Source organism: Bidens hawaiensis, unplaced genomic scaffold (assembly GCF_021521415.1).
Source record: "Bidens hawaiensis isolate Kalapana, Puna unplaced genomic scaffold, B.hawaiensis_p1.1 tig00020121_1, whole genome shotgun sequence".
Taxonomy (NCBI): Eukaryota; Viridiplantae; Streptophyta; class Magnoliopsida; order Asterales; family Asteraceae; genus Bidens; species Bidens hawaiensis.
In genome coordinates, this window is record NW_027493060.1 from 350,413 (window position 1) to 422,501 (window position 72,089).

The 72,089-nt window shown below is 36.6% G+C and overlaps 2 protein-coding genes, 1 non-coding gene and 2 pseudogenes across 3 annotated transcripts; 2 read left to right on the forward strand and 3 right to left on the reverse strand.

Moving 5' to 3' along the window:
• Nucleotides 1–13,616: 13,616 nt before the first annotated feature.
• LOC143559919 (myosin-2-like) lies at nucleotides 13,617–17,388 on the forward strand. The gene is made up of 9 exons (XM_077048345.1): nucleotides 13,617–13,718; nucleotides 13,784–13,922; nucleotides 14,432–14,538; nucleotides 14,612–14,764; nucleotides 14,855–14,944; nucleotides 15,515–15,638; nucleotides 15,724–15,839; nucleotides 15,957–16,148; nucleotides 16,701–17,388. The coding sequence occupies exons 1-9, from the start codon at nucleotides 13,617–13,619 to the stop codon at nucleotides 17,175–17,177; spliced, it is 1,500 nt and encodes a 499-aa protein (XP_076904460.1). The 3' UTR covers nucleotides 17,178–17,388.
• A 1,584-nt stretch (nucleotides 17,389–18,972) lies between these two features.
• TRNAF-GAA (transfer RNA phenylalanine (anticodon GAA)) lies at nucleotides 18,973–19,045 on the reverse strand. The gene has a single exon. It is a non-coding gene; the product is annotated as a tRNA-Phe (tRNA).
• A 9,022-nt stretch (nucleotides 19,046–28,067) lies between these two features.
• LOC143559930 (diacylglycerol kinase 1-like) lies at nucleotides 28,068–32,173 on the reverse strand. The gene is made up of 13 exons (XM_077048353.1): nucleotides 32,097–32,173; nucleotides 30,814–31,018; nucleotides 30,607–30,729; nucleotides 30,396–30,524; nucleotides 30,231–30,316; nucleotides 29,635–29,764; nucleotides 29,445–29,493; nucleotides 29,285–29,367; nucleotides 29,128–29,195; nucleotides 28,969–29,043; nucleotides 28,802–28,889; nucleotides 28,597–28,713; nucleotides 28,068–28,501 (listed from the first exon to the last, which is right to left on the reverse strand). The coding sequence occupies exons 1-13, from the start codon at nucleotides 32,156–32,158 to the stop codon at nucleotides 28,172–28,174; spliced, it is 1,545 nt and encodes a 514-aa protein (XP_076904468.1). The 5' UTR covers nucleotides 32,159–32,173; the 3' UTR covers nucleotides 28,068–28,171.
• A 16,360-nt stretch (nucleotides 32,174–48,533) lies between these two features.
• LOC143559920 (G-type lectin S-receptor-like serine/threonine-protein kinase At4g27290) lies at nucleotides 48,534–52,963 on the reverse strand (annotated as a pseudogene).
• Nucleotides 52,964–71,861: 18,898 nt separating this feature from the next.
• The window catches only part of LOC143559921 (calcium-binding protein KRP1 pseudogene), a 340-nt pseudogene continuing 112 nt past the window's right edge, over nucleotides 71,862–72,089 (forward strand).

Below are 72,089 nucleotides of genomic sequence, written 5' to 3' on the forward strand. Positions count from 1 at the left end.
AGATACATACATACATGTATATATATTAGACCATAGTGGCATTAGTTATAGTGTAGAGACTTATCTTGTAATTTGGTGGTATATAAACCACATTATGTACCTCTATCTAGCGACAACCTAATTCATCACAATATTTAAGATTTAATTTTGGTATCAGAGCCAACCGATATCTCACCGCGATAACGGATATCTCAAATATCAGTCCTCGGCCGATATTTTTCCGCATTAACTGCTTAGATACATACATGTATATATATTAGACCATAGTGGCATTAGTTATAGTGTAGAGACTTATCTTGTAATTTGGTGGTATATATAAACCACATTATGTACCCCTATCTAGCGACAACCTAATTCATCACAATATTTAAGATTTAATTTTGGTATCAGAGCCATAGTGAAAAAATTCACCAGAGAAAATTCTCCGACAGGGTGGCCGCCCACCGCTGCCCACAACCTTCTTTGTTTTAAGCTTTAAAGATCTCAATAACTAGATTCAACAGCCACAACCTCCAAAACAGCCGACACAAGCCACCCCATCTTCAGCCGTCGCACCACTGCCACAAAAGGCTAGATCACCACAAACCACCACCAAGATGATGTCGCTTCAGTCACAACACCACTCTATTGTCATTATCCACAACAAAGTGGTGCTGTGACAAAAGCGACGGCATCTCAGTGGTTGTTTGTGGTGACAGCAACGATGGATCTAGCTTTTTGCGATGGTGGTGTGACGGATAAAAACGATGATGGTTTTTGGCGCGTTTTTTTTTGAGGTGGTGGTTGCTGAATATGGTTGTTATTGAAAACAATAAATATTTAGTCTAAGAAGCCATAAACAAGGAAGGTTGTGGGTGAGGCAGCGGCATTGGCCGGCCATCCCTGCCAGAGATTTTTCTCCAATGAATTTGTACATCTGTGACCTGGCAACAAAGCAAACCTTATTAACGTGATGCATTAGATCATTGTTAAATTTAGGATTACATAAGGTGGTTTATATAAACCACCTAATTATTATATAAATCCCTACACTCTAAATATGTCATCATGGTCTAATAACATATACATATTGCAACAAATCACCTTTGCGAATGCAATAACATCATATACTTCATGCGTTAAACTGTCAACTACTCTTATGACTAAGATTCAACTCTTTTCGTACCATAAAAATAACAAGTAATTAGGTTAATTTCTTTACAACCCTGTTGTGTTTCACAAGCTAACCTAGGTTTGTTGCATGAACGGATACAAAAACTAAACTTCAGCAAGCACATGGGCCTCATGAACTAACTTATACAAGTATCATCTATATAAACTTATCTAAAGCATCATGTACTACCAGGATGAGCAGTAACAGACACTAAAACCAATTCACCGAGTAAAACAACAAATTAGCCAACAATTCTATTAAATCCAAACAAAATTTCAAAACCCTACTCTGGTTTCAAACGATAACTACCAATTAGGGGCGTAAATGAGCCAAGCTGCCTGTGAGCAACTCAAGATCGACTCATTACATACTCAAATCGATACGACCTTAAACGAGCTTGAGCCCGAGCTTCACATATCAAGTTCAAGCTGGTTATATAATAAATTTAATAAATTTATATAAAAACTACAATAATTATATATAAACATATGATAAATAACTAAATAATATATGCGTAAATAATTATTAAAAGTGCAAATGCACCGAGCTGTCCGCAAGCTACTCAAGATCGGCTCGTAAAAAGCTCCATCGAGCCGAGCTTAAACAATCCCGAGCCCGAGCTCGAGGCTAACACCAAGCTCGTTTAATGAACAATCCCGAGCCCGACCTTCACTTATAGAGCTCGAGCCAGCTCACCAGCCTAAACGAGCTTGTCATTAATATAATTTTTATAATATATGTTTAAAAATTATTAATAATCAATATAATATTATTAAAAAATAACAAAATACTATATATTATGCTTTACATAAAAAATTATAAATGCAAAAAATATATACATAAAAATTAACTAAGAAATATAGCCGAGCTTGAGCTCAAAAGCTACTCACGAGCCGAACCCGAACTTGAGCTTTAGATATAGAGATCGAGCGAGCCAAGCTCAAGCCAAGTCAGCTCAGCTCATTTAGTTGGCAATAAAACAATTAAATAATTAATAAATAAACTAGCTGAGCTCAAACTTCAACAAACTACTCACGAGCCAAACTTGAGCTCGTACATTAAAAATAAAACTCTAAACAAGCTCGAACTCAGCTCATTTACACACCTACTTCCACAATCAAATCAGTGCTGACGTCATAAACAATTTATAATTAATCAGTACCTGGTAACTTGAGGTCGAATAAACGCCACAGTCTCCGATGTATCCATCGCAGTAACTACATAATAATAATAATAATAATAATAATAATAAAGGAAGATATCAATTTTGAGCAAGCATGCCACGTAAGCAATCGTATATATGTATGAAGTGTAGTATACCTTGAGGTGAAGTAACGGAGGCTTCGTCTGTAATCATTGCCGTTGAAGCATTGTTTCGCTTATTCTTGTTTCTGTTCTTCGCCATGAATAATAATAACAATAGTTTGTGAGATTGAATGAGGGTTTGTTTATGTGTAGAAGTTTGAAACCCTAGGTTTTGATCTTTTGAGTTTCGGGGTAGATGTGGAATAGGTTGTTAATGGGCCGGGCTTAACTAGATAGGCTTTTTTATTATGTTCTAGTTTGCAAACCTAAGAAATTTATTTTGAATACAAAATACCAGGTTACGGATCCGGCCCGGAACTGGTTTTTATCCGTACCCGACCTGTGGGTACGACCTGGTATTGGGTTTCTCTTCAGATTTGTACCTGGAACCGGTTCCACCTTTACCCGGTTAAAACCCGAACCTATGCGAAACCTGAAAAAACCTGGTCAAATACCCGACTATACCTAAATCGGTTCCTACCCAACCCAATTGTGACTTGTATTGACCATACGCGGAACCGGTTTCTAAAAATACCCGGTTTGTGCCCCTTATATTTTAATTAGAAAACATCTTAAAGGTAAAAGAGAATATCGGTGCCCAAATCGGAGTTTTTCAAAAACTGGTACCGGGTAGGAACCATTTCTGGGTCTGGTCAGGTTTTTTACCGGATTGTTTGGGTTTTGACCAGGTAGAGGTGAAACCGGTTCCGGTGGTTATGGTTCGGTTTCGGGTCCGGGTGTGGTTTATTGAAGGAACTCGAATCTGATTTGTACTCATGGGTGGGACGGTTCCGATTCCTTTTCGGGTTTGGAACCGGGTTTTATGCCCATGACTAAAGAGAAAGTGGTGAACTAGTGATTATATTGTATTAATACTAGCGCTGAAGGATTATACAAAAAGAATCATAAACATAAATAAAATACAATACACAAATAAATTATTATGCATTATTATTAATGGTATCGCACTTTACATTACAATTGCAATTATTAAAATGAAACACTACACTAACAAGTCACAAATAAGTAAACAATTCTTTGTATACAACATTTGATGTTGTACTTGTGAGTTTACCGTGTTCATCAAAAGTTAAAAATCTTTAATACGTCTGCACTTGTAACTTTTAAAAAACATAACTGGCATTTATAAATTTGGTCTAAATTACTCGCATATATTCAAAATACAATATACTACATTATTTATCATGGTCGAAGAATAATGGAGACAAAGTATGAAATCAAAATTTTTTTGCAGAAAAGTGAACCGGTCGAGGAGGATTTGTAGGCAATTAGGGTTTGAGATAGAAACTTATGATGCGAATGTCATCAAGAGGCAACATGGGATTGATGAATGTTGTGTGTGGGCTTGTAGATTGAGGGTATTTCTAGATTATAACATATAAATATGGTCTATAATAAGTTAAACAGGTTATATAACTTGTGCAGAAATCTTATTCGGGCTCCATATTATAAAAAACATGTTAAAGAGTTGAGGTTGAAGGAGGGAGTGACAAATGGCAACCCATACAGAAATCTTATTCGGGCTCCGTATAATGAAAAGCGGGTGAAAGAGGTGAGGGTGAAGTAGAGTGACAAGTGGCAATTGTTTGTGTTACTTTATTAAAGGTTATTATAGATAAATTATAGATTTTCATTTGGTCATTGATGCTATACGGATCACATGCCCTAAAACAATTGTGATTATTATTGGTTTTAATTATTTTTTACACATTCTAATCAAATTCTAAGAGTGCATTAAAGTGAGATAACTTACCTGTAACCATAATAATCGATATAATTGTACTTAACCTGAGGTTGATGGTTTGGTTTATAGCTTTCTCAAAAACCAAATTTCCAGATAAATATTTGTTCGCAATAGTTCAATCTAATGTAATATGAACATCTATTGCAAAATGAATAAATAAAGAGAGAGAGAGAAGCTGAATCCAAAACCGAATCTAAAGTATATGAAATTTCAAACCCGGGATATATGAAATTTGAATTCAGATAAGCATTTTAGAAATTTTCAAGTATTTCGGATATCCAAAATATTTGTTTACCAATTATTAAATAATATATATTAGTTATAAATTTTGAATACTTCGGATAGTGTTTGAATATTTTTGTTATCCGACATAAGTTTTTCATAATGTTTTTTTAAATTATTAAAGAAGTTTTATTTTCACAATTCTAATATCCAAAATTACGGATATAGATTCAAATATTAAAATTTACTGTCTAGAATTTTCAGACATCCGAAACTTCAAATATTTGAATTTGAACACCCAAAATATCTGCTTTTCAACGATTCCAACAAGGTTGACCGGTCTAAGTGTCTAACCAGTGTGATGACCAGTCTAATTGTATAAAAACATGTAACACCAAAACAAAATGTCAAATAAAGGCTTGCACTTTTCAACAAAAAGTTATCAAACAAAAATAAACAACCAAAATGCTGGTTTTGTGTGGTTAATGGTTCCAACCAGAACCATCTTTTTAGTCTTGTTTCTAATACTTGCTTTCATTTATATTTCAAGTCAAGAATGCACGTTTAGGAACCTAACCTCATCCATTTAGGCCCAAATAGTGACCCCATATGAGTATGTGGCTAATGGCTATGTTGAGTGGGCTTGAATGCTTGATGGGTTGACCCCATAATGATTAATGCATTAGGTAAAGGTTTATTACTCGTTTATTGAATAAAATATCTCTTATAATCAGTTTATAATTAAACTATTTGTGCTTATTCAAACATGAATCACTGATTAGTTAAAACAGATAACATTTTTCATAAAAGTATCGATTTTGATTTTTTAAGCATTGTTGACTGTCAACGTCTATTAAACGGTTTTCATTATTATTTGTCTACTGAAAAACTATAAATGTGTAGAATAAAGGTGCTATCCAGAAAGTAGTGAGGATTCAAGTCTCGTGGTAGACAAAAAGATGTTGACGTAAAAAAAGTCGTTCTAAAATATATTAATAATTTTAAATAGATATATCATTAGTAGGTGTTTAAAAACCTTAATCCACAAATTTTATTTTGAGTTAGGTATATTTTAGTTTCTTTGGTTTATCATAAGTTAGTTTAGAGTTAAACACGATCATTGAGCGTTGTGGTGTTAGCCGCGCTGATAACTTTGGCGTTAGTGGTGGTGTTAGGTGTAGACGGCAGATAGATGATGGTGTTGATGTTGGGTTTGTGGATACTTGGCGGCTTGGTTTGGTCCGGTTAGTTGAAGACTTGTTTTGGGTTTAATGAATATTGAAGATAGGGGCATTTTTATGTTTTCCTGCTCTTTAAACTAAAAACCATAAACTGGTATCTAGATATCATAATTCTTATACTTGTAAATTTGTAATCTCTTACCAGAAGTGTTGAGAGCATAAAACAATAACAAATTCCAGATTGTAAATCATGGATGTAATTTATCTTTAGACCAAACCACGTAAATCCTTGTGTCTCGTGTTCGTTTATATTATGCAATTTAAGTGTTAGATTATGTGTGTTTAATTTGTCCTAATGTAATGATGGAAGTTGAAATTACCTTATTGCCCTTGTGATCATGCTTCATTGGCAGTTCCACATGGTGGACTTATAAAAGGGAATGACGAGTTTGTGGTGTGCAATTCTTTTCCCATTTTCTTGTGGATCATGATTTTTACCACATGCCAATGCCATGTAAATGAATGTTGCTTCTTTTGTAACCATCAAATTATGTGTGTATGCAGTCACCTATTTAAAAATAACTCAAATAAAATAAAGAGGGTGTTTGGTTACAAGATCTAAAATTAAAATATTATTGTATGTTACTGCTGAGACAACAATTCCATGGTGGGATCGGTGACCAAACTTCGGTTCAGTTACATTTGGTTTTTATACATAACCAATGAATGATAACTGATAATTTGTTTTTGAAAAACCTATAATCGAAACTGGTTATGCCATTTTGGTTGGTATGCTGGTTTTCGGTTTGGTTATGTTCGACTAATAGATCAGTTAATAACCAAAACCAAACTTCGACTAGAATTTTAAAGTTAACAATATGAGCCAACGAACTTGTTGCTTAAAAATACATGAAAATGAAACGGGCATAAATACATAAAATAAAGGTATAAAACTTGAAATACATCAAATAAAAATATAAAAGTTATAAATATATAAGAATATGAATGGCTTTGTCCGGTTTAAGGTACATATACATTCAATAATAAAAACATATTTTTAACAAATTTTTTTTAAAGAAAATATTATCGACAAATGGAAGGGAAATAGAGATGTGCACTATGTGACAAAGGCATAAAGTCATAAACGTTAAAAGAATAAATAAGTAGTACACAAATGGCCCCATATAAATTGAGAAATGCATTAGTTTTTAAATATGTCTATATCAAGTTATATTAAATTTTGAATATTAAGAGCATTTTCATTTAAATTCAAAATACTCGAAAAACTTGCATATTCGTATAGTGGCATCATGTGTTTACTTTCTTCATGTATTGCAGTAAATTAAACATTGCATAATTGTGACGATAAATTAAGCATTCATATATGTGATTATTTATTTTGAAAGTTCCTAATATGTCCTACAAGATCAGCTTTAAGTTATTGATTAACAGGATTATCAAACAACCCGTCAAACCAACTTCTTATGACGAGTCCTTCATCTGATCATCTCTACAATCAAGTTATGCATTAAAATGTATGTATACACGTATCTTTTTATTGCATTCATGCTCTAACCTCTTGTCAAGCCTTGTACATATTCACATTGAGCTGATAAGCTTGAAAGACGCCATAGTACACACAAATATACTACTTTGAATATGGATGTGTAACATGTCTCGTTTACAAAGGTGTATTAATGCAACTACCTCAAGCATAATTATCGAATATCGAGTGTCACCTCTAGTAATCGTTGGGGTCACTTGTGTTTGGTCTTCTTAAAAGCATTTTGATGTGCAATATGCCAACATGCATATGATGGTGACAAGCGAAACGTATGACTCTAGAGCTCTCACCAGCTCCCCTACCTGCACCTGTCATGTCCCTTCTTGAACGTCTGATCAACTTATGAATGTCTTCTTCTTCTTCTGACTCACTGTCGTCATCTGTTCTCTTTCTCTTCCCATACGTCCTCTCTTGAGTCACCATCATACGTCTTGCCTCATCCATTACATCATCAAAATCTAAGTCATCCACCGTCGTAGCTGCTCTAGTAACATTTACTCCCGTACTCTGTGGAACCGAGACCTGTATATTTTCTTGAAGACCAACTCGGTCCATGTCAAAAAATCCTTGGCCGCCAAAAGCAGCGTCAAGGTCTACCTCTTCTTCAGCTGACACAACAGGCGCAGCAGGTACAGCTTGAGGTGCTCCCGCCTGTTGTGTTTGAGGATCTCTAAACTCGTCCCCATTAGCAGGAACATACTCCGGGTTGATTAAATACCCAAACAGTGGAGTATGCCTAGGACGCAGTTCAGGCTTGCTTCTAGCACTTCAGACTTTCCAGAGAGTATTGAGTCTGTATTCAGTGATTATATCACGTGTTTCGGTTATAATATAACGTGTGTTCGTTTATTCGTATCGTGTGTTTGTTTGATTCGTGTTCTACGCTCGTAACAACCTACGCAGGGATTCCGCACCTGTGTATATCGAGATATCCCGTGCATATCCATCCAGGGAACCTACAATATACTGTTGGTGCATTTTGTGACCGTCGCTATGCAATTCTGATCAGCGGAAACGAAGTACGAAGTTAAAACAACTTCGCCTACAACTTCTGCCATATGCGAAGTTAGAATAACTTCGCCATAGGCGAAGTTATAACAACTTCGCCTACTGAAGCCCAGGCCCGAGAATGTTTTATATATATATACGTGTGTCTTGTTTAGGTTTAGTAATCCAGAAATTAGTGTGTGTTTTGAGCAGTTTGTTTGTTTAGAGAGAGTAAGAGACAAGGAGAGTCGTGTGAGACGACCCGAGGTAGAGCTCACCTCGGGTCAGTCGTGTTTTCTGTTTGGTTACGGTATGTAACGTGTTTTGATTATTATATAAGAATCTGCAGATTTGATTATCCCGTTCTTGTATTTGTTCGTGTACGTGTTTGTGTTCTTCATCTTTACACCAATAAACGAGTCTAGGAGGATTCCGCACTCCTAGACCTCGTGCGGATCTCGTATCGATCGGCGACGCCCCGGGGGGACTTACAGTGGAGTATCAGAGCCTTAGGCTCTTATGCTATGGTTCGAGATCTGCGTTTTGGTGTTTCTGGCACATTTCTGATCGTTTCTGGCCGATCAGCGCCGCAGGCGAAGTTATGGGGTTCAGGCGAAGTTGTCGCTTAAATTTTAGGGTTTAGGCGAAGATATAAGGTTAAGCGAAGTTATCCACAACTTCGCCTACCTCACAAGTTCGCTTATCGGTCAGGCGATGTTATGAACAGGCGAAGTTAACGAGAAAAAAAAAAAAGTGTTTTGGAGTTTTCGTCTGTATGGCCAGGTGTACACGATTATTGTGAGACCGGAGATGTTGTTCCGTCAACGAGTGAAACTTGTTATCTCTGGGTCTTACGTGTGAACAAATACGTGTCAACTCTGGATATGGAGTTGAGTTTGTGAATGTGATATTGATTGAAACTGGATATTGACACATATTTGGGTGTTTGTGGGCAATGAAATTGTTGTTGTTCGAGGTTGACCAACTGAAGAAAGTCAAATTGAACTGAAGGTTTTTGTCATTACTGGATTGCGGTCAGAGCATATTATTTATGTTATTTTCAAGGCGTTCGAGAATTGGATCCTGAAACGTGATGCTTATTTATTAGAGTGAAAATTCTGGAACAAGTTGGATTTAATCGGGAACTAAAGTGTTTATGTTCTTGATCGTTATCCCTGGTGATTGAAGATGCTTCGGATTAATTAATGGTCATGTGTTAGATTCTGTCAAGGTGGTTTTGTGATGAAATTGATCACTTGATGTTGAGTAGTTGAAGATTAAACCTTATCGTATGCCGACGAGTTGGTGAAGTTGTGGAGGAAGCCCAACTTCACGTGTTGGTGAAGTCAGATGGACTCACGTGATTGGTTGAGATGATCTATTGGCACGAGGATGCATGCATTTCAAAGACCTCAATCGTTATAGTCGGAGAAGCTTACACTGAAGGGAAGATCTGATATGGAAGACGCTGGGTGATTGGTAGATTTGTGAAGCTACATGACAGATTCAGACACGGCTGGTTGACTGCAAACAGAAGATTATCAGTTAAGAGGGGGACTGTTGGTGCATGTCGTGTAACATATGATCTTTTGTGTTTGTTAGAATTGAGAGCAACGGTCAAAGGGGAGACTGTTGGTGCATTTTGTGACCGTCGCTATGCAATTCTGATCAGCGGAAACGAAGTACGAAGTTGGAACAACTTCGCCGTAGGCGAACAACTTCGCCTATGGCGAAGTTATAACAACTTCGCCTACTGAAGCCCAGGCCCGAGAATGTTTTATATATATATATACGCGTGTCTTGTTTAGGTTTAGTAATCCAGAAATTAGTGTGTGTTTTGAGCAGTTTGTTTGTTTAGAGAGAGTAAGAGACAAGGAGAGTCGTGTGAGACGACCCGAGGTAGAGCTCACCTCGGGTCAGTCGTGTTTTCTGTTTGGTTACGGTATGTAACGTGTTTTGATTATTATATAAGAATCTGCAGATTTGATTATCCCGTTCTTGTATTTGTTCGTGTACGTGTTTGTGTTCTTCATCTTTACACCAATAAACGAGTCTAGGAGGATTCCGCACTCCTAGACCTCGTGCGGATCTCGTATCGATCGGCGACGCCCCGGGGGGACTTACAGTGGAGTATCAGAGCCTTAGGCTCTTATGCTATGGTTCGAGATCTGCGTTTTGGTGTTTCTGGCACATTTCTGATCGTTTCTGGCCGATCAGCGCCGCAGGCGAAGTTATGGGGTTCAGGCGAAGTTGTCGCTTAAATTTTAGGGTTTAGGCGAAGATATAAGGTTAAGCGAAGTTATCCACAACTTCGCCTACCTCACAAGTTCGCTTATCGGTCAGGCGATGTTATGAACAGGCGAAGTTAACGAGAAAAAAAAAAAAAAAGTGTTTTGGAGTTTTCGTCTGTATGGCCAGGTGTACACGATTATTGTGAGACCGGAGATGTTGTTCCGTCAACGAGTGAAACTTGTTATCTCTGGGTCTTACGTGTGAACAAATACGTGTCAACTCTGGATATGGAGTTGAGTTTGTGAATGTGATATTGATTGAAACTGGATATTGACACATATTTGGGTGTTTGTGGGCAATGAAATTGTTGTTGTTCGAGGTTGACCAACTGAAGAAAGTCAAATTGAACTGAAGGTTTTTGTCATTACTGGATTGCGGTCAGAGCATATTATTTATGTTATTTTCAAGGCGTTCGAGAATTGGATCCTGAAACGTGATGCTTATTTATTAGAGTGAAAATTCTGGAACAAGTTGGATTTAATCGGGAACTAAAGTGTTTATGTTCTTGATCGTTATCCCTGGTGATTGAAGATGCTTCGGATTAATTAATGGTCATGTGTTAGATTCTGTCAAGGTGGTTTTGTGATGAAATTGATCACTTGATGTTGAGTAGTTGAAGATTAAACCTTATCGTATGCCGACGAGTTGGTGAAGTTGTGGAGGAAGCCCAACTTCACGTGTTGGTGAAGTCAGATGGACTCACGTGATTGGTTGAGATGATCTATTGGCACGAGGATGCATGCATTTCAAAGACCTCAATCGTTATAGTCGGAGAAGCTTACACTGAAGGGAAGATCTGATATGGAAGACGCTGGGTGATTGGTAGATTTGTGAAGCTACATGACAGATTCAGACACGGCTGGTTGACTGCAAACAGAAGATTATCAGTTAAGAGGGGGACTGTTGGTGCATGTCGTGTAACATATGATCTTTTGTGTTTGTTAGAATTGAGAGCAACGGTCAAAGGGGAGACTGTTGGTGCATTTTGTGACCGTCGCTATGCAATTCTGATCAGCGGAAACGAAGTACGAAGTTGGAACAACTTCGCCGTAGGCGAACAACTTCGCCTATGGCGAAGTTATAACAACTTCGCCTACTGAAGCCCAGGCCCGAGAATGTTTTATATATATATATACGCGTGTCTTGTTTAGGTTTAGTAATCCAGAAATTAGTGTGTGTTTTGAGCAGTTTGTTTGTTTAGAGAGAGTAAGAGACAAGGAGAGTCGTGTGAGACGACCCGAGGTAGAGCTCACCTCGGGTCAGTCGTGTTTTCTGTTTGGTTACGGTATGTAACGTGTTTTGATTATTATATAAGAATCTGCAGATTTGATTATCCCGTTCTTGTATTTGTTCGTGTACGTGTTTGTGTTCTTCATCTTTACACCAATAAACGAGTCTAGGAGGATTCCGCACTCCTAGACCTCGTGCGGATCTCGTATCGATCGGCGACGCCCCGGGGGGACTTACAGTGGAGTATCAGAGCCTTAGGCTCTTATGCTATGGTTCGAGATCTGCGTTTTGGTGTTTCTGGCACATTTCTGATCGTTTCTGGCCGATCAGCGCCGCAGGCGAAGTTATGGGGTTCAGGCGAAGTTGTCGCTTAAATTTTAGGGTTTAGGCGAAGATATAAGGTTAAGCGAAGTTATCCACAACTTCGCCTACCTCACAAGTTCGCTTATCGGTCAGGCGATGTTATGAACAGGCGAAGTTAACGAGAAAAAAAAAAAAAAGTGTTTTGGAGTTTTCGTCTGTATGGCCAGGTGTACACGATTATTGTGAGACCGGAGATGTTGTTCCGTCAACGAGTGAAACTTGTTATCTCTGGGTCTTACGTGTGAACAAATACGTGTCAACTCTGGATATGGAGTTGAGTTTGTGAATGTGATATTGATTGAAACTGGATATTGACACATATTTGGGTGTTTGTGGGCAATGAAATTGTTGTTGTTCGAGGTTGACCAACTGAAGAAAGTCAAATTGAACTGAAGGTTTTTGTCATTACTGGATTGCGGTCAGAGCATATTATTTATGTTATTTTCAAGGCGTTCGAGAATTGGATCCTGAAACGTGATGCTTATTTATTAGAGTGAAAATTCTGGAACAAGTTGGATTTAATCGGGAACTAAAGTGTTTATGTTCTTGATCGTTATCCCTGGTGATTGAAGATGCTTCGGATTAATTAATGGTCATGTGTTAGATTCTGTCAAGGTGGTTTTGTGATGAAATTGATCACTTGATGTTGAGTAGTTGAAGATTAAACCTTATCGTATGCCGACGAGTTGGTGAAGTTGTGGAGGAAGCCCAACTTCACGTGTTGGTGAAGTCAGATGGACTCACGTGATTGGTTGAGATGATCTATTGGCACGAGGATGCATGCATTTCAAAGACCTCAATCGTTATAGTCGGAGAAGCTTACACTGAAGGGAAGATCTGATATGGAAGACGCTGGGTGATTGGTAGATTTGTGAAGCTACATGACAGATTCAGACACGGCTGGTTGACTGCAAACAGAAGATTATCAGTTAAGAGGGGGACTGTTGGTGCATGTCGTGTAACATATGATCTTTTGTGTTTGTTAGAATTGAGAGCAACGGTCAAAGGGGAGACTGTTGGTGCATTTTGTGACCGTCGCTATGCAATTCTGATCAGCGGAAACGAAGTACGAAGTTGGAACAACTTCGCCGTAGGCGAACAACTTCGCCTATGGCGAAGTTATAACAACTTCGCCTACTGAAGCCCAGGCCCGAGAATGTTTTATATATATATATACGCGTGTCTTGTTTAGGTTTAGTAATCCAGAAATTAGTGTGTGTTTTGAGCAGTTTGTTTGTTTAGAGAGAGTAAGAGACAAGGAGAGTCGTGTGAGACGACCCGAGGTAGAGCTCACCTCGGGTCAGTCGTGTTTTCTGTTTGGTTACGGTATGTAACGTGTTTTGATTATTATATAAGAATCTGCAGATTTGATTATCCCGTTCTTGTATTTGTTCGTGTACGTGTTTGTGTTCTTCATCTTTACACCAATAAACGAGTCTAGGAGGATTCCGCACTCCTAGACCTCGTGCGGATCTCGTATCGATCGGCGACGCCCCGGGGGGACTTACAGTGGAGTATGCCAAGAACTACTGACATTATGCACCAACAACAGATATGTTGAGTTTAAAAATGGCGAGCGAGTACAAGTTTCTCAATCAGAGTGGGTGTTTGAAAATCAACGGTGTCGATGATGCTAACAACTTTATAACACTAGTGGTAATTTTAACAGTTTAACCTTTATTAAATTTTAAAGAAAAATGCATGATATATTGTTTAAGCAGGATGCCTTTGATACATTTGGGATTCCTCACGAGGTTCAAGAAAATGTATTTGATATGGTTGCTGCAATTTTATGGCTCGGGAATATTTCGTTTGGAGTAATTGATAAAGAAGAACATGTTGTGCCTGTCGCTGATGAAAGTAAACAAAATTCTTTAATCGGTGTAGATTTTTTAATTGTTTATGGAACTAGGGGTCAAATAATTAGTTTTGGATAATTTGCTATGTACTAACTGCATTAAATTTGATTCTTACATTTCAACCAATTTAAAAAGCACTATTTTTTGTTATTTGGTAGAAATAAACATTTCGCAATAGCGGTTTGAGTGCTTGGTACTATTTTGGTTGCAGTCTTTTACAATTTATTGTGTTTGTAAAAATAAAAAGTAAACGGAAATATTTGTAATGCCGATGTGCGTATCCAATTATTTTTCAAGTATATAACCGGAAACCTTTATCACTTGCGTGTTGGTCTGGTTATTTTTTTTTTGGATTAATATTGTTTTAACCTTCAAAGTTTCACCAATTTTTCGTTTTAACACCATTTTTTTTAAAATGTTGTTACTTTGAAATTTGATTTAGATGGTGTTTCTCATTATCATTTTGTTAATTTTCTTTCCACCTTTTTTTTGTCTTTTGTGTATTTGAAGCCAGTCGAACCGCTGCAAGGTTAATGTGCTGCAAGACGGATGACCTCGTAGAGCTCTTATCCACCAACAAAATCCACGATACGACCACACGGTTGACATTACAACAGGTACATCAAGATCACATTTTTAGATATAAATAATTAATAGTAAATTTAAAAGCTTGTTTTTCTTATTGTTTAGGCAACTGTTAAAAGAGACGCATTGGCAAAGTTTATTTACGAGAGCTTGTTTAATTGGCTCGTGGAAGAAATTAATACATCACTCAAAGGAGACAAACAATATGCTCGACACACAATAAGCATTATAGATATTTATGGATTTGAGTCATTTCCGGTACACCTTTGTATTTTAATTATAATTATTAACAGTTATCTTGCTACAATCGTATCTTGTAATATTAAAGTTTTTCTTTTCTTTTCTCAGAAAAATAGCTTTTCGCAGTTGTTTATAAACTATGCTAATGAGCGATTGCAACACCACTTCATTCAGCATCTTTGCAAGCTTGAACAAGAGGTATAGATATAATTATATAAATGATACAATTTTTATCCTGTTCTATTTCATACAATCTTATGGTTATTATTTTCTTGAAAAGTGTGAATGATTTTTAAAAAAGTTATAATTTTGGTTTATTTTATAAGCAACCATCTATGTTTTTGAATTTCATATATTATAATTGTTCTGTCAAACATAATCACAAAAACTATTTAGTGAAATGATGGTCTAATGTATTTACATTGAACAATTTAGGAGGTTTAAACACTTGAATCTATTTTAGGCAAATTCGAAATGTTTGACTTGTTATCAATTAAATATGAAATTATTGAGAATTTGAACTTTTATAAGGCTATATACGAAATTATGGATTTATTCCTATTTATTTGTTTTTATGAGTTTCATATATTATTATTATTATTAGTATTCTATTAAACATAACTACAAAAAACTATTTAGTAATTTAATGGACCGATGCTTTTATAAAACACTTTAGGAGGTTTTAAACAGTTAAAAAGTTGAATATATTCATTTGATCAGTTTAACTGCAAAAAACGGTTGATTTCGTTTCGAGTTATATGAATTTGTTTTGTTGCAGTCATTCGTGGTGAAAATGCAAGAAGGGAGTATAATGCTTCAAAGAAACAGAATCAGTGGGCTGCATTAAGTTCATATGATCAGCATTTGCCGATAATTGTACATATACAATCAGGTACATGTTATGTGAAGCTTTATCCTTTTTCAGTTAAAACGGTTCCAGTTGACTTTTTTTGACCCTTTGTCGTAACTTTCAACAGTGGTTCGTGGGTGGTTGGCTCGAAAGTATTTTAAACACATACAAAGATGGAAAAAATCAGCTATTAATAATTCAAGAAACAAGCAAAAGTCTCAAAGTAAAAACTCCGAGTCGAAGGTATTCATGTTTCGTTAAACCTTTTTTTTAAGAAAAACATGCAAATTTGGTTTATGGTTATTAATTTCGGATATATATATATATATATATATATATATATATAATTTTTTTTTGTAGGATTCTTCACAAGAAAGTGTGGAAGAGTTGAAGAAACGAGTAGCGAAGGCGGAATCATTGTTGAGAGAAAGAGATCTTGAAAACACGGCTTTACGGGAACAAGTACGAGAATTTGAAACACGGTTGTCGGAATACGAAAATAAAACGAAGGCGGTAGAGGAGATGTGGCACAGCCAGATGGCGTCTTTACAAGTGAGTTTTACTTCATTTCTTTATATTACTTTCACGCTAAGCACCTCGTGTAAGTCTTACATAAACGGTTCATGTGATTTGCTAAAAGGGTAAAACTGTCATTTCAAAAAATTAAGACCATTTTTGGCAAAGTTAGCGTTAGACCGGAAGATGATACATAATATCAACTACAGATCTCAAACATGCAACTTTTTAAAGCTAGACGTCATAGGCGTTATTTTTTACGAACACTTGGACTATTTCTGTAATCAACTTTGACTATTTTATACTTTTGAAAAGATTTTACTCCAAATTAATTAAAAATCGCTCCTTTTTCTGCAAAAAAACGTTCTTTTTGGTGGCTTTTTACTATGAAATTTCAAAAGATTCATCAGGTGAATTAACACTATTTTTTACTTCTAAAAGATTTTACTCCAAATCAATTAAAAATCTTACCTTTTTATGCAAAAAATGATCTTTTTGGTTGGTTTACTAATTAATTTCATAAAGTTTTAATTTTTAAACTTTATAAAAGTTTTATCAAATAATAACTTATATTACATTTTTGTGCAGATGAGTCTTGCTGCAGCCAAGAAGACTCTTCTCGGTTCAGGCATATCGGATGGTCCAACCGGACGACCAGACGGGTCAGTGTCACCCAATTATTATGATTCCGAAGATAACATATCAGGAATCCCAGCTCCTGTACAAATGACACCTCTCAGATTGGGACATAAAACCAACGGTGTGCCTTCCAACGCGGTCGATAACTTATCTAGAGAATTCGAGCAAAGAAAACAAAGCTTTGATAACGACGTTAAATCTGTTGTCAACGTGAATCCCGGACGCCCGCCTTCTTCAAAACAGATAGAAGAATTTAAAAGTTTAAAAAAGAAATTCGAGATATGGAAAAAAGAGTACAAGCATCGGTTACGAGAGGCCAAAACGACGCTTGTACATGCTGAAACTGGCGGCGGCGGTGGTGGTGATAGGCGGGGCCGGACATGGTGGGGGAAGTTAAGTAAGAGAGGAAAAGAGAGAGTAGTGTGAAATTACGTATTTACCCCTATGTATAATTTTCAAGATTCGTTGAACGTTGGCGGGTTGTAACAGGGAACATTTTTGTGGCATTGGTCGAGGGGTGGATTGTTTGCACGTGGCTACAGCTCGTAGTGTGCGGGTTTAGAGTAACGAACCGGTCGGTTGGTGCGGGCCCGTTCTGTGTATAAGAGTAGGGTCTGGAGCGTGTGCGATTTGTTGTTTTGTTGTCAAAAGTTTTGTATTATATGGAAGAGACTTATATCATGTTTGTTTTTTTAAAGTTATGGGAAACCTAAGTTGGACATGTGTCACATAGTAAAAACATGTTGCCTTTTATATTTTAGAAGGTGTTTGGGATTTTTAAGGTTATTTTCTGATTGTTTACGCATACGGTCATCTGTTTTTCGCCTTAACTAAATGACTTCGTATGCGGTTTAGCCAGTAACCGTAGTTAGCAGTAGTACTTAAGCCCGTTTGGCTCAAAATCCTGAATGTCCGAACCCGAACAAACCAATAACTTTTGTGTACTTTTCAGTTTATTTTTCGCAAATTTTTACGTGTTTTACAAATCTGTGATATTGTTAATAGTTCATATTATGTTGTTCGACTGGTCATATATGAATGTTTGGTTGTTTACATGTTCTTGATGAATAATATATTTAGTTAGGACTTAAGAGTTAAACGGGTCGGGCTTTTTGGCGGTATTGAGTTACAAAGAGGGTATTTTTGTCATTTCATATCTTAGGTTCGCGAGTTTCTATTTACACTTGTGCAAACAGTGGCGTAGCCAAGAAAGTTACAGTGGCGTAGCCAAAAAAGTTTTCCTACGGGTTCGGAACATTTCGATGAACGGATGGCCAATTGGCTACAGGGCCGTCTTCAAGAAACGTGAAATTTAAATGCGAAAATAAATTTGAGCCTTAAATTAGTTGAGTAATTGGGTTTAAACATTAAGAACGCATATGCTTTTTTTTTTAATTCGGGCTTACCGGGGTGTCGGGCCGGGGTCAGTCGACCACCTGGCGCTGCCTCGTAGCCGGCCTTAATTATCTATCACTTAAGTTTGGGTTTTCTAAGGGTTCAATGTTGAAATTTCTACGGATGCGATGCCAAAATACATGAACAAATAACACTAAAAAGAGATTTGTGCAGGTTCAACTAGAGGTGCACAAAAAACCCGAACCCGGAACCAGACCCGAAAAATATCCGGAATCGGTTTTTTTATACCCGGGTTTTTAATACCTGAACCCGTACCGGACCCTAACCGTAGGGTACGGATAGGGTATTCATTTTAGTACCAAATCCCGTACCTGGAACCGGGCCAGATTTATACCCGGTAATACCCAAAAACCGGAACCGGTTCCATACCCGGAACCGGGTTTTTCCAATACCCGAAAATCCCCCTAAAAATTGTAACCCCTTAAAAAAATCCAATCTATACCCGAAAAAACCCCGGAGAAAACCCCAAAAAAAACCCCAAAAATAGGGCATTCAAAAACCCAGTTCAATACCCGACCCGAACCCGATGCATAGGGTATGGTTTTTAGAGACAATTTCCGAACCCGACCCCGGTATTACCAATACCCGATTTTTCAATACCCGGTCATACCCGAACCCGGGTATTTAAAAAACCCGATTTGTGCACCTCTAGGTTCAACCGAACCCGCCTATGTGTGAGCTGGAAAAGGGTCCGGATTACTTCACTTGTTATGGTCTATACCACAAGTCATTTCCCTTACCACAATGTTGTGTTGTTATACTAGTTATTCATAATAATAAAAATAAATAAAAAAAAATTCTTGATTGCGGTGAACGTGGATCGAACACGTGACCTTCAGATCTTCAGTCTGACGCTCTCCCAACTGAGCTATCCCCGCTATGTGTTAACTTGGTTAAACTATATATAAAATACTACAAAAATTATACAATGGACAGTGAAAGAAGACGAGGTAAAAATAAAAACAACACTAGTGTCATCATTGATACAAATGCAATCAATAATAAATAAAAATATCTATCATTTTACCAACCTTTTTTAATATTGACTAGAAGAGACTAGAGAGTAGAGAGACCTCATTTTACCAACCTTTTTTAATAATGACCACTAATTCTATAATTTGTTTTCACTTCAAATAGCAAATTAATTTGGTTTTGTGTCCGGTGTGTAATCTATGGCCTGAGTAGGGTAATCACATATTTGGTAAGTGCCCTTCGATCCTTGGGATATGAAGCAAAATTTTTGCTTGGTTGGGTATCGTATTGCCGTTGAATCGGACCCCTTCCTCTTTTATGACTCGCTCGACTAGGCTCATTTGATGTCATCTAAAAAAAATCTAGTGGGGTTGATTATTTTTATTACTTAGAAGATGAGAAATGATATTGTCTTCCAATCGAAGGAAATTGACGATCGACTTTTCGATGATATTGTTGTTCCTCTTTCTTTTTTTGGTTCTATAGTCGCTCTAGTAAATTTTGTGTTACTTGGACAGTCTGTCTCCTTTTTTATACAAAAATAAAGTTGCTTCAAAATAAAATTCATATATCTTAAAATTATAACATTACTCTTCATAATTCGTCTTAGCTTCAGCCTATAAAGAAGCTTCAGCCTATAAAGAAACCGGAGGTATAAATGCTTGGTTGTTTTAAAACTTAACCATGACTTTAACCAATATATTCCTCTTTTCACGCTTAAAACATCAATACTTTTCCATTCATATATTCGGTTAAAGCCATCGGTTACTGAATTAAAATTAAATAAATAAAGAAAACAATATGTATGTAACTTAATTTTATATTAGACAAGACATAAACTATAACCAAAGCATATAAGTAACATAACAAATATTATTATCACTTAGGCCCCCACAAAATCAAGTGAAGTACATTTTCAGTCTTCTCTAACTCCCTAATTCTCTTCTGGTCCCTCTTCTCCGGTTTTTTCGTCTCGCCGTTAATTCGTCCGGTACCATGTCCGCCTTTCGCTAGCTGAGTTCGCTTCTGAACGGCGTTAAAAGCGGCCTCGTACACGCACCCGCCGTGGTTACCGTCACCGCACATTGTGAAAGCCCTTTGTTGATATTAAGTTGTGATATTTGGTTATTATTATTATGCTATGTTGGTTGTGGATGAAACATTTAAAGGTGAAGTTATTTATAGGAGATGAAGAGGTAAGGGTCGGCATATGGAATAAAAAACAAGGGTCTTGTCGGGTTGTTTAAGGAAACCATGGGATTTTGTGACCATGGTTTTTTAGTTGTGTTTTAACGGCTTACTGGAAACGTGTAGTACAATGCATGTTTTTACATCAAGGTCCCTATCATGGTGTTACAAACTTAATAGTAGGGATGGCAATGAAACTCGAATTCGATGAGAAATTCGAAACCTGACATAAATGGGGTGGGCATTACCCGACCCATTAGGTTTGGGACGGGTTTGAGATTAGTTTTGAAATTTTTCACGGGTTTGGGACGGGTTTGAGATTTATAATATACCCGATTACCTGATAATATAAACCCATTTTCCCGATTATATACATGATGTACCCAATATAGCTTATTATATTATTTATATGCTATATTACAAATATATTATTTGTCGAAACTTGTTTATGTCAATTATTTGAGATATTTTATCTTTATGGTAACCATCTTTGTAATCGATTAGTTATATTTTGTCAAAGCTCGGTAGAAACCTGATGGATTTTAAGCCGGGTATAACGTATACCTGACGAGTATTTTATCAAAACCTTGTAGAAAACCCGAAACCCGACAGGTAATTACCCGATTAAAACCCGACGGGTTTGAGACGTGCTTTAACAACCGGGTATGGGTTTGAGAATACCTAAACCCGACTCATTGTCATCCCTACTTAATAGTCACTTTTTTGTGTTTTATAAGGGTCATTATAAAATTTTATTATTATAAATATTTTTTTTTGCTTTCATCAGTATTAAGTTTTGGAAAATCAGCCCAATTGATAAAATTGTCAAATTGACTATCATGTGATTAAAATCGTGATTACAGAAGTCGTTTTTTACTCGTCCAAACCTCGAAATTTTAATATTTTCTCGAGAATGACACTGCTATCATGTCACTAACATGTATGTGATCGAGCCCTTACTAACTTTTTCCGAAAAAATGTGTAATGGTTTCTTTCACATGAACATCATTATTTTTTAATCATTTACTAATTATTCTTTAATGTTTTTTTTAAATATATTGCCTTTATTAAAATACTAAATTTAATTATAAAATGAGACAAGCAAAAATAAAATAAAAATATAGATACTTAGACAAAAGTTACAAAAGAAGGAAAAATAATAATAATAATAAAGAAAAAAAGTTATATTAAAATAAAGTTACTAAATGAAGAGAATAACTAATACAATGTTTGTTATGAAATTAGGATTTGGAATTAGTCAATAAACAACCCATTAATCGGGTAATTGGTTATGATATTTCTAATATAATTGTGAGTTTTTTGTGAGTTTACACAATAAATCAGTATCGACTCTAGTCTTTATTGGAACAACTCGATGCTTTAGATCTCTACGTCTAGGTCCTCAAAAATTTTTTTTCTAACTAATTAGTATTAGGAATTCGTCAACAACCCAATAATTGGGTAAATATTCTGATGGATATTTCTAATATATTTAAGTTTGTGTGCATTTATTCAAATTACACAATTAGTTGGGGTTACCTCTACTCTTTATTGAAATAACTTATTACTTTAGATTTTTACGTGCAGGGTCCAATTTTTTTTCGTTTACGTAACTAAGGTTAGAAATTCATCGATTCATATATATGTCCATTTCTGCTTGATCCGACTAATTAGTTCAAAATCTCGTGGATATATCTCGGACAACAAGCCAATAACACGTGTTCTTTTTATTGTAATCAATCGACGAGTAATGATTTTTTACTAAAAACAAGTCAATAACCCATTTTTTCTTTTGACTGATTATTGTTCTTAACAATGTTGCAATCTTAAAACTGTGTCGTAATTATTTCATTAATGGGGCAAAGAGAGTAAAAATATTTTGATAAAACTCGTTTTTAATTGTTCCCCGTTCTCTATATATCTAGTTGAATTTTACATTTCATTCTGACCGTTTTAAAGCTTATTCACAGTTTAATTCTTCTTGGCTAATTGTCCCGACAATTTGACTCATAAATTTACTTGATGATTTTTATATTTCTACCGTTTCGTGCATGGGTCAATAACTAAGAGTTAAATAGCTTATTGGATTACATCGAAACAGAAGGCAAGCAGGCAACAAGCTGCGCCGCTACTCCTTTTTGAATCGCAAAAAGGAGTAGAAATACATTGTTGCTTTAAACCTCTATGACTAGGTCCTTTTGTCTTTTTTTCTTTAAGAAACCAGGATTAGAAATACATTGATTCATATACATGTCCGTTTCTTCTAAAGCCATGAGTGAGACAAATTAGTTCAAAAAGTGAGTCGGTCAACAGATCCACAACTCACGTTATGTTTTTATTGGAATGAGTGATTACTTCTTACAAAAAAGTCAATAAATCAACAATCAACTTATGCTTCTGACTGATTTTTATTCTTATTCGTGTCGACCAATCTTAAAACTGTGCCCTAATTATGTCCTTTAATTCGGGGTTTATTTCATTAACTTGAATAAGTCTAAAGAGAGTATAAATATGACCTATGCTGGCCACCACTAACCATGCTTTGATCGTGGATCCACTGCTCATATTGGGTTTGATTGGATTGGTGATTTGGGTGGTGGGTTATATATGCATGTATGGTGTTCGACCAAATGTCTGAAACAAGGTGTGGGTGAATTCTTGCCCAAGGTAGCCAGCCAGCCAGCCAGCCGCTGCTGGTTTTTAATATTTTAGACTCGATTTTATTATGGGCTTTGGGCCTAAAGTTTAAAAATATTATTATTATTTGGGTGTTGTATATGTTAAAACAAACACGTATCGGCGGTGATGAATCTTAAACAAATAATCTGGGTAGGTCGGAGAATATTGAATAATAATCTGGATGGGCCGGATTATATATATATATATATATATAGGGGAAGGATCATGCGATAAGTGATATTATAGCGAGAAGCGCGAGAAATAAATTTGAACCAATGATTGTTTTTAATCAATGGTCTATAATGAAAATGGCAATTTCGTAATTAAAAACATATATTTATGACATATATTTAATTAAAAAGGATATATATGTCAATTGTGGTGTAGGTCTCGTTAAACCAGACTTTAATGTGTTCAGCGGTTACTTTATGACTAATCAATACTCATTAGATAGTTAATATGATTTTATTTTTTTTCATTAAAATTATGTATATCATGGATTTAATCCTTTTTTATGTAGTTATATACAATATATTTAGTTAAGTCTACATTTCATTTGTTTTGCATACACTGTATTGTATAAGCAAAATGATTCCTACACAACATTAGTTTTAGTTATGACTACACAATATTTGAAAGTGTGTCTACACCACATTAGTTTTGTCTACACCACATTAGATATATCTAAACTACATTATTTATGACTACACAATATTTGAAAGTGTGTCTACACGACATTAGTTTTGCCGATACTATATTAGATATGTCTACACTACATTAGTTATGACTACACAACATTTAAAAATGTTCCTACACTAAATTAGATATATATGCCCTACATTAGTTTTGACTACACAACATTTGAAAGTATCCCTACACGACATTACGTAGCTACGTTACTAAGATAATCCTATACTACATTAATTGATTAAAAGATAAAAAACATTGTGTAGGCCGTTAAAAAGCTATATAGATATATGTTGGTTGTGTAGTGATTTTTCATTTAATCGTTCTCCAAGCATGTTGGTTGTGTATAAGTATGGTTGTGTAAGGATGTGCTGGTTGTGTAGGGACATACAATTTAATAATCGTGTGCATTATATTTGTTATGACTACACAACATTTGAAAGTGTGCTTATACTATATATGCTATGTCTACACAACATTTGAAAATGTACATACACTATATTAGTTTCGCCTACATTACATTAGATATGTTTACACAACATTATTTATAACTACACAATATTTGAAAGTGTACCTACACTACATTAGTTATGACTACACAGATACACATCATTCGAAAATATGCTTGCACTACATTACGTAGTTATATCTACATTACATAACACCTACACTACATTAGTTGATTAAAATCGAGGGAAAAAAAACTTCACATTAATATCAAATAGAAAAATAATAATAATTAATCATGTTTTAGAATAAAATGATTTTAGATCAAATGCATAATAATAACAAGGTTTTGTTTTTTTTTTCCCTTTCTTTTTATTTTTTTTACAAAATAAAGTGTATGTGAAAACAATTTTCATAAAAACTTACAAATTGTATGTGCTACGGATTATTACACCTAAAAATGTAAGGTATGCATTATGTAAATATATTAATCAAGCCGTTGCCTTCCTATTTTATTATTATTATTATTGTTCTTATACAAATCAGCCTTTTGTTTGATCAAATCACACGCACACCTGTGTTGATTTCTATGTAATAATAATAATAGTAGTAATAGAAAATCCGTAACTACCATTAGTTAGTAACTTATCATTAACTAACCATTAATGAGTACGAGTTACAGAATAAAACACTTTATATTTTACTAGTGTACCCTAGCATTTAAATAATCAGAAATTAAAAAAAAAATTATGTGATTGGTTAGAATCACTTCTCGCAATAATAAACACTTCTGAAATGAACTTAATCCCTAAATAATCAGAAATTAAAAAGAAATTATGTGATTGGTTAGAATCACTTCTCGCACTTCTCGCAATAAGAAACACTTCTGAAATGAACTTAATCCTATATATATATATATACTATTTTCCAGAAAAATTACACTACTAATTGAAAAGGCTGGGTGGGCTGAGGCCCAAGCTAAGATCCGTGTCTACTTAGTGGTGCATTAACTGGCATATGGTTTGTATGGTTAAGTTCGTTACAATACCAACACGGAATTAAATAATTCATCAACGCTGAAGACAGTAGTTAAATGCGTATAGCTTGTAGCTTATAATAATAATAATAAATCAACATATTAAAAAATAAATACAACTTATGATCAAAGCACATGGATTCGTTGGTACTGGTGAGTTTCGTTACGGTACTAGTACTAAACCGAGGAATTATATTAGTAAATGCTCAAAATACTCGTATAGCTTATGACAAAAAAAATAATATCTTTGAAATGACGCCTATTCAATTTGTAAAACCCGAAAGTCTCGGCGACAAGCCACTTTTAGAATCCCTTTTGTACTATTTTGGGACAAAAGTTTAAGAATATTTTTGGTTTATTATTGACTTTTGAAGTGTTAAAAGTCCTGTTCAACTTTTTAAGTCTCAAAACAGTAACCTACGGGTCAAATGGGTCGTTTAAAAGGTTAATAGCATTAAAATGGGTTCGGGTGGTAGTGATGGATGTTGGTGATGGTAGTCGAGGTGGTGACGACGATGGAGGTGACGGAAATGATCCGTTGTATAATTCTACAAAAGAGATGAATGAATTATAAAGAATTTTATTTACTCAAATCAATTGATAACCATGTCAAGATTCTCATTGTACTCATGTTATTCCATAACTATAAAGGATATCATAAAGAAAAACTACTTTTTAAATGGTAAATTAGTTGGACAAGTTGAGTTTGATTATAAGGAAAAGCACTCTACATTACATTAAATCATAGTAAATAAAAAAACATTATGAACTTCATTAGACATAATCAATGTTTTCATAACTGATCAGACACTGAACCGGTCGGATTATCGGTTCAATCGGGTGAACAGGTCGGACCGGCCGAATTAAAAAACTATGAAAAAATGTTAAATCAAAAAATATATGAAAATTCCATAATAAACCGGTTGAACCGGTCCGGTTCACTGGTCCGACTGGTTGAACCGGCCCGGTTTTACGGTTGGACCGGTGAGCCGGATCTTACCGGCCGGTTTTTTGAGAAGCGAGCGAAATATATCGAACCGGACCGGTCGGTGACCGAATCCCGGTCCGACCAGCCGAACCGGTCCGGTTTTAAAAACACTGGATATACTAAAGGAGTGTATATAAGGTCAATTATAAGTGTTCATTGGCGAAGCTTCCTTAGGGCGGGGGGGGGGGGGTTATTATGAACTTCATTAGATATAATAAAGGAGTATATATAAGGTCAATTATAAGTGTTTATTGGCGAAGCTTCCTTAGGGCCGGGGGAGGCCCCGCCCCCTCTCCCCCCATAGTAGTAGTGTAAATTTACCTGTTTTCGCCCAAAATTTTTTCACATAGTAGTGTAAATTTACCCGTTTTCGCCCAAAAATTTTTATGCGTAGTGTAAATTTAGGTGTTTTCGGCCGAAAATTTGAGTCCGGCCCCCATCGTTTGTGATTTTTTGTATACATTTTGAGTCAGCCCCCCTTCCCCCAGGTGTCTTAGTCCAAGTTTCGCAACTGTTAAAGTGTTTAGTGCTATAAGTAGAATTGTTGTCAAAATAACTTTTAAGGTGAAACTCTTTTGGAATAGCTCGAAGTTAGTTATAGGTCATTCTTTAAACTGTCAAAATAACTTGTGACTCGAAACTCTTTTGGAATAGCCTGAAGTTAGTTATAGGTCATTTTTTATTTTTCTTTTGAGATTGGGTTTTGTAATTTAAAAATAGATAGTGTCGCAGCTTGTTATCCACTTGCCTTATGTTTCAATATAACCACTATTTTTCAGTTTGCTATCGTAAAAGTTCTTTAAACTAAAGTAAAGCATTAAGGTTTTTTTTTTCACACTATAAATAACATATATTTTCACAAAACAATTCCAATTTTTATTTCCAAAATAAAAGTTAAAATATATATCAAAGTGTTGCTATGCAACAGAAATAAGATTCCAATGGACCCCAGCACCTGAAACCAGTGGCTGTTTCTTCTAGAAAATAAAGATAGGTACGATAGTTATAATAAAATAATGAATTTGAGCATGTGCTCATGCCACTTTTATGTCTCACAATTAAAAAAAAATTATTAAAATATTCTAAATCAGCTAGCTAGTTTGTATAATTTTAATTGCTTTAGATTTAGATAAACCCATATATACAAAATATTTTTCTCCAAATTTACTTCTGTCTTGATTATCATCCTTGAATATTATTTTCACTTTTTGAGCACCAGCTTATTATGGTTGATGTTTTCAGGTTGACGGTTCAGTAATAGAGACGGTCTCTTAAATACATAAAGTAACGGACCTGATTGAAGCGACTGTGATGAATGACTTGATATTTAAAAACGCTAACAAACATAGAAGCACATCGTTAATTTCTCTTCTTGTGGTTTATGAATAGAAATTAGAAGGTAACCATTAATCGGGTGAACTGGATGCAAAAACGTGTTGTGTATGCAATCGTCTTTTCTTTTTCCCGGGCCATTGTCCTATTAGTCAGTGCTATATGAAACCAATACCGTTCCCATAAACAGTCTACTAGTTCGAGATTCGTGTGATTCGGATATGCAGTTTAGCCGCCCGACTGAAAATTTGGAATTCCATACTGGCAGTTTAACCTTAAGTATGTTTTTCATTCTAAACATTTTAATGCAACCCAACTATTTTGAAAATAAAAATACAAATGTCGGTTCAAACAATCAAACTGCTAAAACCAGCTAGTCCAACCGACCCACCCAACCAGACTGGTTTTGGTTTGTCATTTTCTGAAACCATAGTTATAACTCGGATAGAATTTCATCAAAACCAGCCAAGCCACACCGTGAACGCCCCTAAATACAATGATATGGCATCCAAACTGCATTACACCATCGAGTCGTTTTCATTACTTGTAAATCTACAAGTTTCACTAATGATTTACAACTCTAGTCCCATATGAACAAATCAAGCTAAAAATATAGTCAAATATATATCAACTTTAGAGCCCAAGAATGAACAAATTTCATAACCGAAACAATAACTAACTCACTTGCGATATGTGAAAGTCTTCGGGCAACTGGAAACTAGACGCTGCACCAAACTTTCGTTGATCTTTAGATATGTCTACAACGGCCTCTTCTTCATCGCTGTCACACTCGTTATCCTTTGGAGTGCGAGGGGTGTTAGGGTCATACACACTCTTGGACGGGTAGCTTCCGGTTGCTAACATGCTCACTTGACCCGAACATGAAATCTCTATTGTCACAGTGTCGTCGTATTTTGGCAGAGGCTGTTTCCATGGCTCTCCATCCATCCTCATAAATGTATGATCCGTCGCACCCTTACGAAACTCAAAATGAATTCCTCTCGCCTGCAGAATGTAACGAGCCAAAAAGTTATAACTTGTATATATGTTGAATAGGATCACAAAGCAATATTATCACAAAATTACAATCAAATTGCTACCTGTGCAAGACGGGTCCCATGTCCAGCTGGCGCATACAAAACAGCACCGTGCCAAGCGTTTCGGAATCCGACAATCTCGAGAAATCCATCATCAACATATGGTAAAGTCCATTCTCTCTGTTGATTATAAATATATGAATATGAAATTTAACTTGCAGCAGTTAGACTAAAAAAGGTCAAAGTTTATAAAAAGTCAAAGGCTGACCGCACTGAGTCTTCTTTTGCTTGGCATGCCCCATGGATTAAGTCCACCAGAAAAGCTAGGCAAGTTGAGGCAAATGATTGACCGGATGCTGTCAATTAAACGGAAAATTTTAACGACATTTTAACACTATGAATTCGAAGCAACTATGAAATAAGAATCAAACTTACGTGGGCGGTATGGTGAGGGCTTCCCAGAGACCTGGCTTTTTCATGATTGAAACATTTGCCAGCTGTGCTATATTCCTGTCATAAGAGCACACAATGTGAAATAACTTAAACTTAAAATAACCACTGATTCAAAAAAAATTGTTTGATTTGAATTCTCACCATGAAGATGGTTGAGAAAGTGAAGCCCAAAACCACCCTTGTGAACATGTGAGCTTTGCATATGCGCTCTGTTCGTTAAAAAGTGATGCCACAGGAATAAGTAAATGACTTAAAAAAGTAAATATGTAACTTACAAGAGTAAATAGTATAGCAATACCTGGTTAGATGCCTGGTTTTTGAACTTTTCTGGATTTAATTTTCTTTCGGTATGAAACCCGTATGACACTTGAGCATCCATTCCTAGTATATTAAACAGATAATAATTAGAACCCTAAAGAAGTTCAAAATATGATAATGACTGGATTTAAAACACTTACCCATGCTAAAGTAGTTCCAAAATCCTCCACGGAATGTGCGGTACCCTTGCTGCAAAAAAAGTATCAAATGGTTTAAGAATCAAAAACACAGAGTTCATTAAACAATGGTAAAAATGGAAAGTGATTTCTAATGTTATGACATACATAAATATTGATTCTTAAGCACAAATGTAAATAAATAAGGCGGTACCTTATCTAATGCATCTGATTGGTCGACACGGTGGACTGCATGCAAAGAGTGTGGTAGGTCCAAAGGCGGTATGGGGTCACAAGCACCTTCTTCTCGTGTTGGAACTTTCATTCGCATGAGAACGTGCCAGCTGAGAGCACCAAAAAATGTAAATTTAGCAACTTTTATTTCTAATATATAGAGTATGAAGTGTGTAAATTCAAATTTGTTTCTATTTTGCATAAAGTTGCAGCCTTCTTGATTGTCAATTTCACTTTAAGTCAACTGATGTTGTCAACATCTGAAAGTCTCTAAATTTATCTTTAAACTGAACTCTTTTAATCATCAATAGTGTGAGAATGTGCAAAGTTACAGCCAATAATTGACTTCAGATGATCCAAGCAAAGATGAATTTGAAATCATCTAATCCAAGAAGAAGTAACCTTTTTAAATAGAAAAATCTTATATGGAAAATAAAGCATTGATTCTTTCTGCTTCTAAATTGGTCAACTTAGTTCCAAATGACATTACTTATGCCACTTGGACCATCTTGACAGGTGGATACCAGCAAAATTCAAATTAGGCTTCCTATTCAATATTTAAAAAAAAGAACTTACCTATCAACCTTCATCTCTTTAGCATCTTTCACTTGATTAAGAAACATCTTCACAGATTCAAGGTCGGTGCCAGGGTTTTTCTTCCCCTATAAGTCAACATAAATAATCATAAGCTTCTCATTCATACAAAAAAGTCAAACAATACAAAAATTAGGACCATCATACCCATCCAAATGCAAATGGTAGATTATTTCCGGTCCCTAGCGGCACTGTGGCTACCGGAGGCGGCTGAGTTAAGTGGAGATCAGAGATCACTCCAAGAATCCAACCCGCAGTCCCATCACCGCCTGCAACCTAATACAGACATATTTCATAAACACACCAACAATAAAACAATAACAAAATAAAAAATCGATAACAACATTAAAAAACTTACTATAATTCTTAACCTCCTCTGGATTTCCAGGGCCAATGAATCTCCCTCATGCTTGAGTTTCTCTATATTAAAATAAAACTGGTGTAACGCCTTATCTGGAGCGTTTTCATTCAAATCAAATACCTATAATACCAAATTACCAACCACCACATCAGAGATGCATATCATTGTTAATATTTGTATTCATGTGCAGTGAATATAGTTAACCTGATTTTTGTTTAGGAGTGTTTGGTAGCTGACTAAAAGCTCTCCACCTAACTGTCCACCACTTTTCGAATTCACAAAAACGATCACCGGAGAAGTAGGAACATGTGAAGGTTTTTTAACTTCTGATTCACGCAACAGAATATGATCCGGTATCAAAAAGTTCTTTAAGCTGTCATCTTCAGAATCACAAGTTACTGTTTCTTGACTGCAAGAATAATTTGGTTGTGTAAGGTTCTGTTTGAATTTTAAGTAATTATTTAATAAAACTTATGAAAGAAGAAAGAATGAATTCTTAAGATTCTAATTGATCCAAACTGTTTTTAACAGATATGCAAAGAATAGATTCCTTTCGTGATCAAAACTACTTCAAATTCAGGAACAAATCAAAATCAACATATGAGTTGGCCCTCACCAGAATTAATTTTCAAAAAAACAGAATTCACAGCAAATCAAACATATAGCCTACACATATGGCTGTAAACGAACCGAACGCTTAATCCATTCGTAAACCATTTGGCGGGAAGTTCGTTTACGCTCGCTTGTTTAATAAATGAACGAACATGAACAAGAAATTTCATTCGATTAACTAAACGATCAAACACGAACATGAACAGTTGCCATGTTCATTCAATTATGCTCGTGAACATTCGATAAAGCATTCGTTTACATCCGTTTATGCCCGGTAATGTTCGTTCATCAAAGGTTTTTAATACTCTTTAATAACCTTTCTAATCTTATCATATATAGATTTAAGCAAAATTATTAACTACAAAACAAAAATACATATATGAGTATTATGTGATAATTATTATGTATCATTAACACATGTGTTCGTTCGTTTATGTTAGTGAACCGAACACGAACAAGTTCATTTTCTTAACAAACGAACACAAAAAAAAAATAATAATAAAATAAAAATTCCAGTAAGCTGTTCGTGAACCGTTCGCTTGTCCGATAAAAGAAAAAGTTCATTTCCTTAATGAACGAACACAAACAAGAAATTCCGTTCGGTTAGCTGTTCATGAACCGTTTGCTTGCCTGATAAAAGCTTGACAGCCGGACATGAACAAGACCTTGTTCCATTTGGTTCGGTTCGTTTACGGCGTATAACCGCTAAACATTCGAATTAAAAACCGCTAAATCAAACACATAACCTAACCAGATCCTAATCAGAATCCAAAACCTAATGCTACAGCAACGATTCATCACACATAATAAGCATGATTTATTATTATTATTATTATTATTATTATTATTATTATTATTATTATTGTTATTATTACCTGTCAGATCGCACCTTCAAATCCTTGGCCATTTGTTTCAAAACTGCACGGAGAAACAACATCGACGATGAATATTCCATCAAATAACGTATACATATTGAAGAGGTATGTACCCGCCTCAACACCAAGCGAGGCGGGTCAACCCACAAGACATAGACAAGAGGCTTGAAATCCAGATATTATGAAGGCACAAAGCCAAAACCTATGCGCATGGCGCATATCATATGCTCACGCATCACATATGCTCACGCATCACATATGCTCACGCGTATCACATGCTCACACACCATATATGCTCACGCATATCACATCTGCGCGTGGCGCATCCGCGCGTGGCGCATATCACATGCTCACGCATCATACATGCCCACGCATATCACATCTGCGCGTGGCGTATATTACATATGCTTGTGCATATCACATCTGCGCATGAAACATCTGCGCGTGAGAATAAAGAGAAGACCTCGCGCATCCTCAGGATAAGCGCATATCACGCATGCACATAATCAACCTCGTCCTTATCCAAATCAGGATAAGGACAACCTTGATTGTGCACGTCAGACAACCTTCCAGAAGGTATCCTTTAAGGAATAAGAATATGCTGATGTTGACAGCTACCAATGAAAGGTGGACAACTCAGCAAAACCCATGTGCTACCACGTGATTGCACATGGGTCAGGTAAAATACCTGGGTCAGAGAATAATCAATGAAAAAGCACCAGGTGTCCTATGGACACGTGGCGCAAAGCAATAGGAGGAGGCCAAAAAGGCCCTAATTGGGTCTGAGCCCAATCATTGGAAACCCTAGCACTATAAATACCAGATCAACTCCACAAGGAGAGGTACGCCATATTACGCAATATTAAGCAATGTTAAGCAATACAAGCTAGAAAATACATTCCAATTCCTTTCTCACTCTCAGATTATTATCTTCCCCTACAATCTCTTATTCTCACACCGGAGGGTTACCCCAAAGAGGACCCCTCTGTCCCTTTCTGAGGGGTAAGTTTACGGTGTTGTTCATTTTGTAGGTGGAAGAACTCGTACTCCGGAGAACCATCGGTGAAATAGCATAATCATACCCGAGGAAAGTTGATCGTCTACCAGTGGGCCGATCCACGTTTCTTCACATATATATAGGTTTGTTTCACACATACAAATATATATATATATATATAGATATAGATTATACCTGTATGGAAGCCGTAACAGAACAAATCCAATTGTGCACTCAACCGATTCGAATTTTAACTAACGAATATAATAATATAATAACAATAATAATATGCAAGTGATGGATTATTATTATTATTGTTGTTAAGAATAACGGTTTTATAGATGTTAAAGGAGAATGTGAAAGAGGAAGGTGATTGGAAGAAGAAGAAGAAGTCAATTTGGTAGTACCGCGTGAAATTCGGGATGCCTTAATATTAATATTAATACCTGTGTGTTATCGTTTTTTTGTTTTTTGTGTTGGTTTTTATTTGTTTATGTATTTATTATTGTCCAGACAAATATTTGAATATTCTGTCTTCGTTCATTTTAATTTTCAATAAGTTGTTTTTTAACCGCCAGAAGATAGAGAATTGTTTAGGAATTTTGTACGGGGTGAGTTAATAGTAAAAGGACTCAGTTTCGGGGAAAACATACTCATCCGAATACCCACTAGTGGTACAATCCGAAAGTCTTCATGATCGAACTGGAAATTACAAAGATCTTCCATCATTGAGTCAGTCATATCATTCCCAAAGTGTTGTAAATGAGGATAGAAGATGTGTCACCATTATAAAACTCAAGTTTTCTACTTCCAATAAATATAAATAAATATTGTCTTAGAACTATTTGTAATGGTATATGTGCGTAGATTTTATGTTACGGTATATGTTCGTAGAGGGCTTAGTTGTGTAGAAGGTAAAAATGTTGAATTAGCTTTGGTTGTGACACATATTTTGCGGTATTATTTTTTAAACTTTATGTACTAATATACGTGATGGTATGGTATAAGTTTGAATGGTCTAGAAAAAATGATACGATGTCTTAAAGTATTAAGAGGTATTTTATAATGAAACGTAGTTTCAATCCTACGTTTTTTTAGTATAATTGAATGGACTAAATGATGCTCGAATTCGATAAAAGTGGGTTAATGTTTGGTATTGTTGGCAAAGGTGACTCTATATGCTTTTTAAGAAAAGTAACGCCACCAAATTTAGAAGCTATCAAATTTGAAAGTTTTTAAAAAATTAGTTGTAAAGTTTGAAATGAAAAGGTATCTTTTATATAATTATCTAATTTATATATTTTTACATTCAACAATATAGGGTGGAAGCCCTTTTTTATGTATATAATTTTTGTATTCATCCATGGGCGAATTCACCTTTCAGCCAGGTGAAACATAGGTACCCCTTCAAATATCTAGTATATGTTATAAACTTCTAATATATTAAGCACAATGATCTATGTGCCCCATCTTTATTTTTTTCGGTGCTCCAAACCCAGCTTTTGTGCTCAACTTTCCAAGCCTAAATATAATTTTGTTTTGAAAAATAACAAGCCTAAATTGCTTAATTGTCTAACAACATCATAAATTGAAATTTTGAAATCCGCAAGTTATATGGGAGTGAGAGACGAAAAAGTTTTCACAATCTAATAAGGTATATGCCATCGTTCAGAATTTTTTTTTTGTGATTTTGGTTGTGACATTTGAGCCAAAACAAGGTACACCTCAGTACGTATTTATCGATTAAGCAAATAAACGCCTTTTACGTAACGAACGAACGATTAACCGAACGGGTCGGGTTATGACCCAGAAATCCCGGTGGGCCATCTATAAGTGATATACGTTTAACATAAGCTAAAATATTGGTAATATGGCCTTAGTTCGATAGCAAACAAGTTAAACAAAACAAGCTCGTTTAACTACCCGCTATAAATTTAAACGCGAAAGACAGTTACAAACCAAGCATTGTATCATCCGTTAAGCCGAAAAAGACTTACCATACACTTATTTGAAATGTTTTAAGCGATCCGTGAAAATATTTTTGATTTTTACAAACATATAGTATGTTTTTATAATTTTATACAAAACTAGCCGAAAAACACTCGTTTTCGCACTGTTTAACGCACCCGATAAGTTTTTCGCGCCAAAAACCGAGCCCGAACTAAATTTGGATTGGTTTTTCGCGCCTGTAGAATCAGTTAATGGGCCAAAAATAAGCCCAAGGGAGGGCCTATGGGCTTCCGATCGCAAAAGGGGAAACCCCCCCCCCCCAAGGGTTTTCTTTTTTTTTTAAAACATATTATGAGATATTTTGGCATCAAAATTTGTGATACAACTTCTGGACTTCTTCTTCTCCAGCCAAAATCTCAAGAAACCCTAAGGTAAACAACTTAAATAAGCTACTTTTACACTTGTTTAACATTGATTAATACCAAATAAACATAGTTTGATTGCCAAAAATCATTCCTAACCATGTAAAAATCATAAAAATGGTTCATAAACATGTTTTGATCATACACATGGTAAGGAACCTGGTTTGATAGTTTTTTTGGCCATAAAAACGGATTAAAGGGTTGAAACGGCATTTTTACGGTTCAAAAGTTCGTTTTTGTGCACTAGCCGAAACCCTAAGTTAAAGGGCTATTATATTGATGAAACTTTCTTGGTTTGTGATATAGGACTTGTATCTAGCCTACATAGGAGCACAAGAGCTTGAAACGTTGATTAGAAAGGCGGAAACGAACCAAAACCGCTAAGGTAACGCCGAAACACTCGCTTACGGGCTGTTTAGGTTAAGGTTGTGATGTGCATATTATTAGACCTTGAAATTTTTCATGGAAATCAGGGACCATGTCATTGAGTCCCTGTTAAAATTTGGTAATTTTTCGACCATCCGAGAATATTTGGAAAATTTATTACCGAATTAGGACGTTTAATGGGGAAAATAGTTAAAATGCTTCAAAAATTATGAAATTTTTCTGGGAACTCAGATTTAATTTAATTTGATCACATATGAATTTTGGGATCATTTGGAGAAGTCTAAAGCTGTTTTGTGCATATGTGTTCGTGTGAACTTTTATAGCCGAATTTGGGTCAAAAAGAATATTGCACGAGCTTTTTACATTTTGGAATTGATACAGGTTGTTTTTGGACATAATTTGAGTATTCAGGAATTTTTGTGAAATTTTTGGAAATTGTTTGGGATAAACGGACGATTTTCAGGCGAAATATAGCTGATAAAATGAATTTTTTTTAAATTAATAAATCAGTAAATGATTCCAAAAATATTTTTTATAAAAATATAAATATTTTAATTGATAATTAGTTAAATTTTCATAATTTAACGATTAACAGTTAATTAATTATGCTAATCTGAAGATTAAACAAACTCAGTTTTTATAAAAACCGGCAAGTTCGCGACTAACGAACCTGCGGGAATATCAAAACACCAAGAGGGATCAAAAATCATATTTTTGGATTAATTAAGTAAAAATGAACTTTCCTATGAGAAACCTGGACAATCCGGATAGATTGTGCGCGTTTTTTTTTCTTAAATCAAACTGAATAAATGGAAACATGTCCCGTAGCTAATCCGGGACCCCAGTATGTGATCCTTCTTTATAACTTAATCATTTTATTAACCAATACATTTACCCAAGCTTATTTCCCTATAACTATTTTCTGAACGCGTAAATGAACAACTTGGCCCAGCTGGAAAAACGGGAATCTGAGCCAAGTTCGGTTTTAAGTATTAGACATCGAACAACATCACAACCTAAGCCTATTGCCATTTTCTGGGCATTCCAGCTATACCCAGATTAGTTATACAGCCCAGTTTAGTATTGAGATTATAATAATATTAAAATATTAATATTATTATAATATTGATTATAGGGAACTGTGATTACAAGTTACACAAACCTCAAACCGACGTGCTACTAATTATCTACTAAACAGTAAGTTTCATGACCCTACTTCTAAATTGTTCTACAAATTTTTGGGGTGAAAAGCATGTTTGATTACATATACATACCTGAAACATGTATTGATGTGAATTATCTAAGTGCTAACACCCGAAAGTCCCCTCTAACACAGTGATTAACTTCGAGCCGGTGGCTTGTGAATAGTACTATTGGTTTGACAAACCCAAACGGAGCCGGCATGTGTTACTGAGACTTTTCCCCGTTTGCACATGACCATAATATACAAACACGCTATGTAGTGTTAGACATAGCTACTTGGGGCATATTGTGGGCGGAAAGGGGGCCACAGTGGTCGATTGGACGTGGGAAATGGATGCACGCGGCAGAAACAGTCAAGGCTTCACTGTAGCTTAGCATAATTACATCATTTACATACATACATACTTATATCATGATTACAAGTGTTAACTTGTGAATACTCATAACTGATTTCTTGAAACTCATGAAACTCACAAACTCTAGTAGTTGACCCGTTTTAAACTGCTTTTCAGGTGTACCTAAATCGGAATGATTTGGTGATCTGTTACTTGCCCAAGGTGTGTGGTTGATGCTATGTGAATAGAAGCAAGGGTGCTAGTAGTAAGATCGTATAGTTAACAAACTAGTTTTGTTTGTATCATCTAGACTGTAAAACAATGATAGAACAATGAAATGTAATACAATGTAAATTAGTTTGTAATGTTTCTTTATAAACAATGTTGTTGATACCAGAGGTGTCTGTTACATTCCCGTTTTACGCTTCCGCATTGTGTTAGTCGGGGTGTGACATCGGTTTCTTGTTTTTATTTTGAACTATGAGATATGTTCATCAATTGTTTACATTTTTTATTTTGACTTTTGTTGGTTTCATTTCGTTTTGATTGTTTCTACGTTTCTGGAAATTCAAAAGGTATGGTATTTTTGTTGTCATTTGAAGAATGATGATTCAATTTTTAGGTTCTAAAACGTTATAGCTAATTTAGAGTCTAATATAACTGTTATAATAATTAGACCGAAATATGAATTTATTCGGAGTATTATTTATTAATAATTAATAGTTCTACACTATTTAAATGATGAAAAAACCACTTCTTTGCAGGTGTTAGGAATAAGACTATAACTGTTTGTTTTTAAAAGATAAAATCTCGTAAAGTTCAATTGTAATATGTATTTTCTTTATTATGTTTAATGAAATTTGTTGCTTAAATTTCTATACAAAGTTTATTTAATGTTATTTTTTTACCCCCTACCCCTCCAGTTTGTTCAACCCAACCCATCTTGGGTTGACCCGCTTTAATTTGACCAAACCCGTTCTAGTTTAACCTTTTTTGGCACACAATGACTATAATTTCTGGATATGCCACTGTATTCATCAATATACAAATGTTTTGTAAATTATAAAAATAAAATAAAATAATAATATAGTTTTTTTAACGAAAAAACACAAGAAATTTCGGTTTCTTTTTTGTATATGATTTTAGTCTTGTGCACTAACAATTTACGAATAATAAATCACTTCATAATAAAATTAGGCCCCTTAAAGGTGGCTGAAAAGTTAACATCTAATTTTTAAATTACTGAATATTAATCAAATTCACACCAAAGAAAACGAAAGCCAATTCAGCTAATACGTGTCCACGTATTAGATATATTAATAGTTTTATAATTAAAATGAACACGTAAATATAATTAAAATATATAATTAATAATAATAATAATAATAATAATAATAATAATAATAAAACGACTTGCAATTATTAAAGATTTAATAAAACGTTACTTTCATCTCAATGACTTCAGATCTGTTTTGGTAGATCATGGAGTCGAATATTTTAATCTATCATAATTTAGAGTTAATAATTACTTCATGTGGTTTTAACATGCCATATTTCGAGTTTTAAGTTTAAATATTTGTATTATGTGATTTTTTTCAACAGATCGACGATTAATAATCAATTGTGTTTTATATATAACTAGTTAGGTGCCCGCACGATGTAGCGGGGAACAATACTTAAAGGTTATTAGCACATCAAGCCAAGGCTAGCTCTAGCTCGACTCGAACTTCATACCGAGCCTGACTTATGTTCGTTTAATTTTTTTAAATATTTATGTAACTTGAATACTTTTAATCACATTTTTATAAAACACACAAGGGAAAAAAAATTAAAGCTGAGCAATATTCAGAAAAACTTGAGGGCCAAAGTTGTAAGTAATATTTAAATTTTGAATTGTAACAATTTAAAAAGATAAAAGGTTAGATATGTAATTATATGAAAACATGAGATTGTAAGCATTTGTCCTTTAAAAAACTTATACATTCATGCAGTAATGACTTGTACATTTTAAACCATCGATCTGTTTTAAAAAAAATTTATATTGAAATGTCGACAAAATAAGCTCGTTTAAATAGATATGTTAGGATTTTTGTTAACCATATTTTTGTAAAACAAATATGAGAAAACCAAAAAAAATAAAGTTAAGAGTAAAAAAGGGGTAATCACGAAGGATTAAAGTTGTAACTAACTGTTAAATTTACAAAATTTAAGTAAAGTTGAGTTACTATACTTGTAATTATTTTATACAAATCAAATTAACGTTAGTGATATGTGTGTAAAAGACAAGGCTATCCCTACTTAAACATGCAATTATAATTTGTAAAAGTCTTAAATTCTATCGTCTTAATTTGTCCATTACTTATATTATATCTATAATATATATAAACGAAAACCCTAAAATCCTACGTGTCATGATTTGGTCGCTCCCTCTTTTATGGAAGCCACCTAATTACTTACTTTTTAAATGGAGACCCCTCATTGATTTAACCCAAATTCATGGGTATGTGTCTTACCAAAACCAGATAACTTTTAAACGGGTTATAACATCTCATTAAATTAAAAATAAATCTTACCAATTATTTGATATGAAAATCCTATAAAATAGGGATATACTAAAAATTAATATCCAATTTAAAAAGAAAAGATATTATTTATAATTAATAAACAATTTTATATTAAAAAAACATAAGCTGGTCATGGGTCACCAAATCCAGATAACTTTTAAACGGATTATAACATATCATTTATTTATGAAACATTTTCATTATCAAACCCTAAGTATATTATTAACTTTCTTACAATAAAGAAAATTAAAATCCAAAAAATTAAATATTAAAAACGAAAAATGTAAAACAGCCATTATCTCAAGAAATCATATTTCTTTATTTGTAAATAAAGGCTTCTCATGCATTTAACCCGAATTCACGGGTAAAGGTCTCACCAAACCCAGATAGCTCTTAAAAGAGTTATAAAATCTCATTATATTAAAAAATAATCTAATCAAATATTTGATATGAAAATCCTATAAAATAGGAATATACTAAAAATTAGTATCCTATTTTATTTAAAAAATATATTATTTAAAATTAAGAAACAATTTTATAATAAAGAAAATAAACGAGTAATGGATATCACCAAACCCAGATAACTTTTAAATCGGATTATAACATAAAATTTATTTGTGAAACCATTTCATTATCAAACTTCAAGTATATTAATTATTAACTTTTTTACAATAAATAAAATTAAAATCCAAATATATATATATATATATATATATATAAATATTAAAAACGAATAATGAAAAACAACCCCCGTAATACGGGGGATAAAATCTAGTGTGTGTGTGTGTGTGTGTGTGTGTGTGTATAGGGGTGAGATCCAGTGAAAGCTACTCTTAAAGAGAAAACTTAAAAACTCATAAAAACCACAAAAAAAACTATTTTTAACTTTTAAATTTTTTTTTTGAAGTTTCTTTTTTTTTTCCATTATTCTTATATGTTGTTATTGGTTCCAAAAAAAAAAAAAAACCCTGTCGGTAACCTCGTCGGTGTAGTGCACATGTATAATAGTGTGCATTGCATATATGCAAAAGTGTTTGTATTGCATATAATACAACACTATTGTACATATTTGATACACAGTATTGTATATATGCAATATAAGACTAATACGCACATCGAATACACATTAGTACGTATGTGTAATATAACATTAAGGCACATGTGCACCACATTGACTTTTTTTTTTATTATTATTTTTTTCCATATAATACAACACTGCTACACATATACAATACATAAATATTGAATATATGCAATTAAACACTATTAAACTTAAAAATACATAGTAATACACATGTGTAATATAACGGTATCGTATAGTAATACGTATGTGCATTACAGCGTGTTTTATTTTTATTTTTTTAATTTTTTTTGAGCAAAGGGTAAGAAAATATAAGAATAATGGCAAAAACAGAAAATTGAAAATATTTTTTTATTTTTAATTAAAAATAATTCTTTAGGAGTTTTTAAATTTTCTCTCTAAAGATGAGTTTTCTCTTGATTCTCTCTCTCTCTCTATATATATATAGATATAGATAATTTTGTTACTTTTATTTTAAAAGAACAACCAACTCAATCAATATAACTCTAAATTTACACTGATGTTCACAATGAGACTTGAATCCCAATCACCTAGAAAATAACACACCTTGATAGTTGATAATGCTTTATCACTACATGCCTATTTCTATTTTGACCTTCGCTAACCTCCTCCTCCATCATTCTTCAAAACGACCCTCCTTTGATTGATAATTACTAACATGTTGTTCCAAGTCATGGAGCCAGAGAGACCAGGGAGGTGCGAGTGTTTGGTCCGAAGTGGTGGTCATGACTTTGGAACTATGACTACCGAAAGAGAGACAAGATATGATGAGGCGTTCATGATTCTATAGTCGAATAGAGCATATGCTCGGCCTACGACATTTAAGAAGAGATCCTTCTAAACCTAGTTGATAAAAGCAATTAGTTGGTCGATTGGATAAAAACCTTCTAAGCCTAGTCCCCTGACTCCCCTCAAACAAGAGCAAATTATAACAACCCAAAATAAATGATATTAAAGTATGACTCGTAACAAACTACATATACACTATACACTATGTGTGTAATCAACACTATAATGCATTACATATATCTTGCTATGCTTTTAAGGATGGTTTATCATGTATATGTAAGTATTATTTGATCAAATAATTACCAACGCTTATTATTTGTGTATTTAGTTATACGTGTATGAGTAAAGTGGCAGAAGGTTAATCAGGCATCATGTGGTGGCGTTGATAGCCGAAAGACAATGGTACATGCACAAATCGACCGGTGTGCCGATGGTTGAGTGTTATGTGCCTTATGTCCAAGGTTTGATGCAAAACTACTATCGGGCCGGGGGTCTCACCGGAAGCAGCCTCTATATTCCTACAAGGTAGAGGTAAGGCTGCCTACATCTTACCCTCCTCAGATCCTACCGTAGCTTTGCTATTGGTGGGATATACTGAGTACGACGACGACGATGTTGAGGAGGAGTAAAGAATAGGTGTGGAGATAGACGTCCCTGGTCAGTTAATTAACATGACTTATGAACACATCAATTATTAAAAAAATTACTAATCGAGTTAGTGGGGTGGCTACAAATTAATCTGCCAGATATATTAAAATAATGTCATATTTAAATATTTAAATAACATTACTAAAGGGATCATTTCACCTGCTCCAACATATAAACCTTTTGACATCAACCGATGAATATTCACTAATATTTTCTCTACTTTATAGTTAGTTTACACATAAATTAATCTATAGATTATTCTTCAGAAACATTATAAGAAACCTGTATGTCTAAGGCCTCTAGTTTTTATAGATCTAATTCGGGTTTTCATTTGTGACCTAAGGTTGAAACTCAAATCACGTGATAAAAATATGACCGAGATCTACAAATCAAATGTAACGCCATTACGCCAGCTTACGCATAGTGCTTTATTGAATTCTAAAACCGCAACCGTTAGTTTCAAGCCCGAGTAAGGTGCTTTAATAAGAAAAAGGGTGTGACTAGCTGCTTAAACAAAAAAAAGTTAGCATTATGGTCAATAAGTGTTTCTAGCATGCCCAGTTTGGGCTTAGCAACTTAATTTAAATATGAATTTGGGCTATAATTAAGGGTGGACTACTAGAATACAGATCGAGTGGTGTACAAAAAAACCGGTTCGGAACCGCTTAACTAAAAACCGAACTGAACCGGTTTGTTTCTACATCGGTTTCTACTAAACTGGATTCCAAATTGTCGGTTCGTATAGCGGTCAGAGTATTTCTAATCAAACCGGTTTTAAAATTGGTTTTTTTTTGTCTTAAACTGGGTAAAACCGGTTTAAAACCGGCCCGAACCAGTCAGAATCAGTTTGGCTACTTCTATGCTTAAACCGGTTTCTAAATCAAACCGGTTTAACCTAAACCGGTTTTGAATATGCAAAAACCAAAACCGGTTTTGTATACCTCTGACTAGATCTTGATGGGCAAAGAGCTTAGCCCAACGATAACAAAAGATACAGTAGCCCACTTGGCCCAACATAACCCATTTGTCATTCCCAAATACCTATTTTTGATTAGCTTGTTACCTTGTTGATCCTACCAAACTTTTTTATTATTTATTATTTTTTAATTTTTTTAGTTAGATTTATTGAAACTGGGCTACATTATATCATACATCTATCAACATTTCCTGATTTATTAAGGTTTTATTCAATTTTATGTATCATGAGATTCATTATCTATACTTCATTATGAGAAATTATGAATAATCGGGGTTTCTTTGTACACACAATAAGGCCAATTCTATCGATCTTAACACTTCATATAAATGACACGAGTTGGTTATTGTCGGGTCAATGAGCTCCATTAACTGACCTTCTTGATAAAGTAACCATGCCTAAAATCTTCAAAAAAATAAAAAATTTGAAATAAATTATCTATATAAAGTTAACTCGAGGTGACAAAATGGACGGGTCAAGAGTCATCTATGTTGACCCAAGCTTAGATTGACCCGTTGCCTATAAAATCCATTTGGCAGCTTATATGAGATACCAAGAAGGTTATATGATGGTGGTCATGTTTAAAAAATTCGATTTTTCTTCCCACTCACAAACTTCAACACCAAAACTAAATACATCTTGTACAGAGAAAACACCATCCACTGCGTATTTTGGAGACATGTAACTGTTGCAAAAGAAAAACAAATGTAAGTCGATAAAAGTTAGATTTTATAATTATTTCAGTTCTTGGTTCATGAAAGAAAACTAAACTAAATCTTTACTATTAAGCACTTAATGACGATGAGCCTTTTATTGTTTTGTGTAAGCTCCAAGTATATATGCTGGATAATCCTCCTTTTAGGGGTTGTTTGGTGAGATTGTAAGAGCATCTTGGCGTGGAACCCTTGTACTCTTGTAGGTGTGAAATGTATACTTTCAAGTCTCTCAGGATACGTATTTCTCATGTAAGATAGCAAACGATGATGATGATGATCAAGAACATAAAGGTTGATCGCTATTGAAGAACGGAAGAACGTGGAGTTGCAAATATCTAGGTAATCAAGTTCGTTAATCTTAAGTTATGATTTTAGACGACCTTGAGTAAGTTGATCGAGTCTTGAATGCGATAGGCTTTAACCAAGGTCGTCTAAAATCATTTTGGTTAAGTTTATAAGTTATTTAGGATGAGCATTTTGGTTAAGTTTTAAGTTTATATTTTTGACAAATCCAGACTGAGAAGGATATAAAACTAGTTTCTAGAAGTTCCCAATAAAGAAGTGATCCAGTCATGAAAATTGCTAAATTAGTCACCATGAAACATTCAAATACAAGCATTTTAAGGTAGTGTTTGTTATGGAGGAATGGAAGGTGGAATGTAATAGATCATTCTAAAGGAATGAAAAAAAAACATGTTTGGTTACCATGTATTAATGGAATGGATCATTCCACATGGAATGAAACTCCTTCCATTTTTAAGATTTTCATTCCTTTAGGTATACGTGTTTTTTTTTCATTCCTTCAAAGAATGAAAAAGTCAAAATAGCCAACAATCATTATTACTATTACAAAATTATAATTATATTATCATTATTATTATTATTTTTCAATTATAGTTATATTATTATTATGATTATTATATAATCATCATTATTGTTTTGTATATTATAATATGACTATTATTATATTAGAACTATTACTACATTATCAATATATATATATTTTTAAATTTGATAAGTTAACATCCACAACGCATATACGGTTTAACGATCTCGTTACGGCACGAGGGTGCTAAAAATAGTTATTATGAATATTCATTTATTATTAATATTATTTATTTATTTATTTTTTATTGTTATTACTAATAATAATAATAATAATAATAATAATAATAATAAAGGGATTAATCATTTTATTCATGTATGGTAACCAAACATGACAATGGAATGGTAATGATCCATTTCATTCCTTTGTCCATTCCATTCCCGCATCCATTCCATTCCATTCCCTCATCTGTTTCATAACATACCCTAATAGAAATAAAGAAAAAGTCATGACAATTGCAAAGAAATGAAGGAAACAAATACATCCATTTATTAAAACAGATTCCATTGGAACAACAGAGATCGACCGGATATTGATTATGTAAATGGTAGCACACGCAATCGAACTTCATTTGCATCCCTTTTCCTCGAAATTTTGATACAATCACTCAATTCTTCATCATATCTTAATAGTATCCAATCTCCAACATCGTCACGATAATTGAGCTTAAAAGTCCCGAGGCTCAAACCGGACCTCTTAACAATTTCTTCGACAAGAGTCGAAAATGTTGCTTGCAAGATAGGGATACAAAATTTAAAGATATCAACTCCATGCTCAACTTTAATAGTTAGGGTATTTTGGTCTATTTTGATGGCTGATGGTTCTGAAATTGCACCATTGTTTTTCTTACTTGTGTCAGTTTGATGAACAATGGACAACTTTTTTGCCTCTCTCTTCATATAACTCGGTCCTTGCCACTGCCGGGATGTGAAGGGTCTTTTAATCTACGTTTCAACGTGGATACAGAGACTATACGACAACATCAAAGTTGTTAAGAAAGTTATGATTTTAATATAGAAGATTATGATCTAAGTTCTTTTGCAGCTTCTTTCATGGGTTTTCCAAATTGGTCCTCAATGACTATTCGAGGTAATACTTTTGGAGTTGTCTTGGATACCACCCTAGAAGCTGCAATGTAGTCCCCAACCCTCGCTTTCATTCCTTCTTCTCTAGGTTTCGGCATTGGTGTTGATCCTTTTCCTCTAAAAATCTGAAAAAAATTTTAAAATAAAAATTAATCTCACCAAATATTTGATATGAAAATCCTATAAAATTAGTATCCAGTATTTTTAAAAGATATTATTTATAATGAAGAAACAATTTTATAGTAAAAAATATTCTCACCAAACCTAGATATCTTTTAAACCCAGTTATAACATCTCAGTTGTTTGTGAAACTCTTTTATCATCAAGTCCTAAGTATGTTATTAACTTCTTTACAATAAATAAAATTAAAATCCAAAAAAATACGTAAATATTATAAACGAATAACGTAATGCAACCCCGTAATACGGGGATAAAAACTAGTATCCTAATAATCATTAAACCGTATATGGTATAAACTCCAAGTATAATTCTAAAAACGAAAATTCCCCAAATAGCCATTTTTGACTAACACTTTTCATTTTTAGCCATGGTTTTGAAAAAATACTAAAAATTGCCATTTTTTATGTCGGATCCAACGGAATTTCAACACTATCCGACGGAATTCGTGGATATTTAAAACCGCGGCATGTGTCAACGTATTAATGGATCTGACGGAATTAGTTAAAGAACCGCCGGATATGACGGAATTTTTAATGGATCCGACGGAGTTCTTCATCTTCTACCCCTCAAACCCTAAACCTTCCTAACCAATCTTCATCTCCATCTTTCTTATTTCTCCACAAAATCAAGCAAATCCATAGTGTAAATCGCTTAGAATTTCAAGAACACAACCATAGTATTTAATTTCACCCTAGAACTCAAAATTAAAAACCCCCGAATTGAAAGTTTGGGTTTCGACGAACAAATTAAACATTCGGATCCGATGGAAGCATGAACTGAACCGTCAGATCCGACTGCTTAATATTATGTCGCATAGAACACGAATCCGTCTGACAGCTTAAAAAACATCGGATTCGCCGGAAAATTTAAATGCGTGTCAACATCTGATAGGCTATACTAATCCGTCGGATTATCAGTTCTTGTTTCTGTTAGATCCGACGGAATAATATGGCCATCTTGGGAATTTTTTAAAAACCCTGGCTGTTCTTAGAAAGTGTTGGTCAAAAGTGACTATTTGAAAATTTTCCCATTCTAAAAATAATTTTTAAATCTGATAAATTCATGCCCAAAAATGATAACTTGTCTTTTAAACTAACCAATTTTTCTTTATAAAATACAGCATTTTTATATGAAATTTTGTTTTATTGTTACTGACACTTTATTATATAGCCCATGAGTTTGTGACAATAAACTCTATTTCTTTTTAATAAAATACAATGTATCCAGTATATAGGGGAAAGGATAAATAAAAGGGTGTTTTGCCTAAGGTGGAAGGGGTTGTGAACTCGGCTGGTCCGAGTAGGCCGGGTAGTCTGGGAAAACCGGCCCCCTCTTCCAAGTAGTTAAGCCGAGTAAAAGTACTTGGGTTGAGTAGATGACTATAGATTTGTAGTATGATTTGTTTTGGTTGACTTAAAGGTGGTATTATCATATTATTAGTTTATCGTTGAGCGGGTACTTGGGTACACCACCCCTCTAATTAAAGTATTTTTGGGTTGCTTTGAGGTGACACTACACTATTTGTTTAATTGCGCTTTTGTGATCTATTTATAAAATTCACCTCACTAGATGGTTAATCCATCAGCATAGTTATTTCTAGAATTCACATCACTTAATGCATAAAATTGTTCATTTTAACTTTTTATTTTTCTGCAGAAATTATATTATCGAACAACAATTGTTACAAATAAGTTAATTAAGTTTGATATGAACTCCCTAGCGATGGTTAACTTTATGACATTTTTCATGTCAGACGGAAGTTTTCTTTAGTATCCATTGTGAACGAATATCTTGACGATAACAGTGCGGTCTTTTAACCCATGACAAACTCGTTTATTAAAAAGGATTAGTTTTAGGCTCGATCCTGTTTAAGCTCAGCTGGATTCGAGCTTTTAGCGAGCCAAACTCGAGTAGCTTATGAGCGGCTTAACTCATTTACATTTTACACCCTGCTAAATTTCATTATATGATATTTAGTAATGAAATAAAAATCAGTTACTTATAACACTAAAAATGTCTACCTAGCCATTTCATAGTAAATCATATAACATTAGTATTAGTAACTTATAAACTTAAAAAGACGTCTGTTTCAACAAACGGTCAATTATAATGCTGTCTAAACACCAAGAGCAGTCTTCATTGCATTGCAAATTTAGATCATTGTTACAAAATAGACATTTGATTTAATAAACGTTATCTAACGACCATCTACGAGTGTGATGGTCATTGCGTTAGTTGATGACGGTGCATGGGTGCTTGATGACTTGTCGTCTCTAGGAACATGCTCGGTGTAAAAGAAACCGGGTTGTTTGGGTTCGGGTAATTCTCCTTCACTACTTAGTGTCACTACAACCGAAGACATAGTTGGCCTATCATCGGGGTTTCTTTGTACACACAATAAAGCCAATTCGATCGATCTTAACACTTCGTATAAATGGCATGAGTTGGTTATTGTCGGGTCAATGAGCTCCATTAACTGACCTTCTTGATAAAGTAACCATGCCTAAAATTTGTCAAGAAAAGTATATTTTAGAATATATGAAAGATAAAAAATGGACAAATTGACCCTTTACCCGACCCCTCCGTTTTGCCACTTATAGGAAATACTTACATGTCCTAGAAGGTTATGATGGTGGTTATGGTGGAAAAACCCTCGGTTTTTCTTCCCACTCACAATCTCCAATACCAAAACACCAAAACTAAACACATCTGATTTTACTGAGAAAACACCATTCACTGCGTATTCTGGAGACATATAACCACTACAAAACAAGAACTCTAAGTATGGTAAAAGGGTTTGTAACAAAAAAAACCCTAAAAAACTCGAAAGTAGTAAATCGATCGAACAGGTTGAAACTAGAAAGTTTTCCAACTTGTAATTTTTAACGCATACAACCTCGTAAATTGTCTTATTTAAAAAAAAAGATTTTTATTTTTTAATAACATAGTCCTTTAGTCAAGTTTGTAAATTTTACAATGCACAAAAAAGTGGGACAAAAAGTGTTGTCTAGCCTAACTCGCACTAAAAGTTACCATTTTGACCCCTTATCCGACCCCTCCCATCCGACCCATTTTGTAAATTACAGTTTTTGTAACCAACTTTTTTGTTTTTAAAATATACAAAACTGAAAAAAAAAAAGAAAAAAAAAGTGTTTCGGGTCAACACAAGTACACAACCAGCCCGACCCATACTAAAATGTACCTTTTTGACCAAATACGCAACCCACACACAAACCATTAAGTAAAATATAGTTTTTTTTTTGTTTTTCTTGTTTGTGATATATATATATATATATATATATATATATATATATATATATATAGGATAAGGATCCTAAGAGAATCATTGACAAATTGAAAACTTTGAGAACCATTTTGGACCATTAAAAAAAACCTCTAAAAAAATATTTAAAAAATTATAAAACAAAAAAACAAAAATTTTAAAAAAGTAAAAAAAACCAAAATCCTTATATTTCATTCCGGCTTCATTAAAAAAAACCGAATTTTTTTTAATTCGTATTATACCTATACACATATGTATATTTTCATTTAATCTCTAGTTACGTAATGTACACATATATACATTATCATTTACCTTAAATTATACGTATGTGTATAGAAAAAAACCATATGTGTACATATATGTATAATTTAGCTAAACCGAGGATTTTTTTTTAAGTTTTTTTTTTGTTTTTTTTACAAACCGGGATGATAAATAAGAACTTTGGTTTTTTTAATTTTTTTTTATTTTGGTATTTTTTTTTGTTTTATAACTTTTTTTATTTTTGGGTTCTTTGTGACCCAAAATAGCTCTGATGGTTCTCAATTCTTAAAGATTTCTCACATGATCCTGATCTTATATATAGAGAGAGAGAGAGATAAAAGTGATTAGGGCCAACATGAGCCCAACCTGGCCCGAATTAATATTACCCAATTAGACCCATTCTGCCACTCAGTCTTGACATAGAAAATTGAAGTAGAAAAGAGTATGTAGAAACATACTAAGTTCCAACAACTTTCATTGTATTTGCTTGAGTCTCATCTCCTATAAAGCTTCTAGCCATGCCAAAATCTGATATCTTCGGATTCATATCAAAATCCAACAAAATATTGCTAGCTTTTACTGAAGTCCACGTGCAATCCCGTTTATAATGTTGAACCGTTCGGGCCAATCAAGTAACTTTCGTCGGCATTCATCTAACCAAAATGACAAAAATCATTTTATACTAGTTTATACGTGACAAATTAATATAAACATAAAATTTTAATTAATATGAATACGCGAGGAGAAGGAAACAAACCAAATATGAAGTAATCAAGGCTTTTATTAGGCATGTATTCGTAGATTAACATTTGTTCATCTCCTTGAATGCAACATCCAAGAAGCCTTACAAGATTTCTATGTTGAAGTTTAGATATGCAAATAACTTCGTTTTTGAACTCGTCAAGTCCTTGATTGGATGTTTTCGAGAGACGTTTAACAGCTATTTCTTTTCCGTCTTGAAGAACACCCTAAGATGTAAATATGTTTGATAAAAATATAATCAAACTAATAATAAAAATGTTAGCTAATAGGGGTACAAGTAGTCTAAAACTAACCTTGTAAACGGGTCCATAACCGCCTTCTCCGAGCTTATTATTAAATGAAAAGTTATGCGTAGCTTTAACTATTTTGGATAAACGAAATAATGGCAGCTCGAGATCTTCCTTCTGGCTCTCATTGGTGTAAAGTTGATCGGTATCGGTTCCCGCTTGTTCCTCTACAATGGTAAAAGAGTATGGGTTAAAAAACACAATTTTTACACATAAAAACCTCTAAATTGTTCTTTTAAATTGTTAAAAGTTGGCAAAATGGGCTAGTCTCTAGTCAAAACGGGCCAGCTTGGGTCGGCCCAAAACATTACTTGTTAAAAAACAAATAGTTTTCTTTATAAATACTTCACGTGTTAAAGATACTTACAAAAAAACTAAAGTATTTCAATATAAACGTAACTAAGAATAAAATGATTTAGGAGGTTTTAATTACTTACCTTCTCCCTTTGGAACGGATTTCTTTTTCCATTTTTTCCAAAAAACTAACATAAGGCCCGCGCTTACTAAGACTCCGCCAACTAATGCAAGGATCATCAGAATCATTTTTCGTTTCTTCTTATGAGAACGTGACACGCCTTTTTTCATATCAAAACAGTTAGCATTCGGGTTATTAGTTAAAAAGGAAAAATAAAAAAAATATATTCAAACAAACATAAGTTAAAAGAAATAAACTAAGAATAGTCTGCATCTATCAGAAGGTTATTACTCACTACAAAAAAGATATTTATCACTTTGGTCCTTTTGAACATATTCTAGTAAACCTTTTGAAAAACAGTTCACAAAAGAAAATTAACATATAATTAAAAATAAGTTATTCTTGTTACCTAACTCAGAGAAGGCCATCCTGATATAGAGCACCGACGAACACGACGGGCCTTCTTGAATATCAACCAAATCACAGGTCCAAATCATACACCCCGCCCCACCCGTCTTCAATATATTCGCATAGGCCATACACGAGCAATTCTTCAAACACAACTTCTCACATTGCGACAACGTCACATTCTTATAAAAAAACGAATATTGCAAATCAGGCAACTTAATATTCGCGTGCTTCACAAACCCGTCCTTCTTACAATCCAAAGCCTTCCTCCTCACACACCCTTTAGACCAATTTGCACCATTCCATTCATTTTGATATTTTGGCACAAACTTATCCAAACAACCACATTTTGGAAAACTGTTGATAGCACAACTACCATAAGCACCACACACCAAATCTCAGCCGTCGGTTATAGGGATCGAAAAATAAACAACCCAATCTTTAACTTGGTCAGCCCACACCCATCTTTGTGCTATGCCAGAATGATTCATGGTCAGCCTTGATATCATTGAGGAGTTCAACATTTTATAAGTGTAAAAAACCTCATTCTCATTAAAAACCATATCAAACTTATAAATAGCATTTTGTGGCAAAACTGAAATCCCACCAAAATCAATACCATTCCATGGCTCACTTCTATACTGAAGCACACCATTTTTTCTAATAATTTGGTGCGGGTACCCACGAAGATCACACCCGAACATATATTCACCCGTCGACGGGTCATTATCATTTTTCCATGATGTGATGTAACTTGCCCTCCCGGTTAGCAAATCCTTGCCCATTTTCATCCCGGGCAGCATTGTGTCACCCGGGTAATCAAAACTTTGCCATAGAAAGTTCAAATTATCGTTTTTATCTCGCACAACAAGATTCCCGGAATCTAAAAGTTGTGCTATAGGATTTTGAACAGGTTTTGAATAATTAGAAGACCATAGGATCATGTTATTGTTATTTGAAATGGTGAGTAACCAGGGATTTGTGATCTTTAACATACCCGAATTGTCAGTAACCGGGGTTTCTCGGTTAGCAACCCAAACAACTGTTTTTGTTGGTATGCTTTTGTACCATATGCCAATGTACCGGTTTTTTGAAGTTCCCGGGCTGAAAAAGTCCAATTCAAAAAGCCCACGGGCTGAAACTATCGTGGCACCGTCTTTTAGAGGGAAAGTTGAGGTGATGGTGTCGGTTGAACCCGCGACGATTTGAATTAAAAAGAAAAGGTATCATGAAATATAAGAAGCTGCATTTTTATAAAAAAGAAAGTAGTCATGTTTTATGCAAATAAGAATATAAGAAAGTAGTCACTTTGGTTCTAAGTACAAGACCATTTTCTTGTTTTTTTAATTTATTCATAAGCAAGATACTATAACAAGTAAAAACTAAGACAGTGTTATTGTATTTGTACCTTTTGGATATTGAAGTCGACTGCACGAAACAAGCGTATGATTTCGGCTTAAATGTCTTCATGGCCGAGATTATCATACACGAATTTGAAAAAACTATGCGTTATTTTACTTGAGTAAGCTAAGATAAAATAAGTGTTATGAAACAAGTTGCTATGTTAAGTTAGAGGCTATTTAAGAGTTGTATGAAAGTAGTGCATATGATAAGAAGCTTAAATCATGTCATGTTTTGTCTAGACTTTTGGAGAACTCAAGTTCCCTCAATCCCACAAAGATTGCAAAATGATGGTAGGTTTATAAATATAATAGTTAATTAAGATAAAATCTTGAGGATATGTTGGTTTTTGGGTCATGGATTGGATCTGGGTCCGGGCCCACCTCGGTCGAATTAACAACCTGTCAAGTAATTGTTTTTATTGCACGTAAGAACTTACCTTTTATACTAATCAATATTGTCCTGTTTGCTTATAAGAAAAAGTTTTTAGGAGGTGCAGATGTTAAAAATACTTATGATTTGCTCGAAATCAGCTCATTTGTTCTTGAACCGGGCCAATGTAAGCTCAGGTCATTGGCCTTTTGTTAAGCTTGTTTTAACTAAAATCCAAAAGTTTAATATATATAAAGTGTAACCCAATAGCATAACCAAATTTAAATTTATAGTTTGTTAATTATGCATGATATTTTGTTAATTTTTTTTCTTTTTCATATATATAAGTAGGGATAAGGGACGTATAGTTTATTGTACAAATTATGTTTAACGTAAAAATCGTGCAAAGTCCTTTCGCGTCATAAATACACGTTATGTAAATAAAGTAATTATATATGAAGTAAATAAAATACACTTAAATCTTTATTAACTGCGGACAAAATTACCACGACAAAAAAATAAATTAATATAAAAATAGTGAGCTGGCTCGAATTTTTACGAGCTAAGATTGAGTCAGCATTTTACTCATTAAGATAAAGAGCCAGCTCGGCTCAGCTTGTTTATGACCACTTCTAATATGATAACTACGAGAATCGGTCTTGATACGATGTTTCTTCCATGGAATTAGGAATCCCATCTTCCTAAACTTTGATTTAAAATTGGGATTCACATTTTATCATGTTCCATGCAAAACCCTCAAATCAATGGTTTTGTCATGCATGAAATTAATTAATTATAATAGTTTAGGGATCTCAAAGGCATGCAATATTTGATTATATCATCGTGAGCGTATGAAATCCCTCGTAACAAATAGCAAATTCAAGAACTTTGAAGTTTGAGCATTAACAAAAAAGATCATCCATGATTGTTTGTTTATTTTCTTAGTATTGTTTATGATTTATGCATGTCTCAAAGCATTTGTAGTTTTGGCTTCCAAACACTCACTAGTTCTTGAGCATAAACACTAGCAGACGCTTGATCGAAGACGAACAGTGGTGGGGTTTTTTCGGCTTATGATGAAACTGAATTGGACAGCGGAAGGCGTCTAGGTCCATACGACTCGTATAGATTCCAGTCATGCTAGAATGTGTCAAAACAAAATCGCATACAATTTATGACTGTTATCTTTACAACTCGTATGTTTTGAAATATTTTTAATTATCAATGTTAACTTTTTATAATTACATAAAACTAAAATTTGAAAATATACATCATGGGTATTAGGGCTGGCAATTTATGCATGATACGCAAATACACGATACGAACCTACAAAGTTTTAATAGGTATCATGCATGGCCTTAATAGATATCGTGTACTAAGCATGTATACATAAATCGACCTGTTAAGTACCCGTTAGTACCTAATTAGATTTTTTTATAAATACAAATATATAATAATGCAATATGTGATATGCCCTAAATAGTTAATCATAAATTTTTATACCAAACAATTGATCACGACACATATCATTACAATCCAACATCAAGCAGACGGCGCATAAACCATTCTCCGATTCTCCCTCTTTGGATCTTCGGTAGTCCGGTGATTTCCATCCACATCTCTGGTAGTCGCAGGCCTTCGATTCTCCGGTCTGCTTCTCCGATTCTTCGACAGTTTGGCCTCCTCGCAATTGTAACGGCGCCACGGTATTAGCATATTCGTGTCTTATTGTGTATACCTGGTATTAACAGGTTCGGGTTTGAGATACAGGTACACAATAAGTTTTCGTGTCGTGCACAGGGATACATGTTTCGTGTTTGTGTCTTATCGTGTACGGGTATACACAATATGCTAGTCCTAATGGTACTAGTGTAAGTGAATAATGTAGTGACCTCCATCTCTTCATTCACTAACACGTTTACGAACTGAATGAAAAGATAGAGTTCAATTTTCTGTTTGTACAATACTTGAAAGATGTTTAGAAAGAGTCCATGCCATATAATCGTGTTACATAAGATTTTTTGACAAATGGGCGTGCCACATAAGCAAGAGACTAACAGAGTTAACTATCCGTTAGTCACAGACCGTTGAAAACAGATACACCTTTAGTTGAGACCGTCATCAACCAAGTGTAAAGTTGGGCTGTTATTTACTAATAGGTCATAGTTAAAACTATTTACTATTTAAAACCAATTTTCCTAATGAAAATAAATAAATAGATACACCCAAAATCGTTATATGCATTTAAAGTGTAAACCTAATGAAAATTTCTAACAATTTATATTAACGACTTTTGGGAGTTGTTTAGGTCAACAAGAGAACATATTTTGATAATTCCAAATCATAAGATAAATAATTAAATATGAGTAACGTGTTTTTAAGAATGTTTAACATATGAATAGCATCCTCGCATGGAACTCTCAACGATGTCGTGTGAATGTTCAATTTCTATAATTCTTTATTCTCTAAACATATATTAAAAGAAACTAAAGAAGTGATAGGACTTAATAAGATAATGTAAAATACTAAAATAGTAACATGATATAAGGTTAAAATTAAAATGACTATATGTTAATAATTTTATAAACAAGTCTTTTATGATTCAACTCATTCAAGAGTCAAGACAAATATATAAAATAAACTAAAGGTTATAAAAAGATGCAAAGTTCAAAAAGAATTATTAAAATCATAAATTAAAAAAAAATTACAAGACAAATTAAATCATTTGGGGCTTTATTTTTTATTTTTAAAAGGTTTATAACTTCATACTTGAAAGTATTTTTATATTATAAAGAAATTGGTGGAAGAATCTTCCTTATTCTTTCAACAACTTTTTGAGTCTTGAACTTTACAACATATACATATTTACTAAAGCTATCATATGAGAATTAACACAACATTTCAATTTAAAAGCATGCCACATTTTCCTAAAGCAATGACCGGCTTTGGTACTTTCCACATATTAACATGTCAATTTCCATGCAAATTGGTTTGAAAAAGTATGAAAGTATTTAAATTAGAGGTGAAAAAAAACTGAACTTGAAACCAGAACTGAAAAAAAACTCGGAGCCGGTTTTTTTTGGTTTTTAATACCCTACCCTATCCGTAGGTTACAAATAGGGTATGCATTTAACTACCAAAACCCATACCCGAACTGGACCCGATTTGTACCCGGTGATACCCGAAAACCGGAACCGGTTCCATATCGGAACCGGATTTTCCCAATTCTCGAAACTGGGTTTTTTAAATACCTGAAAAATACCCAAAAATCCCCCTAAAAAGTGCAGCCTCTTAAAAAATCCAATCTATACCCGAAAAAACCCAGAAAAAAACATGCTTTTCAATTACCGGAAATAAGGTAATCAAATACCCGGTTTTAGAATACCTGGGTTCTATACCCGATACATAGGGTATGATTTTTAGAGGAAATACCCAAACTCAGGTATTGCCAATAACCGGTCATACCTGAACCTGGTTTCAGGGTATTTGAAAAATCCGATTTTTGCACCTCTAATTTAAATACCATTCGTATCCTAGTTCTGGATCTGGACGTGGAGGCCCATATGCAATGGCCCAACAACTGAGCAATCCATATATAAGGAAGCCCAGAAGTCTGAACGAAGCAAGCCTATATTAGCACTTAAAAGAAAACATTTCGACTTGATATTATTTTAAACCAACTTTGATGATTGAGTTGTTCATAAATACATTTTAGCTACGAAACATTATCTGTGTTGTAAACTATGTATGGGTTTATAGTTTTCATAAAGCTTTACACATTTGTTTATATTTTCAGGTATAAAAATGGATGGATATTAAGAACAGAAATATAATTTATTATATAAATATTTTAAGGGATTATATAACTAACTTAAGTTTGTACTTGTTACTAACAAGTGTTACACCCGGCGCGTTGCGTCGGAACAGGTCAGTAAAACCTGGGTGATGCAAAACCTAAAAGTTGTTGGTCCCCGGACATTTAAGCGGTAAGTCGACAGGAATTTGGTTGGTTTTGGTTACATGCGTTATGGTATCGAAACTAAAACTCGGGCGTCGGTAAAACATGAACGTTATCAATCCCGGGTGTTGAGGTGGTGAGTCTACGTAAATTCGGTCGGTCTCAGTTACGTTTGTTACGGTATCAAAACTAAAACAAAAAAACAAAACTAAATACAAAAACAAATTTGGCATTCGATTGGTTTTGTTACATTCGTAAAGGTACAATAACTAAAACAAAATGCGGTGAGTCTACGCGAATTCAATCGGTTTCCCTCACATTTTTACGGTACCGTAACTAAAACAAAAAAGAAATAACAAAAAATTAGCATCTGATCGATTTACTTCGGTTTGTTACGATGCCGAAACAAAAGACAAAGTGTCGTCGGCCACTAAGATGCCGCCAAGTGACCTAATCAGACACTTCGGCACCAAAGTTGTCTTATATTATATATAGTAATAGTAATGTGATAGTTAAGTTTAGAATTTTGTTTTACTACGCATGATTATTGACCGTCTAAAATAAAGAGGAAACCTTCAACTCTTTGAATAGATTTTTATATGGATTGATATTAAGAGATCAAAACTAAGATACAAAAACTTAATAGATGATGTAATTATTTGGGATGCCTTCGGGTGCATGCACTCGTGTATATATACAGTTTTGTTTTGTTGGTCGTTAAAGAAAAGAAAAAGAAAACCATCAATTGAACATTGAATATAATTATCTGATATTATACCAATGAGTTGGTGATGTAGTGGTAAGGAAGAGACTTGGTGTTTCATATGACCCGTATTTGATTCCTGCCCACATCATTTAGTTTCGGTGGCACTAGGTGATGATGGGAGACTATGCGAGTAATTAAGTCACGTTCACTAGTTGGATCATTGAATTAAACGGATTTTATCTCACCACATTGTCGTGCCTTCGGGCGAGTGTTCACGGGCATTGGCGTTAAGTCATCACCTGTATCGAAAGGTGTACCCGGTGGGATGAATTTAGCCAGTAGCCTATTTGAAGGATTCGTTAACCATTAAAAAAAAGTATACTAGTTTTATTAATCCACTATCACCTTTCGGTCGCTGCTGGTCCCAACTAACAAATTGGCTGACAACGATCTCACATTTTATCATATATTTTTTCCAACGGTCCATGACTAACAGAACGCTAACACTGTTAGTTGCAGGTTGCCGAAAAACGCTTTTGGCCGGAAAAATCACATTTTTTGCCCGGAAATTCTACTTGAACACCACGACCACCACCACCAACCAACCACCACCACTTGAGCACCGCCAACCGATTCCGGCGATTGTTCTAGGGTTTCGACAACCTTAATAATTGGGACTTTTACTAAAAAAAGGTTCCTAAAGGTCTAATCTATGGTTACAAAAATGTTTGAGATGAAAATGTTGAGCTTTCTGGAAAAAAATGTGAGTTTTTCTAACACCCTGCAACTAATGGCGTTGGCATTCTGTTAATCACGGACCTTTAGAAACAAATATGATAAAAATTAGAAGCGTTATCAACCAATTCATTAATTGAAACCACCAACAACTAAAATATAATAATAATTGAAATTAATAAAAATCAATACAAATAAAAAAAATGATGTGTGAAGAGGTATGCACCTGCCCTAACATCGAGCGGGGCGGGTCAACCCACAAGATATAGACAAGAGGCTTGAAATCAAGATGTCATGAAGGCACAAAGCCAAAACCTATGCGCATGGCGCATATCACATATGCTCACGCATCACATATGCTCACGCGTATCACATGCTCACGCACCATATATGCTCACGCATATCACATCTGCGCGTGGCGCATATCACATATGCTCACGCATATCACATCTGCGCGTGGCGCATCCGCGCGTGGCGCATATCACATATGCCCACGCATCAAAGATCTGCGCATGAAACATCTGCGCGTGAGAATAAAGAGAAGACCTCGCGCATCCTCAGGATAGGCGCATATCACACATGCACATAATCAACCTCGTCCTTATCCAAATCAGGATAAGGACAACCCTGATTGTGCTCATCAGACAACCTTCCAGAAGGTATCCTTTAAGGAATAAAGAATATGCTGATGTTGACAGCTGCCAATGAAAGGTGGACAACTCAGCAAAACCCATGTGCTACCACGTGATTGCACATGGGTCAGGTGAAATACCTTGGTCAGAGAATAATCAATGAAAAAGCACCAGGTGTCCTAAGGACACGTGGCGCGAAGCAATAGGAGGAGGCCAAAAAGGCCTTAATGGGACCTGAGCCCAATGATTGGAAACCCTAACACTATAAATACCACACCACCTCTACAAGGGGAGGTAAGCAAGAAAATACACTCTAAATCCTTACTCACTCTCAGATTATTATTATCTTCTCCTACAATCTCTTATTCTCACACCGGAGGGTTACCCCAAAGAGGACCCCTCTGTCCCTTTCTGAGGGGTAAGTTTACGGTGCTGCTCATTTTGTAGGTGGAAGAATTCATACTCCGGAGAACCATCGGTGATATAGCACACTCATACCCGAGGAAAGTTGATCGTCTACCAGTGAGCCGATCCACGTTTCTTCATTGGCGCCATCACCTGTTACAACGGCAACAAAATCTCATCAGTTCTCTCTGAAAAACTTCACCATGGTTTCCGGTGTTCGAAACAGCGATTAAGTTCTGGAGGATAATGAGCTTGAGGATGTTAATGAGGGACAGCAATTTCTGAGGGCGCCGCGTGATACTGCGCGCACCACCAATAACCATCCCTTCATCACAACACCTAATAGCCAGACTGAAACTCCTCCAGACGATCTCACGTTCCAGAATCTGACTGGTGCAAAACAAAAAGAACCAATGGGTCCAGAAGTTGAAACCAATGACCCTAAAGAATGGCTCATAAACGAACAACGGCGTTTAATGGACAAGTACAATGAGCTGGTCAAACACAAAAAGTTAGCCGACTTAACACAAAGGCTCGCATTTGATAAGCAAACCATTCAGGGAACAACAAAAAGGGCGCGCGCGCCAGAAGATGGTCACTCTGTTCACACCGAACATGCTGATTTTAGTGATGAAGAAGTGCACAGCATGAGGAAGACGCAAGATACTCATGCAGGAGGCTCACAGCTCCGCTCGCACATGAACATGGCGCCTGGAGCCAAAGCCGATCTGGATCTGTACACACCGTACAACCCACCAGCGAGAGGGCAAGTGGACGTAACCACATCGTACAGGCCAGCCATCTTGGTGAAGCATTCAAAATTCACTGAGCGCATCGCGAAGGCTCCCATTCAACACAAAACCAAGATGCCAAGTGGGTTGGGCAAGTATGATGGTACAACAGATCCAGACGATTTCTTACAAGTTTTTTACAACACTGGAAACCTAGAAAGCTGGACGATGCCAACATGGTGTCACATGTTTGCTCGCTGCCTCACGGGCGCGGCGCGTGTCTGGTTCGAAAGCTTGCCGACTGGACAAATCGATGGGTTCGAAGAGCTATTGGAGAAGTTCCAAGCTCACTTCGTACAGCAGCGCAGACACACGCGCGACCCCGATGACATCATGCACTACGTGCGCAGGAATGATGAAACAATTGAAGACTACATAACCCGTTTCAACCAGGAATCTCTTGCAATTGGAGGTATCACTGAGCAACTCTTGCGCGTGGCCTTTATACAAGGTGCGCGCAGTGATCAACTCCGCAGAGCTCTCGTGAGCAGAGATGGCATGCCAACCACTTGGGCCAAGCTAATGGAAGCATCGCGAGTCTTTGCGCGAAATGAAAAACAAATTGCCCAAGATAGAGCAAGAGACAGAGGGCATCAAGCAGAAGCACCGCACAACAACGAAAGGAAGGGCAAACAAAACTCTGTATGGTCCAGGTTGCAACAAACCAGTTTTTCTCCCGCAGAAAAGCAGGCGCAACCAAGTTCACCCCAGCCCCAAAAAGACATTCGTAATCGCGGAGAGGGTGACAAGAGGGAAGGCGGCAGAGAGCCTAACAGACCTCTACCAAGAATATGGACTCCCCTCACTAAAACGCCTTCACAAGTGTTAAGCACAGAGAATGTCCAGTTTAAAAGCCCCAAGCCACTACACTATAAGGGACCACCAAACAGTGGCAAGTATTGTGAGTTTCACATGTCCACAGGGCACAACACCGATGCATGCCACCATTTGAAGGATGCGATTGAAAGAGATGTGAAATCAGGCAAGTTGGCTCACCTGGTGAAAAACCCAAGACCAGAGAATGAACAACCAGATGGAGCCTCAGCCAGTAAAAAGTTCAAAAGAATCTGTGTAGCCGAGGGAGGAAGGCTGGGGCAAAGATCGAGAAAGAGAAGCGCGCAAGTCCAAGGAGATTGGCGCGAGCAACAAGTAATCTTCCCAAGAATCAGAGAAGGCCCGTCTATCAGCAGTCCTCTAGTCATCACTACACACATTGCTCATTATGAGGTGTCAAAAGTCCTGGTGGACACCGGCAGTGAATCAGACATCATGTATGAGCAATGTTTCAGGAAGTTGGATCCAGCAGATCAAGCAAGGCTCGAAATTGTGAATGCACCAATCTCGGGTGTTTCAAATGAAATTATTCACCCCCTAGGTCAGATACAATTTGAACTAACTATGGGGGATGAGAAACACAAGCGAGCTGAAATTGTCAACTTCTTGGTCTTGCCCACCACTTCATGCCACAATATGATCTTGGGTAGAGGAACGATTGCCCAATTCAACGCCATACCGTCGCCAGTGCACGGCGCGTTGGGGTTCCCAACACCAACAGGTGTAACATTTATATACCGAGATCATTTGTGCGCAGTGACAAGTATACCGCGGGAAGGGAGAATGAAACTTCCAATGGCAAACAACGCGCCAGAGGAATGGATTCTCAACCCAAAATTCCCAGAGCAAAGAATCACAATTGGAGCTACGATATCAGACAACACAAGGTTGAGAATGAAAAGATTGCTCACAACGTATATGTCGGTCTTTGCGTGGCAACATTCTGATATGACTGGGGTTCCGCGAGACCTGGCGCAACATTCTCTCAACACGTTCAAGTCTGTAGAGCCAATTGCTCAAAAGAAGAGAGTCATGGGGGATGAGAAGGCAAAGGCCATGAATGAGCAAGTAGAGGATCTACTGCGCGCAAACATCATCCGCCCAATACGATACCAGACATGGGTAGCCAATCCTGTGATGGTAAAGAAGAGCAACGGGTCATGGAGGATGTGCATTGACTTCAAGGACCTCAACAAAGCATGTCCAAAAAATTGTTACCCCCTCCCAAACATTGACGCGAAGGTGGACTCTGTGGAGCCATTTAAGCTCAAATGTTTCATGGATGCCTATAAGGGCTATCACCAAATTCAAATGGCACCACAAGATGAGGACAAGACTGCCTTCAGAACTGACAAGGGTGTTTTCTGTTACACAAAAATGCCCTTTGGTTTGAAGAATGCAGGAGCCACTTACCAAAGACTCATGGATGCGGTTTTCAACGAACAAATTGGAAGAAACCTAGAAGTCTACGTGGATGATTTGGTGATTAAAAGCAGGGAGGAAAAACAAATGCTCAAAGACATCGAAGAAACCCTTTGGCGCCTAAAGGAAGTAAACATGAAGCTCAAACCGAGCAAATGCACATTCGGCGTAGAAGAAGGGAAATTTCTAGGTGTAATAGTCACCAAGGATGGTTTCAAGGTGAACCCAGAGAAGGTGGAGGCTATCCTTGACATGCCCTCACCATCCACCATGAAAGAAGTTCAAAAGTTGAATGGTAGATTGGTATCAATCAACAGGTTCCTAGCGAACCATGCAAGCAAATCTACCACATTTGTTAACACATTGAGAAATTGCTTAAAGAAAAGCCAATTCAAGTGGACGCCTGAGGCCGAGCAAGCTTTCAATAAGATAAATGAATGTCTGATAAATCTGCCCGCGCTCACAGCTCCACTTCCTGGTGAAACTTTAACGTTGTACATGTCAGCAGGAGAGCGCGCCATTGGCGCAGTGTTGTTGGTGGATCGCAAGGGAATCCAAACACCAATCTATTATGTAAGTCGGGTGCTGACAGATCCTGAGACGCGCTACTCCATCATGGAAAAGTTAGTTTTATCACTAACGCATGCGTCGCGCAAGCTTCACAGATATTTCAATTGTCATCCTATTGAAGTCCTGACTGGTTACAACATCCAGCAAGTCTTGCGGCGTCCCGCGCTCTCAGGAAGGCTGGCAAAATGGGCGCTGGAATTAGGAGAGCACACGATCGCCTATAAGCCTCGTCTAGCAATAAAGGGACAAGTCTTAGCTGATTTCATCGCAGAAATCCCCGAAGGAAAAATTGAAGAGTCTCAGCGCGAAGTAGACCCTCCGCAGGCCAATAATGAAGAAAATGTTTGGAGATTATTCACTGATGGAGCTTCAATCATCGAGGGGTCCGGCGCAGGCCTCAAACTGGTGGATCCAGAAAATCATGAGTATACTTACGCAATCAGGTTGGATTTCAAGAGCACCAACAATGAAGCTGAGTATGAAGCCCTGCTGGCTGGCCTGCGCATCGCGCACAAGTTCGGAGTTAAAAAGCTAGAGGCCCATGTTGATTCATACTTGGTAGCAGCACAGGTCAATGGCCTTTATGATGCCAAGGAGAACACTATGCCTCTGTATTTAGAGCAGGCAAAGAAGCTCACCGAGCAATTTGACTTCTTCAGAATCATGCATATTCCGCGCAGTGAAAACAAGTCCGCCGACGCGCTGAGCAAGATGACATCAATCAGCTTCGATCACTTTGGCAAAGACGTCAGGGTGGAAGTAATGAGCAACCCGTCGGTGGGAGCGAAGTCTGTCCTTGTAATTCATACGACACCTTCATCATGGATAACTCCATTAATGGAATTCTTGAAGGAGGGAAAGGTACCGGACGATCGCGCGCAGGCGAGGAAGATAAGACACAAGTCGCAGAACTACGAACTGCTTGATGGTACATTATATCGACGCTCTTATCTTGGACCGCTCATGAAATGCCTGGATGCCGAGGAAGCAAGCTATGTGATCAGAGAGATACACGAAGGAATCTGTGGAATACATGCTGGCCCGCGCATGGTGGTGGCCAAGGCAATGAACGCAGGTTACTATTGGCCAGGCATGTATTTGGACGCGTTAAAAGAGATCCAAAAATGCAAGGCGTGTCAGAGCTATGCGCCAAACACCATGTGGCCAAAGAACAACCTGATTCCAGTGACCTCCGCATGGCCTTTCCACAAATGGGCAATCGATATTGTGGGTCCCTTACCACAAGCGCAGGGGCGAGTAAAGTTTTTGGTAGTGGCAGTAGACTATTTCACAAAATGGGTTGAAGCCAAGCCACTAGCAAAAATCACAGCCGAGGAGATGAAGCAATTTATTTGGAGCCACATCATATGCCGTTTTGGCCTGCCCATGGAAATTGTGAGCGACAATGGCAAACAATTCACTGACAGGAAGATATTCAGCTGGCTCAAGGAATTGCGCATCAACCAAATCTTCACTTCAGTATACCACCCTCAGGGGAATGGCCAAGTGGAGCGCGCGAACCAAAGCTTGCTGAATTGGCTGAAGAAAAGGTTGGAGGGAGAATCCCATTCATGGGTCGAGGAGCTACCTAATGTCCTGTGGGCGCACAGGACATTAAGCAAAACCAGCAATGGCGAATCCCCGTTCAGCCTAACCTATGGAACGGAGGCTATGATTCCAGCAGAGATTGGATGCCCATCCCATAGAGTGCTCATGATGAATAAGATGGATAACGAGCGCGAAAGGAGGTTGGATCTCAACTTACTTGAAGGGCGCAGAGAGGCGGCTATCATCAGTGAAGCCAAATACAAGAAAAAACTAGAAAAATATTACAATCAGCGCGTGAAAAAATGCCACTTCAAGAAGAATGATTTTGTCCTTCGGAACAACGAAGCTAGTCGCGCGATACCCCCGGGAAAGATGTCCCCCAACTGGGAGGGACCTTATCAAGTCTTGGAAGAATTGGGAAAAGGCGCATACGCTTTAAAAGATTTGAATGGAAAGAAGATCCCGCGCGCATGGAACGCAGCACAGCTTAGAAAATGTTTCATGTAAAAATTGTCAAGTTTGTAATCAAGACTTTTTAAGCCATTATGAATAATGATAAGCGCTATTTTCTCTTAATGTGTGTTCTATTACCTTTTGCATACATGTTTCACACTTCCCTTTATTAATTTTGAGCAATATGACAACATTATATTGACATCAAAACTAAAAATAAAATGAAGTAAAACATACATGCGCGAGCTCCAAGCTCAAACGCGTTAACGAGTTTTAACTCTAAAACGTCAGGGCCTTAGCCCAATAATATGAGCCTTAGCTCAGGGCCTTAGCCCAATAATACGAGTCTTAGCTCAAATTACTCACAACATCCATCCTACATGCTGCGCAGCTAGACCATAAAAATACCTAAACACAGCTAAGGCAAAGCACATGCCAAAACATAGTTGTTAAGGTCTCAGGTCGAGGTCGCGCATGAGATTGTAATGGATATCAGAGTAACACATAAAGGCTAAAAAACTCATAATTCCCTATAATAAATGCGCGATAACTTCGCGCAAAAGAGGAATAATGAAATGCCAAAGCACGTGTCAACATATTTAGAATATCGCAAAATAACTTGAAATATGACAAGGATTAAGTAAAATAATTTCCTTACAACCTTGTTCAAATTTCAATGTGCAAGCATATCTTATATTCAACAAGCAAACACATGCAATATAAAGAGATGAATTGGGAATGCGCAAGATGCGAATAAGGGGAAAACAAAATTTCATTCCAAAACATAGAAGTTTACAAATTTACAAAATGATGAGATACAAACTACAAATAAAAAAATAAAAAAAAAACATGAAGGGCTTCTCAAGTCTCTATATCAACATCAGCCTCTTCATCGCCCTCATCATTACCTCCCTCAGCATCTGGCGCAGCCCGCTCCTCGTCATCTCCAAACTGACCATAGTCAAGCTGTTCGTCTTGAATGGAGTCGTCTTCTATCACGATAGTGTCAGGAGCGGGTCCTTTGGCCACGCCAGAGCCGCTAGCAGAGGCAGCATTGCCCGCGCCATCATCGCTGCCACCAGCCCCTTCACACTCGTCAAGTAATTTCTTTAGCGCGCCGAGATCGGGCTGGTCAGCAAGCGCGGCTATCTGCAAGTCACAAGGAAAAGTATGAGTACAAAAGACCAGGAGAATAAGTCAAGGTAAACTCATTAAGGTTAAAATACCTACTCAAGGATGGGAATGGGAGTATTCAAATACTTCTCCCCCACCTCGGCCATGTCAGCGCAGACAACGTCGAGCTAATAAGGGTAGTCGGATGGGTTCTTCTTCAGCAATCTATATTCACAGCCATCCTTAAACCCTTCAGCTCGACCCACCAAGCGCGACGCAGCGTTGCAATCCATCACAAGGGTCTGAAACTCGTCTGAGTATTTCATCGCATAAGCGCAACGAGTCATACCCTGTGAGACTAGCCATTGCAATCCTGCGCGAGGGAAGAAACAGACGTCTCAAGAGCAGGAATCTGAGAGTTTAACAACTCAACAGTTTCCTTGGTCTGTTTTAGCTCTTCTCTGTCGGACGCTGCCGCCGCCAAGGCCTCATTCCTTTCCGCTCGCGCAGCATCGAGCTCTTCGCTGTTAGACGCTGCTATCGCCAGGGCTTCATCCTTTTCTGCCCGCGCAGCTTCGAGCTCTTTCTTCAGACGCGCAACCTCACTCTTTAATAAAGATTTGTCAGTGATAGCCTGCACAAGAGTTTGATCACGCGCCTCTGCCTCTAGCTCCAAATCACGCGCTCGCCGCGCATACCTGGCTGCATCCGCCTCTGCCGCCTGCAGCTTCTCCCGCGCAGCCTGCAGCTCATGCCCGCGCTTCACAAAAGCAGCGTTGGCACTTGCTCGGTTCTCGCTGAGTTCTGCTTGGAGTTTCTCAGCTCTCTCTCAAGCGTCAGAAAGATTCCAAGCAGAAACCTTAGCCTCTTGCTTGGCCTCCACAAGAGCATCACGCACTTTTACATAGTCATAGCGAAGCACTTGGGAGGCAGCAAAGAACGCTGACCCAGCGAAAAGATGGTCGTTGAGCAAGTCCACGCGGGCGCGCTCCTCCTGAAACCTCCTTTCAGCTGGAGGCACAGAGTGAGCCCAGAAGTCTTCACACACACCCATGGACTGAAATGAGCTATCCTCAGTAATATTCCATCTCGGGCGGTATATGTTATCGGCTTCCTGCAAACACAAAGCAACGTTCTAGTCATCTAAACACTAATATGGAAGTCCGCACAGCGGAGCAAAACGAACTTATACCTGCGGGGAGCAAGCAGAAAAGTCAGCGCCAGCCCCACGAGAAGGCTGCGCCACGAAATCTCGTGGCGTTACAGGGCTTGCGCGGCCGCCATCGGAGTCTTCAAAATGGACCTCCTCATCTTCCTCTGTAACAGGCCTTTTCTCCTGCGACTTGGAAAAATCAAAACCAGTCTCGCGAGGAGGGCTGCGCGCAGGAGGAGGTGAGGGAGGTCTCGACGCCGCTAGATCAGCGCGTAAAATAGTCTCCTGCTCCTTAGTAATCCCAATAAGAGGAGATTCAGTGCTTGTCGGAGCAGGAGTAGAGCTAACGGCGTCGGCGCCGGGGCCAGCAGTGCCGCCAGCAGCTTGCGTGCCAGCTATAATTCCTATGAAAAAACCAACAAGGAGAAATGATTCATGACTTGATCTAAAAGAAAAAAGTCAGAAAATCAAAGCGCAATATATACCTTGGCGCACCGCCGTCCGCGAGTCTAACATCGCCATGAAGTCCATTTTCCCCCTTTTCGAGGGTAAAACAGGGGACTTCAAAGCAACCTTCGGCGCAGCCTCGGTACCTTGTTGCGCCTGAGGTTGATCCACCAAGGTCGCCGGCTCTACAAACATTTGAGTGAGCAAAGATTCATTAATAACTCTATCGGAATCACGCTCATAAAACCACAAAATATAAACAAAGTATACCTGTTGAAGAAGAGGAAACAACAGGCGCAGCGCCGCTTCCCTTGTCCGCCGCGCGAAGAGATGAAGTGGCGGCACCATACCTCGTGTGGACAGGAGGACTGCCCACACCTCGAGGCAAAGAAGACAAGGAAAACTTGGAGGTAAACCCCTTGGTTTTCTCAAGTCCCTTCGCTTGAGTAGGAGGATCCTGAGCAACAGGGGCATCATTTTTCTTATGTTTTTTTTGGCCCCTGCGCCAGTTTTGCCTTTAGCTTTGCGCTTGAGTTGTGGCGCCTCAGCTTCTTCCTCCACCTCCTCTTCTACGAGCTCCAGCTCATAGTTCTCGAGCGCATCTACAAAACGTGCAACAGAAATGTTAACCAAATTTGGTATTATAAAGGCATAAGCATAAGTACAAAGGCTTACCAGGCGCGTCGCTGTCAAAGCAAAATCCCAAATCAACAGGGATGAACATATCGTCAAAGCGATCGGGGAAAGCAACTTCCCCAGCGCCCAGCGCGACAGAGCCACCCTCCATATGCTCATCATAGGCGGCGTGGACGTATTCCTTGCTTACTGCATAAAACAAGGCAAATGATATCAGCAAAACGAATTATATTCGCGCAGAAATAATGCAATGAGCTAATAACTCACATAAGCCATCAACTTGAATGACAGGCTCAGTCGCGCTGTCGGTCCACCTCTTGCTCATACCAACCCCCACCAGCGTCTCCTCGCAAATATTCTTGGAGGGGGATGGTTCAGCAGTCAACTTATTAACCCATGCGTCAGTTGGGTTTTTAAGAACATTTTCATCCGCGGGCGCAGAAGTGATCGCGCGCATGGTCATGCGGATGGGAATCACACCAGCCTTAATATAAAAAAATTTCTCAGACCAGTCATGAAGGCTTTTAAAAGAAACAGTGCAGCACTTAACCTTCTGACTGCGAGGAATGAATGAGAACCAAGAATCTTGGATTTTTGGCTTGTAAAAATATTGAAAGCGCCGAGGGGTGGGCTCCTCGCGCTGAGCTTTGCACATGAACTCAAAATGAGTCATGCGCACAAGTCCAAAAGGATGGACTTGGGATATGTGAATCCCATGAAATTGAAGCAGCGCACCCATAAACCTTGTCATCGGGAGACGAAGGTTACAGTGAGTGAAAAAATGGCAGCATAAGGAGATATAGCCGGTGGGCGGATCCGCCGCCGTTTGCCCGGCCGCCGGGAGCATACAGCCGTACTCAGGGAGAAATCCCTGAGAGGCGATGAGACTGTCAAAGTCAGACTGTTTCAGTTTGCAGGGAATCTCATTCCATCTTTTCACTGTTTTGCCCTTCCCCACCTCCTCCGACGAGGCCTCGGCAGCCCGTTTTCCCTTGCCGGTCTTCTTCAAAGTGGACATGACTAATGATTTTACACGGCGTTTGCTGGGGGAGATTGTGGTGTCTGGGTTATCAGACATACAACTGTGAATCAAACAGCGGTTACTTCAAGAACGGAAATCTGGAAGCAAAAGACAGGCTCTTAATCGGAATGAAAATGGAAGGAAAGAAAAAGCTCTGAAATAACAATGAAGATGAAGAATAACAACTCAAAAGGCTTGCTTTTATAGGCCCAGGAGAGAGAAAGAAACAGGTACTGATCAGAGTTCACGCGCCCCCACTCGCAGGTGCAGGCCAACACGAGCGCGACACGTGTTCCTGACACTGTGTGAGGGGACATGAAAGGGAACGAAACAGGTACTGATCAGAGTTCACGCGCCTCCACCCGCAGGTGCAGGCCAACACGAGCGCGACACGTGTTCCTGACACTGTGTGAGGGGACATGAAAGGCAACTGTAGCACCTCGAGCACACGGAAAGTCTGACACATGTCTCCATCTCTGACGCGTGTCAGCACCAACCAACCACGTACATGGACGATTCATTTCAATCAAAAGGATAGAATTTCGCGCAACGATGAGAAATAAAAAAGAAAAGACAAACCCTATTAAAAGAGCAAACTATTAAGTCTAATATCTATCTTACCTCGCTCGCGCGAGACAAGACACACATTAGACTGGGGGGGCTTGAAGAGGTATGCACCCGCCCTAACATCGAGCGGGGCGGGTCAACCCACAAGATATAGACAAGAGGCTTGAAATCAAGATGTCATGAAGGCACAAAGCCAAAACCTATGCGCATGGCGCATATCACATATGCTCACGCATATCACATATGCTCACGCATCACATATGCTCACGCGTATCACATGCTCACGCACCATATATGCTCACGCATATCACATCTGCGCGTGGCGCATATCACATATGCTCACGCATCATATATGCTCACGCATATCACATCTGCGCGTGGCGCATCCGCGCGTGGCGCATATCACATATGCCCACGCATCAAAGATCTGCGCATGAAACATCTGCGCGTGAGAATAAAGAGAAGACCTCGCGCATCCTCAGGATAGGCGCATATCACACATGCACATAATCAACTTCGTCCTTATCCAAATCAGGATAAGGACAACCCTGATTGTGCTCATCAGACAACCTTCCAGAAGGTATCCTTTAAGGAATAAAGAATATGCTGATGTTGACAGCTGCCAATGAAAGGTGGACAACTCAGCAAAACCCATGTGCTACCACGTGATTGCACATGGGTCAGGTGAAATACCTTGGTCAGAGAATAGTCAATGAAAAAGCACCAGGTGTCCTAAGGACACGTGGCGCGAAGCAATAGGAGGAGGCCAAAAAGGCCTTAATGGGACCTAAGCCCAATGATTGGAAACCCTAACACTATAAATACCACACCACCTCTACAAGGGGAGGTAAGCAAGAAAATACACTCTAAATCCTTACTCACTCTCAGATTATTATTATCTTCTCCTACAATCTCTTATTCTCACACCGGAGGGTTACCCCAAAGAGGACCCCTCTGTCCCTTTCTGAGGGGTAAGTTTACGGTGCTGCTCATTTTGTAGGTGGAAGAATTCATACTCCGGAGAACCATCGGTGATATAGCACACTCATACCCGAGGAAAGTTGATCGTCTACCAGTGAGCCGATCCACGTTTCTTCAATATGATATTATAATTAGAGTAGACACTAATTTCTTTGAAAAACTCTAGATTCTAGAAACTCAAACAAGATAAGATAAAATATCAAACACGAATTTATCCCTAACATAGTAACATGCAATCCTCCTACATAGAAATGTTGTAGCAACTTCAATGTGTACAACCCAAGATTCCACCGTCTATATTCCGGCATTTTAGATTAATACATCCCACTATATATTCCAAATAATCCCATTCCCACATCCATCAATGGCATCCAACAACAACGAACCCGAGTTCCACGATTTCTTGCCGTTAATGGCGGATAAATTGGGTGGCGAACGTCTAATGGACGAGCTATGCAACGGGTTTGGACTACTGATGGACCCGATTACACGTGTGATCACATTCGACAGCTTGAAGCAGAACATTGTCGTGTTGGGACTAGCGGATTTGACGGATGATGATTTGATGAGTATGTTGAAGGAAGGAGATTTG

Excerpts from the sequence above, each read along its gene's own strand:
- LOC143559919 (XM_077048345.1), top strand. The coding sequence starts at position 13,617 with ATGTTGAGTTTAAAAATGGCGAGCGAGTACAAGTTTCTCAATCAGAGT. Across the intron at positions 14,945-15,514 it reads TTTGCAAGCTTGAACAAGAG|TTTGTTGCAGTCATTCGTGG; the intron begins GTATAGATATAA and ends ATATGAATTTGT. Across the intron at positions 15,840-15,956 it reads GTAAAAACTCCGAGTCGAAG|GATTCTTCACAAGAAAGTGT; the intron begins GTATTCATGTTT and ends TTTTTTTTGTAG.
- LOC143559930 (XM_077048353.1), bottom strand. The coding sequence starts at position 32,158 with ATGTTGTTTCTCCGTGCAGTTTTGAAACAAATGGCCAAGGATTTGAAG. Across the intron at positions 29,044-29,127 it reads CTTTCTCAACCATCTTCATG|GAATATAGCACAGCTGGCAA; the intron begins GTGAGAATTCAA and ends CTCTTATGACAG. Across the intron at positions 28,502-28,596 it reads ATGGGACCCGTCTTGCACAG|GCGAGAGGAATTCATTTTGA; the intron begins GTAGCAATTTGA and ends TACATTCTGCAG.